The sequence below is a fragment of the Strongylocentrotus purpuratus genome, unplaced genomic scaffold, assembly GCF_000002235.5.
Source record: "Strongylocentrotus purpuratus isolate Spur 01 unplaced genomic scaffold, Spur_5.0 spur5_scaffold_10, whole genome shotgun sequence".
Classification (NCBI taxonomy): domain Eukaryota; kingdom Metazoa; phylum Echinodermata; class Echinoidea; order Camarodonta; family Strongylocentrotidae; genus Strongylocentrotus; species Strongylocentrotus purpuratus.
The window spans coordinates 27771748-27824040 of NW_022145595.1; the positions used below are offsets into that span (position 1 = coordinate 27771748).

At 37.5% G+C, this 52293-nt stretch overlaps 1 protein-coding gene across 3 annotated transcripts; it reads right to left on the reverse strand.

Moving 5' to 3' along the window:
- Nucleotides 1-2287: 2287 nt before the first annotated feature.
- Nucleotides 2288-29411, reverse strand: LOC584842 (ATP-binding cassette sub-family G member 2). 3 transcript variants are annotated; one of them, XR_004063107.1, is made up of 18 exons: nt 28756-28929; nt 25978-26090; nt 24896-24955; nt 18740-18854; nt 17423-17575; nt 15091-15248; nt 14507-14658; nt 13875-13994; nt 12915-13108; nt 11904-11969; nt 10104-10189; nt 8319-8408; nt 7367-7491; nt 5834-5988; nt 5087-5176; nt 4515-4576; nt 3629-4173; nt 2288-3586 (listed from the first exon to the last, which is right to left on the reverse strand). XR_004063107.1 is itself a non-coding variant. In XM_030979959.1 (17 exons), exons 2-17 carry the CDS (start codon nt 26037-26039, stop codon nt 4026-4028), a joined length of 1836 nt encoding a protein of 611 aa, XP_030835819.1. In that variant the 5' UTR covers nt 26040-26090; nt 28936-29411; the 3' UTR covers nt 3615-4025. The 3 variants fall into 3 exon arrangements, 2 of the variants coding, with proteins under 2 accessions (XP_030835819.1, XP_030835818.1); XM_030979959.1 differs by lacking the exons at nt 2288-3586; nt 28756-28929 and adding an exon at nt 28936-29411 and having other exon boundaries at nt 3615-4173; XM_030979958.1 differs by lacking the exon at nt 2288-3586 and having other exon boundaries at nt 3615-4173.
- Between the last annotated feature and the right edge of the window lie 22882 nt (nt 29412-52293).

Genomic DNA, 52293 nt, shown 5'->3' on the forward strand with positions numbered 1-52293 from the left:
CAAAGAATTTAAAATATGGTTTGTACTTTGTTACGAAAAACAAAATAAAAATAATAAAACATTGATTGAATGATAACAAAAACTGTATTCCATTCAAAGAAAAGAACAGTAAACAGTTTTTAAATAAACTAAACATTTCGCATGCCCCTATACTTATCCATGGAGGATTTGATAATAGCGTTACGCACATATCGTGGAAATTTATTGTGAGAGGATGGGAAAGCGTGTGTGTATTTTTATTATAGGGACATGAGCCCCTGAACACTGGCGTACTGATGGGGGGGGGGGGGGGGGGGGGGGTGAGAGGTCAGTTGCCCCCCCCCCCCAAAAAAAGGATTCAAACGTGGTTTATTTCTAAATCGATACCTCCAGTGATTTACAAACGGTGCTGAAATGACATGATTTCCCAGGACCATACAGCTACAACAGAGTTGAGATGGCGCTAGAGGAGAACACAATTGCAGTAGAGCTCCTATTACATTATGGCTTTAAAACAAACAAAATATAAATCAAGGCATAAAAGTAGATCCAGTTTCACCTTATACTTTATATATATATATATATATTTTTTCAGTTTAAAAACTTTTGACATTTCATAACATTGCAGCTTTTAACATACCAACAAGGCAATTTTATATATAATTATATTACAAATGAAATTGATCAAACAAACATAACAATGAGATGTACTTTTGTGAAGTAATTAGTATTTTACATGTGTAATGACATAATGCAAAATGAATTTAACTCAAATATTCAACAACAAAAAATAAAGCCTGCTTGTAGGTAACAACTAAAACAAACTATAAATGACATATTCATTTTAAATCAATCAAATTGGCTGATAAATATTTCCACTTTCACGTTTTTTCTGCCATGCCTGATTTCGAAAAATGAACTTTGAAAACACAATAAAGCAAACTAATCCAAAATTAATCAATTTGGCTTGAAACTTTTCATCAAAATAATTTCTATGCTTTTTATGGAAAAAAACAGTATATCTTTTCGAAACGAACAATTAAAAAAACCTGTTCAGCATTATTTTTATTTGTTAAACAGTGAAGATTGATTTTCACTACCCTGTTTGCACGATATCAAAGCTCACCTTACATTATTTCAGCTAAATAATAGAAGAAAAAAACTTCTCATTCAGGCACATACCAAATATTGAACAAAGATTTGTTCATTTTTAATTTCAAAGAGAAAATCACATTTCTAGAATCTTTATTTTCTGCCCTTTCATATGACACCTCTATCAGGAAAAATAAGCCAGGAGTAAAATAAGTTCATTTTGTTTAAAGTAATGCTTGCATTTCCATAATTTTATTAAACGAATTAGTTCCACGGCTGTCTGCCCTAACAACACAGAAGACGAAAGACTTCATGCACGGCTGATTGTCAATGAAATGGAGTATGTTGTTTGTTGCTACGGCAGGCAGCCAGTGAAAATGACTTTGTTTAATAAAATTATGGAAATGCAGGCAAGCATTACTTAAAATAAACATAGCTTTGTTATTCACCATATAACTCGTTGGTACCCTTTTTTTCAAAATGTTTTCAATCACTCATGCTTGAAATATGTATCATAAAAGTTGCATCAAATAAAAGAGGATCTAAGCTTTACAAATATGTGTCATTTATTAATTATAATTGTGATTAAGTAATGATAAAACATCAATAATTTTCAGTCTCGTTTTTTCTGGGATGCAATGTATATATAATTAGGTCAAATCACAAGCACCTTATTATCAATAAAATGAATCCCCAGAGGTAGATTGAGTGAAAGAACGAGAGAATGAGGTAGAGAAAGAGAGAGAGAGAGAGAGATAGAGATGACAAGATATCACTTGGGGGATATACTCCTCTGAAACTATGTCTGGCTTCATAGAATCCCTCTCTTACATAAGTCTTGGAGGAGATGTGTCAAGAGACAAAATATGTTAAAACTCATTCAAGACGTTTGCTTTTCTGTCCTCTCCTGCCCCTAACCTTATTATTTTAATAAACTAAATCCCAGAGCAATTATCACAGAAGCACATGTAGGATTATCCATGGAGAACATTCAAGTGATTACTAAACATGTCACAATCATACAACCACATACTATATATACCAATTGCTACTGAGATTGTGAGTGCGATAACTCTTTGACACTAACATCCTCCTGGCTTTCAGCAAATAAAGTGATAGTTTGCCAACATTTTGCATCACCTTGCTTAATATCAACACTGTTACAAGCTAAGACATGAGCCAGCAGAACCGCGCTGTTTTTTTTTTTAATGACGAAATATAGTGTACTATGCTTCGAATTTCTGTATCAAATAACACAGAGCTCAGTGAATACACGCAAGTCCTTTGCTGCACGCAGTTGCCTTCATTTACAATTACAAAAACTGTATGTGGCAGCTTGTTTAGCGGCCGTTTACAACGCTATATCTGAATAAGCCTTTACACAGTAGAATACTTAAATATATCAAAAACAGTAATGTAAGAGACCCAAAACCTTTGAGACATACATGATACTTTTCATACATTGTACAGGACAGCAATTTTTGAAGAAAGAAATTTTTGTATACCACAAAAAGGCAGTGTTGCATCATCTTGTAATTAAATTCTTCTGTGGCATAAAACTTAAATGAATCTGAGTTGCACAAAATTTGCAAACAATATATCCAAGAATTCTAGCCTTGGAAACAACTTAAATTCAAAGAAGAAAGAAGCACATGATTCAGCCATTTTTCTAACGTAAAATCCCAAGGCATATTTCAGCTCTCCTTCAAATGTTTGCAATAATACAAATTCAAAAGTAATGTACATAAAAAAAAAAAAAAGTCAATGTGTACTTTTGTTAACCCTTTACAAATTGCACGTCATTTTCTCATCAGTTGTACTGAGGAATGAAATTAATATGGCCATCCTTTAAGAAAGTGACACACTTTTCTCACTAATTTGTTATCTTTCAAAACAAACAATATAATACATTTCAAATATGCTTTGCAGCTAACATAATATATTAATTAAAAACAAAAATATAACATTTACCATAGGTGCAGCACAAAACAAAACTGTTAATGTGTATTGCAATATCATCATAAAATCCCACAGTGAATGAAACATCATTATGAGGGATGACATGTTATAGTACAGAGTAGTAGAAACCCTGGATTAGTGGTCCACCAACACAACCCTGGTCAGTTATGCAGGGAGGAAAGACCCTAGGGTCACATTGATTCAGTTTGCTTTTACCCTCCCAGGCACAGGTGACCCCAAATACTTAATAATAAGAATAATAACAGGCTTCCATTATAACAGAGAAATTTGACTAGCCTACCTACTTTCTATTCCACTGATTCTTAGCCCTGATATTAAAAGGCAACATTTTTTATACCAAACCATCTGTTATAACAATGTTCTACTTTTTTATACAAACATACACAAAACTCGATCTCTGACCTATTTGTACTTTGGTACCTTCAGTAGAGCAATATGAAGCATGAGAGCCCTAAATGGTTCCGCCACAGATTCTTAACAGTGGATGGTACATCAAGGTTGGATATGGATACCCTCAGACAATTTCACCACTGACCTTTCACCACTGACCTTTCACCACTGACCTTTCACCCCTGACCTTCTATCACTTGGGTACCTTCAGAAGACTTGACCCCTGACCTACTTGTACTTTGGTACCCTCAATAGAGCTATACTAGATTCTAGCTGCCACACAGGTCCCAATGAAAATGATATCAAGGTTGCGCTTTGGACATTTGGTACTCTAAGGAGACTTGGCCCCTGTCCTAAATGTTCTTGGATACCCTCAATAGGGCTAGGTTCTAGCTGCCACACAGGTCCCAATGATATATCAAGGTTTTGCTTTAAACAGTTGGTACCTTAAGGAGACTTGACCCCTAATAACCTACATGTACTTTGATATCCTCTGGAGACATGACCCTGTGCTTTGATACCTTTGGAAAACTTGACCCCTGACCTACTTCTATTTGGGTACCCTCTGACGATCTGACCCCAACCTACTTGTGTTTTGGTACCTTAAGTAGAGCTACATACGACAGTGTAAAGAGGATAATCACGATGCATGAGAGAGCTACGTGATTCTGCCATAGATCCCAATTGGAGAATGATATATCCAGGTCAGCCAAGTACTCCTCTCCAGTAATACTGTGTAAGAAATAATTTTTAAACGATAAAGTAATTTTACAACATCATGCTCTGGCAACTATTGCTTCATAGTCAATGTCTAACACAATCCATTGTTGTTTTAACTCAACCCTGGACAAACATAACCCTAGCCCCTAAATCTCCAACCTTAAACCTATCTCATTACCAAATTTCAACTCAGGCCCTAACCTGAAAGCTCAGAGCAAATGTTGCCAGAATAAATAAGAGACTATCAATATCAACTTCATCATTTATTAGAAAATAAGAAAACTCTGAGCTGGTATGGGTTAACTTAACTCCCGCACAATGAATCAAGAAAGGATATAGAATCATTGACTTACCAAATGTCTGTTCCATTCCCTCTACAGAATGTGAGTCCTCTGAATTCGTTGATACTCAAAGCCTGTAATAAATGGTAAAAGATTGAATAAACATATTATGTTTGAAAGAAACAAAACAACTAAATTCTATGAAATTAACTTCATTTTCGTTCTTCCAATGGGCAAATCATTTGTCACCATTTATGCAAAGAATCAGCAAGTTTAGGGCTCTCAAAATTAGTTCAAATGTTTCATGTGCTTTATATGTTCCATGTAATGTATACCTAATTGTATACGTCTTGTGCAACCTCTCATTATGAAATTACGCTGTGTCATGGATCTTGGTTTGAATGATAACTTCTTTGTCCATTTTGTTAAGACTTTTGATTTGAGTATAGATGATACATACTCACCAAAACACACAACAACAGTAAAAACAGAAGAAACAGTAAAAAAAAAAATTATACAAAATTGGTGATCTTTATAAACGACACTCAAATTGATTTTTATTTCTTTCCCATGCACCAGTTACCCGCATACATCAATTATAATATCATGAATATATATAAAATATGTAGATAAGGGACACTTACATTGACAGAATATCGGATAATGCTGAAGTATTTGAGCCACTCCAGCCACACAAGAATAGAAGACGTATTGACAAGAACACCTGCAAATACCTGAAAAGAAAAGAAAAGACAGAAAGAAAGACCAGGGATGAAAGGAATAAATTATAAAAATTATATTTTATTTCTTTTCCAAAATAAAATTGAAATATTTCTACCAGAAAACAGTTTGGTCTCTTCATTGTTGTTATCCATCTCATCTGCACAACTATCTTTCCTCATAGTTCTATTATTCCTCTTCAATTTGATCTCCTCTTCCTCCATTATCTCATTCTATTTCTAGTTAGTTATTATTCAGTTGTTTACATTTCAAAATCCTCTACTGCTCTTGCATACATCTCTTTTTAATACATCTGTGATATATGCATATGTGGCTACTATTAGAATCTTACTTTCTAAACACTTACTTACTACAGAAGAGTTATATAAGCCATAATTTTACGCAAAGGTTATATTTATCGACTTCTGCTCTTCCAGAAACAGAAATGGGTAAAAGAAAGATACACAGATGAACAAAGTGAGAAAGAAGGTGTGAGCAAAGAGAAGAAATAAAGATAGAAAAGAGGAATAGACAGATTCGAGACAGGATATATAGAAGATAGAGGGACAGAGAGAAAGGAAATATAATACGGAAGAGAGAGAGAGAGAGAGATAGAGAGAGAGAAAGAGTGGGGGGGGGGGGGGGTAGGGGGTCCAGAATGCTATACTTACAAACATGATGATGTTGATAGCGGTAATAAAGTTGGTAGCTACGCTAACAATGCCGACCCTAATGGAAAGTAGAAACACCAGTCCAGTACCACAGAATGTAGTGAGCATCAATGTAAATAAGAAGATAAAGAATGCCCCCACTTCTGCACGGAATCCTGCAAACAGACAAGGAATGGAATACTTACGTCACTTTTTTTCTGTATCTGTCATAGAATTCATCTTATTTTATTTGTTCATTCATGTATTCTTTCTTTTTTAATTTATTCATTTATTTATTCATTTACATGTTTACCTATCTATCTATCTCACTATCTATCTACAGATAGATTTCAAATGTTTTTATTATCTATCTCTATACTATATACATATATATATATATATATATATATATATCGTCGGTGGGGTGACAAAACCTTATATCTCAAAAATCATGAATTTTCAGGAGAGCGAAGAAACTTTCCTGTCTCAACAAATTTAGTGCTGTGACGCCGTCCTTTCTTTTTAAAACTGGAATATTTATATGATTTTTAATGTCATTGAGTGGTATTCTCATAAGTTAAGCCGGGACTAAGTCCAGACTAAACAAGAATTTTAGTTCACACTTCTATGGAATATAAGGTTTCATCTTCCTCCTTCAATATTCATGACAAAGATAATCTACCAAAGACTTTTTGGAAATTCAGTTCATACTCATATTATCTTTTTCTTCCCATTTCATTGCAAAATTAATTTTTTTGAGACTTTTCATTGAAGGATTAAAATAATCTGTACAGGATAAATGAGTTAACAGGCGCTCCATAAAAGTGTGGACTAACTTAGTGCGCGCTAACTTAGTACGCGCTACCAGAATACCACCCAATGTTGAAATACAGTAAAATAATTGTTTTTATATTTGAAAGTGAGTTACGAGGTTTTTGCTTTTATCTACATTGAGACAAGAGTTTTTAGTTTTTATTCAAATTGAGATACAAGTTCTTACTTTCAACTCTGAATGAGTTACGAGGATTTGCATAGACTAACTTCGGTACTGTTAGGCCGTGTGTGAGTTACGAGGAAAAGGAATTACGTATCTTATGTTACGACGTTTTGTCAGTGCAGCTTCAAAGGGGGTTAAAGTTACGAGGTTTAGTTTAAGAGTGTTTGTGTGGAATTTGTGAAAACTGAGACAGGAGGCGTTACATGGATTTATCAGGTGGTGTCGTAGGCCATTAGGTACAAAATTATGCAAAAAAAATCAAAATCTCAAAAAATTGAGATACAAGGTTTTGTCACCCCACCGACGATATGTCTTCTTTACTCAGGGTAGCCTACTCATTGATATTGACAATAGTTTCCTTTCGGTCTTATAAACTCTTAAAATGCATTATGACTGATTTGAGTCGATTGCATTTTCTTTGTCTACAACTAAAATTAACATAAGAAAGAGTAAAAAAAATTTCCCAAAACTTAAGCTTTCGTTTGAGGCCTGTTTTCATGAACCGGCTGAGTTTTCACAAACTAAATTGCAAGGGTCAAGAAATAAAGAGAGCTTACCAATCATCCAGTAAAAGATAGTAACAAAAGCGATGGTTGGAATGACTCTCATTGGAATCAGATCACACAAAACCTTGGCGAAGAAATATGATGAGGTCCGATAGAAACCACTGCCTGACTCATGTCTGATGAATACATAAGTGAAAACAGATTAGACAATCATTTTGGAAAAAGAGGTGATATTTAGAGCTGACTTTCTTAACAACATGTCATTGTAGATACCATGACATATTACAAGGTAAAGTCAAATTTTGAAGCCCCATCTTACAAAGAGTGGCGACTGATCCAAATCAATTTAACTTGATTTGAGATTGATATCGATCACAACTCTGTTCATAAGTAAAACGCAATTGTAACTTTTTGTTTCACTTACAATCAATTCTAATGGACCGTAATTTTGTATAAGATCTGGCGGTGATGACAGAAAAGAAATTCTCACAAAATGATTCTTACAAAAGCAGTATTTAAAAGTAATATCTACTTCTGTAATATTTTAAGTACTTTACATCAACCAAATATTCATGGAATTGTCATTTTCAAATATTCAATTATCTAGAGAAGTTTATTTACTTTTATTTAAATAAATATGGCATATAAACTGACTTTAGGTAGCAGTTGTTTCAATTTATCGTCTGCTATTTTGTTGACTTCATGTATTTTATTCTCTTCTCAATTAAACATGTAAAAACAGCCCTGACTTTCTGTCAAAACAAGGATACCTAATCATAAAGAGCAAAAGAAATTTGATAGTTGGACGTTAAAAGATGGGAGTTGCTGCTACCTTGTTTGGCGTTCAAAAATAAGGGATAGAGCAACGTCGATCTGGTGCTGCTCAGTGGCTGCCGGGCTCACGATCAATTGGGCAAAAAGAATTTCCGTTTTGGTTTGATAAAATTTGGAGTGGACTTTAAAAGATTATTATTATTATTATTTTTATTATCATAAAACTCACATGAATATTTTGCGTTCAGCAATGAAGAGCTCCAACGCACCCATATTGCTGAAGACCATGAAGATACTAGCGAACAAGAAGGCCCCGGTCCTGGACAATAGAAAACATTGTACCAAAAATTTACAGAATAATTGATATACCCATCATTAAAGGTAATACAAAGTCTTGGAAATTTTGAAAATTGGGTGGATATAGTGATTCTTTACAATTTTGATATATTTGAATGCCCCTGTGGATGTATTATAAGCACTAGAAAATTTAGCCCCTAAAACACTTCTGCTTTCGAGAAAAATTGAATTGAATTTTGATAATTTCAAATAGCGCCTACGGCCGTACAATTGTAGCTGCGACCATGAAAATCTCAGAATATGTAGTTGTGATATATATTTTTAAGCGAGAAGAGCTAATCGGTCGATTCTAGACAAGAAGCATTGTTTTATAGCTTAATTAATATCTTGAACTTAAGAGGGAGCTATACAACATGAAGAGTTTATTATTTACAATTTCATAACGTTAGACTCGATTTCAACCGCGACAACGATCACTGAATATTTTAGGATTGCATATGCTTCCAATATGTTCATTTGAACCAAAATTTATGACCCCATACCAAAACTTTGTATTACCTTTAATCCAGGCCTTCTCAACTAGTTTATTAGAAGTGCCAAAATGAAAAGAATTTGTAATTGAAGCGCCATCCTATATAGTTGACTGTGCTGCGAGGGAGCGTAGCGACCGAGCCGAAAATGGGTGGGGTCATGGGGCAAAGCCCTAACGGGGGTAGCAGGGGGTGGGGCCCCCTGAAGCTGGTGGATCTAGGGCTTTTCAAAGGCCCAAATGGGGCATTTTCAACACCATTTCATTCCACAATATATAATCAATCATAATTTCTTATTGAAAAAAAAATAAGTACGATTCCTGGGTACAATTACACCGGAGGTATATTTATATGCATTTTTTGTGTGCAATAAACACGGGAAATGTCAAAATAAAGTGAAAATCAAACAAACAAAAACAAGTTGTTTCCAAAGATTGGCAATGTTAAAATTGGTATCCCATCGTAAGCTAATTGTTGTTTATACCTTAGGTTTAGATTTGTATAAAATGGTAAAATTTGGGGCTCAAATTCGACTGCAACTTCTTGATTTAGCTGAGTATTTAATTCTAAAATAAATATTTTCTTTCTTTCTGTTTTTTGTTTTGTTGATGCAACAGTCGCGCGCCACTCCGACTGACCGCAAGCGCCACAAGTGGCGCGCGCGCCGCCAGTTGAGAAGGCCTGCTTTAATCCAATAACGATATGAATCAAGGCAGCCATATTGCTGAAGATGATCAAGATACTAGCAAAGAAGAGGGCACCAGCCCTAAACAATACAAAACATTGTACCAAACTAACTACAGAATAATTGATGTGCCCATCATTAAGCCAATAACGAACATATATGAACTGATTATTAATAAGCTTAATAAGTCCAAACACATTGTTCAACATTTCAAGTTGGGCAAGATTTTACATCCAGAGCATTAAGGATGAAATGAACATATCTACAAGTAATACACTCTATACACACAAAATAAGTCCTACTGACCGCACAGTAAAACCTGCATAAACGACCATCTTTGTAACAACAAAAAAAGACCACCTGTCTATAAAGACCCCATTTTTATGTTTCCCTTGCCAATTGCTTCTCATAGGAACCTGTTCATAAAGTAAAGACCTGCCTATAAAGACCACTTTTCTGGCCACCCTTGAGTGGTCTTTGTATACAGGTTTCACTGTATTACCTGTTTTGAGTTCCGGATGGAAAGGAGGTGTCCACCTGGAAATACACAAAGCCCAACACAATCGCAAAGAAGGAGGACATGACGAACTGGGATTAACAAACAAAAAAAGAAATGTACAGAATAGCTAAGTTTGTAGGTAATGGTCTATTTCATGACTTGGGGGGGGGGGGGGGGGGGGAGGGGGTCAGAAATAAAAAAAAGAGTAGTTAAGTTTGTATGTAATGATCAATTCAATGACTGGGGGGGGGGGGGGCAGAAATAAAAAGAGAAGTTCAGTTTGTATGTAATGATCAATTCAATGACTGGGGGGGGGGCAGAAATAAAAAGAGGAGTTCAGTTTGTATGTAATGATCAATTCAATGACTGGGGGGGGGGGCAGAAATAAAAAGAGGAGTTCAGTTTGTATGTAATGATCAATTCAATGACTGGGGGGGGGGGGGAGAAATAAAAAGAGAAGTTTAGTTTGTATATATTGATAAATTCAATGACTGGGGGGGGGGGCAGAAATAAAAAGAGGAGTTTAGTTTGTATGTAATGATCAATTCAATGACTGGGGGGGGGGCAGAAATAAAAAGAGGAGTTCAGTTTGATCAATTCAATGACTGGGGGCCGGGGACAATGATGGATGAAGTATGTTGAGAATTGGGAGGAGTAAAAAAAGTAATTGATCATTCTTAGAGCATACAATACAAACAACAATAACCCCAGGTTGTTGTTGTTGTTGTGTGTCTTTTTTTTTGGGGGGGGGGGGGGGTTGGGGGAGGTTTGAAAACATGGTAAATTTACCTTCGTTAAGTGCCATCAAAACTGTACCTGTACTGATCTGTAATACATGTATTACAGATCAGTACAGCTTGTATAGTTATCAAAAGATATTCAGGATATTTAGGGGGTGGGGGCATGGGCAAGCACATTAATTAAATTATGACGGGTGGAAAACTACCCCCTTACAATTGATGCCCCTGTTATGGATTAGGCAGAGCTGATAGTAATGTAAGATAATTTAAGGCACTGAGAAATACCCCTACTTATAGAATAGCATTTCACTAATTTTCCCCCCCAATTTTTTCTGGCAATTTTCTTAAAGTAGTGCAGATCTAAAAAAATTATTGAGAATAATACATATTTATTTCACCCTACAAAGAGAATCACATAATTGTCTGAATATCAACATAAGTCTAAAACATACATGTTCTTTTCATTCTTAAGGTACCTTCACTGTTTCTATGAAACATACTTTATCAATATTTTTTCCAGTACTCGATATGATATTATAACATCAAATTCAAAGAAATTATAATCCACAAATAAAATCCCTTTTTTTGCAAAGTTGATATCTGAAAACCAACTACATGACTCCTTGGGGTGTTTCACAAATATACTAAGTTGAACCTATCTCTAAGTTGGAGATAGCAATTATGGAAAGCCGTAATGGCATCTATGAAAATATTTTGTAAAAGTTATTTTAAATTGCATAAAACGTTGATTCAAATCATCCATATTTTCTATCATCAAGGAGATTTCATGTTCTTGATGTGGAATATAAAGAGTCTAAAATACTTGAATTTTCGCTTCTGAATATATTTTATTTCAAGGCTACAAAAGGCTCTCCATAATGTTTAAGTCCAATTAACTTAGAGTTAAGTTTGACTTAGGATCTTTGTGAAACAACCCCGGTAATAAGTGTATGGGAATGAGATAATTCAGTAGTCGATCAATGGGTTCAAATTCTTGGTGTTCAGAAAAGACAAAAATTTATGTAGATATATTCAAAGAATAGAAAGTGTGTCGTCAAATTACCGGTACAACTGAAACTTGAATACTCCTTTTATAATTGATAGCGGCTCTCTTGGCTACCACAGTGACCTGTATGATACAAAAAACAAAAAAAATATTTCAATGAATTAGCTTTCATAATCGTCTTCCTAAAGTATAAGAAATGTATAAAATCATGATGTATGCTTGCATGAACACTCACAAATAATAATAATAATAATAGGCATTTCAATAGCACCGTCTAGCTAGAAATTCTATTCTGAGGCGCATATATTATTACCCTGGCTTTAGCCTAGCTAGCTGCCATTACAGCGCTCCAGCATTTCAAGGAATTAATTCATGCCAGGTACCCATTTACATCACCTGGGTTGAGTGTGGCAAATGTAGATCAATGTCTTGCCAAAGGACATTAATGCCATAAATCCTCCACAATCACTTTCTTACACAAGTGAATTCTAAACTTCAACCCTGGACGGTACCCAAGCTATACCTAACCCTAACCCTAATCAAAAACTCAATTGTAATGAATCAAAGCAACAGCCATTAAAGTAGTCCCCCCCCCCCCCAAAATCAAAAGTGTTTTGAATCGATGCAAAGTTCATATCATTGCGAAGGGGAAGCTTTACTGATCAAATATAACAACTTCCCTCTTCATCTCTAAAAAATGTTAATTTGAGATCCAGATTTTCTGCAATCAATCATGCGAGACACAGCTAGCCACATAGCATTTGACGCCTTCCCCTGATATCTATATGATTTTTCTGCAAATTATTAATGTTTTTAGGAAAAAATCTTTCCATCCATATGTAATTTGTCCATAAATATCAGTTGTCGTGAATTTTCTTCGGGTGACTATACTTAAAAGAAAGTGTCGCTGTAGAATTGAATTCTGGAGATTGTCAGGACAAATGTCATCAAAACAAAGCCATCATAATCATGTTGCTGACAGATGTTGTAAGAATAAATGTTGTTTAAGCAAACTTTGCCAGAACACATTGTTGCTAATGAGGCAACATTCAGATCATCAGTACTAACCTGAGTAAAGAATCCTGTTGCATAATCATAGTCTGGTAGACCGACTATCCCGGGGTTGTTATCATGTAGCTTGATAATCTCTGCTGCTTTCTCTTCCACTTCACGATGGAAACGAGACGTCTTGTAGGACTGTGTAAGGTTTGTTGATGCGGTGGATGTGGTATTGTTCATCTCGGTGCTAATTCTGCCCTCTTCTACAGGGTTTGGAAACAGAGAAGCCAAAGTCAAAATGATACACCACAGTGGTACATTATAATACAGCAAAATGAAACTGTTCTTGAATAGCACATGAGTCAAGTCAATAAATTACAATACCATGAATTAATCTGCCAAATACATCTTTGAGACAAAGACAGTTGATATATCAGTGTTACAGAATACCGGCACACCCATTTTTGGACTACCAAAGAACATGTACCCCAAGGGCAACTACCCCGGCCCCCCCCCCCTCCTAACATTCACCCCACAGAATACCTCTCCCTCCCAACCATATAGGTGTTATATATATGTGCATATTTATATTAAAAAGGTGTTATCTATATAGGCATCATTTTTCAAAGAAGGGCTAGGGCTTGGAGGATAGGCTTCAGGTTTCAGGTATGGCTGGAGGGTTACATAGAGCTGGGTCCAGGGTTAAACTTAAGAACTCGCCTCGTAAGGGAAACTGACTCCAGAGCAATTTTTGCCAACTGTTGCACACATGTATGTTGTACAATCCAGAATAGATCGTGACTGCAGTAATGATTTATTATTTAGCTTCTGCTTATATTATCTGATTTCAAGTTTCGGTTCATTCTTGATATCTGCAAGACGAAAAGGTTTACTGTTTCTTTTTTCGTTGCTATTGTTCGATTTTGTTGTACCAATCATCTCTTAAGTAATGACTTAACTTGCTTTTAAATTAACTTGGCGTATTCATATCCATCTATATGTATGCATTTATTTGTCTGTCGGACATACCAAGTTTGATGGATGAATTGCTTTCAGGATCTTGTTCTATAGAGGGCGCTGCAGTAGCATTCTTCATAATCACGTCGAGAAAGAAATCAGGAGGATTGTTGTGGGCTTCACACTCAAAACCTGCCAAAGAAATGTAAAGTAAAACATATTTATTATTGGTTTCAACATACCATACATTTCCCACATTCCATGAGCTTTAAGAACATGCAACAAACTGCACTTTTCTCACACATACTGGCCTACCAGTATCTATAATAACAATAATAATTATACATTTATAGAGCGCAGAAACTATCCAACATTAAGTATATATTCAACTCCGCTACAAGAGCTCTTGATATGCTTAGATTTACAGTTAATTGAAAAGTTTGGCAGTTCAAGCTAGACTCAGACTCCAGCATACAAATATAATAAAATATGTGTCTGATCAGTTATTCTAACTGTATCATTTCTGATGGCTTAGGATTAGGAGTTACTTATGACTTTCTTTGATTTATCCACTGCAAATTTTCACTAATTCAGTAGTTCATTCAGTTGTATCACTTCTAACCGTTCCACTGCTGTAGGCCTAGCTGCCAACATTTTGATAAAGCATATATTTTGGGGTAAAGGAAAGCTTTATGGTTAGTTACCAATAGAGGAGAAGTAGTCCATGGAATCTTGGGCCGGACCATGGTAGACTGTCTCTCCTTTGGACAACAGATGGAGTGTGTCAAAGAGACGAAAGATGGTAAACCTTGGCTGATGGATGGAGAAGATGATAGCACGCCCTTGCTTGGATAATCTGAGAAAGTGGAGGCACATAAATGATTAATGCATACTTAATTGATTAAAATTTGCTTTGCATCACAAGTTTGAATAAGTGATCTCTTTTTTAAAAATCTGTCTGTCTGTCTGACTCTCTGTCTCTATATCTGTCTCTCTCTCTGTCTCTCTCTGTCTCTCTCTCTCTCTCTCTCTCTCTCTCCCTCTTTCTGTGATATATCCATAGATTCTAAAGAAAATATAAAAACCTGTTGAATGAAATTTTTTTTACAAATTTCCAGTAACAAGACTGAATATAACATATTAAAGAGGCTGTAGCATGGCAAATACTGGTTAACGCCATCTACGACTACTTTTGGACAACTGCACATAAACGAATGGACTTGATTAACTGGGTCAGTGCATGCTAGCATTATCATCACCACCATCATCATCATACGACTGTACATACATGGCAAGCTGATTCATGACAGTATACGCAGTGTTAGCATCCAGACCAGTTGTAGGTTCATCAAGGAACAGAACAGTTGGTCCAATAACAAGCTCCATACCGATGTTGGTTCGTTTACGCTCTCCTCCCGAAACACCACGTATGAACATAGACCCAATCTGTAATGAAGTCAAAGATGAAGACAGGATAATTAAAGGGGCGATTCTTTTAACCTCTTTCATTGATGCATGAACAAGGTTTAAAGGCTGTCTGATATAAGAAGATTGATGTATATTTATATGCTTTTCAGTTGCAACACTATATAATTCTGCACCCGAGACAATATTGTCCCATATCATCACTATCATCCTCCACTAATTACTTGTTTAAATGTAAGGATAGTGTGACTAACTTTTTCTAATTAATATCATTTCATTCTGTTGTTTAAATCAACACAAATTACCTGATAACCAGACACAGTACACCATATCTCTTATAATGATTTTTTCCCCCACTATAATTATCACACTTCCTAAAGTACTAGTGTACATGGCCTATGGACATGTATGTACTGCTTAGAAAATTCAAAATCATCATAGGCACGAATCTGAAAATGAAGTGGAGCTTACAATGCTTTGGACCTGATTGCACAATGCTGAACGATTGCACACATTAGATGAGATCTACAAAAGGGACAATAGTCTGTTTGGAATGTGTTGCGTTATATTTCTACAAAGGGAGGTCAGGGTCAAATGTAAGATGACGTCAGCTCTAGATGAGGTGCAGATTTTCTAGCTAGGAATCTACTGAACCACACGCTCCAGGGTTATTATTACAGGAAGTATTAATCAACTGAAAGCAATAAGACTACAGAGCATATGATATGAATATGTCTACCATATGTGACCCTACAGCTTACCAATATAATCAAAGTCTCAAATTATCAAACAAGGGAGCAAATGTGGAAAAGGGGAACAGTATTATTTCCCTAAACAAACTTTATTGATTGCTCTTGTCATGGAAAATTATCTCCCATTCTCCTACGACGCCAGATCCGATCGTTCTCCCTCGATCTGTTCTTCTTCCTTCTTTTCTTGCTCTCTCTCTCTCTCCCCCATTGGATCCCTCCCCCTTCCCGCTCCTCCTCCCTCCCTCTCTCTATCTATTTCCCCCTCTCCCCCTGATCCCTCCCCTCCCTCTGATCCCTCCCTCTGATCCCTCCCTTAGTCCCTCCTCCTCCCTCCATCTTTTTATATCCCCCTCTCCCCCTCTCCATCTATCTCACCCTCTCCCCTTGCCCCGCCTATCCCTCCCTGAATTTCTTCTCCTCCTCCCCTCTTTTTCTCTGCATCTCCGCAATTTCAAATCGTTATTTGTTGTTGATGTTTTATTAAAAGTGGCACAAGGTATTTAGAAGAAATGGTGGTTAAAACAATATGTTCAAGATTGAAAAAATTATTGATGAAAACAAACCTCAATTTGATGATCTCTCTTCTAGCTGTAACCCCTAATATTTACCTAAATTCCACAGCCAATAAAACATAATTTGCAAGGAAGCACAGCTATCTTGGCATCTCAATTATTAGTTGATGAGAACAAAATCTCAATCCCTACTGTTTATACCCCTCTTATAGTTCATCAAACCTTTAGAACTAATTATTACCCGTATCTGACATCTGAGCAGTGGTTTAAAAAAAATCATATTATACTTGTTTGTAATCCTAAAAGAGCTATAATCAGTAAATATGAGACCATATTACCCTTTCATGAAAAAGCCTATGGACTTTACGTGTTAAGAAAGCAGGAAATATAGTCTCATATTCATCGCGCCGTATTATGTCATTTTCATTGCGCATCTATTATGCGTACGAGAACCTGTGCACTTTGCGCGCACTCTATTGTGACGTATTAATCACACCAAAGGCACACACTGTTTGCAGTGTATCGAAAATTTTGTCAAGCACTGGATGCACAGTGCTAGCTGGTTTGACAAAGTTTTTTCAGTTCTATGAGATTGTCATGTATGTATTTGCTCTAGATGTCTGATTTGGATAATAATAACAATATTGACTGGCTTAACTTTTGGGAGATACCACATATATTGCCCTCACAAGACCCATATTGCCCTCGTCTTTGACTCGGGGCAATATGAATCTAGTTTTGGAAATATTATGTGGTATCTCCTCAAGGCCAGTCCATACCCACTATTAAATGAAGTATCCCTGCAAATATTCAATTTATCCTCACAATCATTCCTTCTCTTTTTCTTCTTCTATCAATCCATCTTTCCCCCCCTCTCTCTCTCTCTCTCTCTCTCTCTCTTCTGTCATGTTTTCATAACTTCACTACTCACCTTTGTATCCTTGCAGTCATCCAGACCAAGCACATGAATGACTTCATCCACGCGTTCTTTCTTCTCCTTCAGAGATACCGTAGAGGGCAGACGGAGGGCAGCAGAGAAAGCAAGATTCTCTCTCACCGTCAAGGTTCCCATGACGACATCATCCTAAGTGAACACAAAAATGAGATACTGGGTAAAAGCTTACTACCACTGAGACAATTAGGTAATACAAGATCATTGAAATCAAATCTAAATGATATATGATAATAATAATAATGGGTTCTTGTATAGCGCTCATATCTGTCAGATTTGAAACTCCTGGCCCTCCATATTTATTACCCTAGCTGGCTTTAGCCATTACGGCTCTCTAGCATTTCAAAAAATTAATTCCTGCCAGGTACCCACTTAAATCACCTGGGTCAAATGTGGCAAATGTAGATTAAAGTCTTGCCAATTGACAATGTCATCTCATGATTAGTAAGGAAATTTGATTGACAACAATCCAACTTATTATAAATATGTTAGCAGAAAACTATTCGAATACAACATTCAGCCTCTAACAAATGAAGCAAAGTACGTTAAAGGTAATACAAGGTTTGGGTAAGGGGTCATGAATTTGGTTATGCGATCCTTCAATATTCAGTGATCGTTGTCGCGGTTGAAATCGAGTCTAATGTGATGAAATTATAAATAATAAACTTTTAATGTTGTATAGCTCCCTCTCAAGGTCAAGATAATTAAGTTAGCTATAAAACAATGTTTCTTGACTATCGACTGATTGGCTATTCCCCGTTTGGAAATTATATATCACAACTACATATTATGAGATTTTCATGGTTGCAGCTACCATTGTTTGGCCGTAGGCGCTATTTGAAATTCATCAAAATTTACCGGGAGCACCGGTAAATTTGTATTATTCAAATTTCTCGAAAGCAGAAGTGTTTAGGGGCTAAATTTTCTAGTGCTTATAATACATCCACAGGGGCATCCAAATATATGAATATTGTAAAGAATCACTATCCACCCAATTTTCAGAATTTCCCAAAACTTTGTATTACCTTTAAACCACATTTCACAACAAAAAGTCAAAATACAAACTATTTCACTTGTTATATGTGTGATTCCTCGCTTTCACATAGAAAACTTAAGCAAAAACTAAAGAAGAATCCAAATCTGCAAAAATAATGTGTAAATCCTTCTAACTTAATGCACTTCAAATACAATATACATAAAGACTGAGGAAATAATTCTGAACGAAATTCATCTCTTTATTATTTTGGTATACACATATAAAATCCTTGATGAAAAATGACCTGGTGTGAACAGTACCTGAAGAACATATCCAGAGCAGCACTTGAAGTTTCTTGGCAGGTCATTCCCATTAATCAAGACTTCTCCTCTCACTCCGCTCTTCTCTTTTCTGCCAGCCAGGATGTCTAGTAAACTAAACAAATTTAAAACTGAGAATTAAAAAAAAATAGTCATTCATGTAAATTATAGGTATTCTAATAAAATGCAAAAAGTTAAAAAGAAGGGTACTTGCCTCGCGCTTGAACTGTAGGAATATACGAGTCTTAATATTATTGGGAAAGGATGTTAACTGAAGTACTTTTTTTTTTTTTTTTTTTTAAATTTTGTTTTAAATTTTGTTTTAATTTTCATTTTTAATTTTGTTTAAATAAAAATATGAGGGCACTGCAAGAGCAACATTGACATTGGAACTATGATACAGTGAAACCTGCTTTAGCGACCACCTGCCTATAAAGACCATTATTCTTGTCTCCCTTGAGTGATCTTTATATACAGGTTTCCCTGTAGTAGCAAGGGGGTAAGGTTTGAAGAAAGCATTGTTTAAGGCAACCATTAACTGGCTGTTTTCTAGGCTGTTTCAGCCTTCTGCACAGAGGAAGAGAGAAAGCTCACAAATTATTTTATTCATCTTTATTTTAAATCAACCTTCCCCTTTCATTTTTATTCCTTGCTTAATTGCCATCCTTGACCTTCATAAGTTAAAGTCAATATTGAAGGGATGGAGATCTAATTATCTGTCTATTGATCCTTCATCGTAGTTCAGCTAATTAAAAGTCAGCCTAATGTGCAGTACATGTATACCAGCACCTGCAAATATAATAATAATATTCATGGTTATTTATACTGCGCTATTCATAAGAAGTACCGTATGGCTTAATACAATGTCAGAAACATATAGGAAAAAGACACACACAAACTAGCTCTGTGGAAAAAGGATGGGTCTTCAGTTTTTTTTAAAATGGAGTATGGTATATTATTCCAGATTTTAGAAGTATTTACACTATATTGTTTATTAGCAGTGGAGAGAGCAAAATTACAAGTCTACAAGTTTCAATTATACTGTAGATTGAAGATTTCTGTATCATTAAATGAATCTTTTCATGCAAAATAATTGAGATTTTTTAACGTGTGTTTTTTTGTTATTGTTTTGGGGGCGCTTTTTTTATTGCTTGCTTGTTTGTTTGTTTGAAATAAATGAATACTTCCAAACTGCTATATACAATGTATGGGCACCAAGATGGGACCAAGATGGGACCAAGATGGGACCAGCTTATGCATGCCTCTTCGTTGGGCACATCGAGGAGCAAATGCTACAGAATTATCAACATCCTAAACCGGTTCTCCTGAAGCGTTACATCGACGATTACGTAGGCGTGTTCACGAGCACTAGAGACGAACTAGAGAGGTTCATCCAGTACGTGAATAGTTATCATCGATCACTGCGTTTCACTCATGACATCTCAGATGAGTCTATAACATTTCTCGATGTTACAGTCAGTGTGGAGGGTGACACTCTTGCGACTGATATTCACTACAAACCTACGGACTCGCATTCATATCTCAGGTTCGACTCTTGTCATCCCCCATCATGTAAGAAGGCCATCCCCTTTTCACAATTTCTGAGACTAAGACGAATTTGCAGCGACGACACTAATTTCAAGTCAAGAGCGAAGGAGATGAGAACTTTCTTCTCTGACAGAGGCTATCCCGACAAGATCGTCGAAGGGGGAATGATGAAGGCTAGCCGAATCACACAACATGACGCTCTGACTAAGAGACGTAAGGATTCTAATTCCCGCACCTCTCTTGTACTCACGTACAACCATACATCTCAGCGAATTGCTAAGGCCGTACGTGAAAACATCAACATCCTCCGGGCTGACGAGACGACTCTTAGTGTATTTGGGGCCAACCCATTCATCACGGCGTACCGGAGGGGGAAGAACATCAAAAACGAACTTGTCTGCTCAAGACTTCCCAGTCAGATACCCCACAGCATCACTAATCCTGGTACCACTCGGTGTAAGCGTCCTCGTTGCAAGACCTGCGCCCATGTCTCATCCCATGATGTGGTGGGCCCCAGAGGAACTTGGCATATCAGAGGAGAATTCACATGTACCACCACTAATGTCATTTACGGATTGACATGTACCCGCTGTTCCATGGTGTACATCGGGGAGACAAAGAGACGCCTAGCCGATAGAATCACGGAGCATCTGCGTTCCATATGCCTGAAGACAGCCGGACTACCTGTAGCTCACCACTTCAACATCGGAGATCATAATGCTGATGACCTTCAAGTATGTGTGCTGAAATCTTGCCGAGATGAGAAAGAAAGGAAGCTGATGGAGGAGAGGATAATCTTCAAACTTGGCACTCTCCACCCAGACGGGATGAACGCCACTTTCAGATCTTTCCCTAACTCACACTGAACTTTGTTGAACTTTAATATTTTTATTACGTCATAATGCTTTTTCAATTGCTTATTTTTCTTTCTGTGCGCCTCTTCTTTTCCTTTTCTTTTGCTTTCCGCGTATCTCCCCTGGAGATACGCTCTTCTAACGCTCCCTATATTTCTAATTTTCTCCTATTTTCTCACGTCACAATGGTCCAACTTTTGAGCTTTGTGACGTTTCTCTATCTCTTTTTCTCTTCTTTCGCGTACTCTCACGCGCCTTTGCATCTTGACTACCAAGCGTCGCCTATATATTTTTGATTTTGTATATTGTTTTTCATGCTTGAATCACTTCGATAAAGGGCTATGCCCGAAACGTCAGTGGAATATTCACTTCTCCGGTGTTTTTATTTATCTACCTTGTGTCCTATTCATTTTATGCACCGACGCAAAACCATTTATTTTTACATTATATATATATATATATATATATATATATACAGTGAAAGTACAAAATGGATAGACAATGTGGAATGGTTGAAAACAAAACAATGCAAAAACTTGCACAAGCTCATCATATTCTTACGTTACAAAAAGTTCTGAATATAGGAGTCCTTGTGCCTTTTTTTAAATTGCTTCAGCAATAATTTCTTTTTGATCAATATCCTTCAATATCCAAATGCTATACCTTGATTCAACCCCAACCTCAAACCTAACTGCAACCCTATATTTACCAATCTTTGGCATTAAAGCCCTTTGCAATTGCTACTTGGCATATAACTCAGTGAAACTCTGTGACGACACTTATTGCTTTCATAACAATTTAAGCAGGAAACCCACTCAGTATATTGCCCCATTGCATAAGATTATATTTTTTTTAATTTTGACCTGATTTTAGAGCAGACTTCAGTACACATTATATGAACTTTATTCCACAGCGATAAAGTGTATGCTTGTATGAAGCCATTGTATGGAAAGTTTGTTAACCTTGAACAATTGAAGCCCAGCCTTGCAATCATCCTCCTTTACAAAGTTCTGACAATTATGATCTCTCGTACCTGTGACCTACTTCTTCTTTACAAAAGTTCCAATCAAGCAAAACTCAGGAGTCTTTGTACTTTATGTCATACAAACACCTACCTCTGTAGCAATATATAAAACGATCACTATCAAAATCATAGGCATGTAACAGTTATCCATATAACAAACTGGTTCATATTTCATATTGCCCACAAATCTTAGTGGCATAGTAGGGGTTTAAAAAAAAAAGGGTTTCAGAACTTGCATGAATGCAATAATCTTTAGTTTATTTTTGGTTTTCCCAGCCAATTTTCGCAACTTTGCCAATCTGATTCAGAACGTTCAGATTTGCATTGAGTTTAAACTCATTGTGATGACGATTACAGGAATTTAGATGTAGGTTATGAGCATAGAATTCAAGGAGAATATACTGGTGTAGAACATTGGGCCGGACCAATACTATACTATAGAATATACTGGTATATGAGTGTGTGTGTGTTATCAGATTTTACTCAAACTTTTTTTGATTGGTTTGTCTGATTTTTCTGCTTCTATTGAAAGTAAGTTATTTTTTTGGAGTGGACTTGCCCTTTCAGCTAACCCCTTCCTAATAAAATTACAAATAATCAGGTGGGCTGTATATAATACAGAACACCTTATGTTTTCGTTAGAATATTTTTCTTATTTTGACCCACTTTTTTGTTAGCAGGATAACTTGAAAATGGCTCAATCAATTGCCTTGAAATTTGGCACACATATTTATTGGCATGAGGAAAGAGCACAGTAAGGTTTTCAACCTTGACCTTGACTGAAAACGTTATCTAGGCGCCATTTTGTGAAAATCAACATATGATCATATCTTCATAACGGAAAGTTTTTTCTCATTCATATTTATCATGATCAACGTCAATATCAGTCCGGTCAATTTCAGGTCCAAAAACGCGCGCGTACGCCATTATTAGCAATGGCATTTTATAAAGAGTCGCGCGCACGCGCGTTTTCGTTTGTCACGGCCGAACGCAAAATAATTCCTCCCGGGTATCTTTTGACACAGTATTCCTCATATTTTTCCGAACAATTTGATACAATGTTTATCTCCTTACGACCATTATTAAGGGAATGAGCGTCCGTTCAAGATAAATGTCTGTGTGCGCGAACTCTTGTAATACATAGCATATATGGGCAACAACATGCCTATATAAAACCCTTATGGCTCTTTGGAATGGACGGGAACCCTCAATTTTTGTTCATATTCGGATAGAGTATGAGTGGGAGATGTGATTTCATGTCTCATTTGGCCATTAAGTATATCGTGTCATCATCATATTGACCTTGGAACTCAAAATACGAATTTGCATATTATGACGTCAGCATATTTATGGAAAAATTGATTGTATCTCTGTAAATATTTATTGAATCTCTTCCTAATGTTGATATCTTGTAGTTGAGGCGATTGTCTACAAGATCACTGCACATTATTTTTCATTTTGATGACGTCATCATAGTGAAAATTGCGATTAAAGCTAACTGGACAGATTTTCTTAATTTGCGTGTTAAGCCTATGGGAGGTGCCAATTTCGTTCAAATCATGGATCTACATGACATTAATCTTTGAGCCCTATCTAGCTCATTTGTGCTCTATGTTCTCCCAAATTTTGGTATGTTATAGCTGAGACTATGGGCTATAAAAGTTGTGCCTTTTGTGTTTTAATCAGATGGTGGGATCATGTCAACATTTTCAATTGAATGTTAAATTTGCAAATTCTGTAGAACATTGTAGAAATTATGCATATGTCATATGTTTGTCCTATTTGTGAAATTTAAACGTTAGCAATTTTAAAATGCTCAAAATCACTTTTTAATCAAAACAGAGTATGTTCTAGGCCATTTAAAGCATTTCGAAAATTATGAATGCTCGTTTTTGCGTGTAACGCCATTACACAACAAAGAAACGCTATTTTTTTTCTTTCATGATATTTTATAACGGAATGCGCGACCGTTTAAGATAAATGGCCGTGCGCACGGGAACATGTAATACATAGCATATATGGGCAAAAACATGCCTATACAAAATCCATTATAGCTCTTTAGAATGAACCTTGACCTTCAATTTTTTTCATAATTAGATAAGAGTATGAGTTGGAGATATGATTCCATGTCTAATTTGGCCATTAAGTGTATCATGACATCATCATAATGGCCTTGGAACTCAAAATACGAATATGCATTTTATGAAGTCAGCATATTATTTTATGTAAAATTGATTGTATCTCTTTAAATATTGATCGATTTTCTTCCAAATTTCGTTATGTTGTAGCTAAGACAATTTTCTACAAGCTTAGTTGTCACTATTTTTCATATTGATCACGTCATCATAGTGGAAATTACGATTAAAGGGCACATATCAGAAATTGCTTAAGTTGCGTGGTATGCCTATGGAAGGTGAATTTCGTTCACATCATTAATCTACATGACATTGTTTTTTAGCAGTATCTCGCTTATTTTTGCTCTATTTTGTGTCAAATTTTAGTAGACCAGCCCACCTATACTTGTTCCAAACAAGTATTATATGTCTAGTTAAATCTCTTTTTTAAATGCAGCTGAAAAAAAAATCAATTGGAAGATGTGGTTGAAAAGGACCAACCTACTTGGCCTCCCCCTCACCCCCGCCCCCTTGCCCCCTCCTTCTGCCCCCTCCCTCAAAATAACAATTATACTACTAATAATGTCAAACTTTTGACTACAATTGGGGTACTTACGATGTTTTACCGCTTCCAGTAGGTCCCATGATGGCATTCATACCTGCTTCAAAGACTCCTCTGAAATGAAAATAACAGTTGGGAAAAAAAAATTAATTCTATTACACAGCATTGTATTCTTCTATTCTAGGGAAGACCCAAGGGTCACAGCTTGCATTGAGTTTAATATCAACTACTTTAAAGTGTGCCAATCACCTATATCAAAACACCTGTGTACAGCTAGAATGTATAAAATCACAATTGAAAAAATAAAAAACTTTGACATGCATTATGTGGGCTAATGGATTTAAAAGGAGAATGAAGAAATAAAGAATAGAATATTACCCTGCAGGCCCTATTTTATGTGGACGTGTGCAGATATGTTGAGTAGGCAACTCCCAAGGCACTTTTATGTTAACACAGAGTGTAATAAACTAAAAATATCTCTTAACAGATTACTTGAAGCTCATATTTTTAATATTACCACATGATAGAACTTAAAGGTATTACAAAGTTTTGGTATGTGGTCATGAATTTTGTTCAAATGAACATATTGGAAGCATATACGATCCTACAATATTCAGTGATCGTTGTTGCAGTTGAAATCAAGTCTAAAGTTATGAAATTGTAAATAATTAACTCTTTATGATGTATAGCTCCCTCTCAAGGTCAAGATATTTAATTAAGCTATAAAAAAATGTTTCTGGACTAAAATCGACCAATTAGCTCTTCCCGTTTGGAGATTATATATCTCAACTAAATATTCTGAGATTTTCATGGTCGCAGCTACCATTGTACGGCCGTAGGCGCTATTTGAAATTTATCAAAATTTACCGGGAGCACTGGTAAATTTTTATATTCAATTTTTCTCGAAAGCAGAAGGGTTTTAGGAGCTAAAATTTCTTGTGCTTATAATACATCCACAGGGGCATCCAAATATATCAAAATTGTAAAAAATCACTATTCACCCAATTTTCAAAATTTCCCAAAATTTTGTATTACCTTTAACTAACATACAGATTCTCACAGAGAAAATCATTTTTGGGGTGATACATGCAGGTATACACTCTGATCATCTCCTGTCCTCAAGATCAATTACTTACGTGACTCCTTTCAAGATGAGCTTTTCCTGAGCTTTCTTGCATCTCTGCCCAACATTTACCATGTATTGAAGATTGTGACAGGAGATTGTAGATGCCTGGGACAGTGAAATATTCTGAATAAAATGAAGAAGTAAAAGAAAAAAGAAAATATAATGCTCATGTGGCACTATAATATGATAATAACAACTTTATTTTTTTTAAAGTGGAGAGCAATATAGCTCTAGAAAGCTCCTAAAGAGCTTGGTTTGAAAAACAATGAACTACAGAAAAAGCACAATCTTAAAACTCTTTGTGTTATTTTTAGTTATTTTCTGACAATTTGTATCCATACATACATTTGCAAATATCTTCTGAACAAAGAAAACAAATCGACCTATTCCCATGACACTCTTTCTAATGAGATTTCCCAAAAAACAAGTGCATTTTTAAATCACTGGATGGATACATCTATATTAGCTCCATTTACAATGCAAGCAAAAATCATTGATTTGTTTTCACATTTCAGTGTTTCGTCTAAACTTAAAGGCCTACTGCACTACTTGTAGCTACTTGCGCCCTCTATATAACAAACAATGCCTAATCAGTGACCATTGGTCCCCCATGATCCTCTTTTTCTTATGTTAACAGAGAGCTGAGTTGATGAGATAACCACCTGTCCAGTGACCTTGCAGGGCGGTCTAATCCCTCCTGTAAGCTACGGCAGATAAGCTTTAAGTCATTTTGTAATAGTTGGAACAAATGGAAAAGGGAAAGTAACATTACGGAGACATTACAGATTCAGCCAATTTGAAGACCCCAAACGTATTGTGATTACAACTTTCAAAAATGTATATCTTTCCCATTTTTTATCTTATTTCATTCATTTTCATTTTCTCTTATCTTTCTATTTTCAAGGGATCCAATAAGCATTAAGAGCTGATAATTTATTGTCCCAGTGTGTCCTTTCAGAAATATCAGTGTTTAGAACCACCATTTTTAACTCAACTTAGTATCTTAAGTTTTTTCTTCTTTTTCTTTCTATATCAAATCTCCTATGCCTTAAACTCATCTTTCCCCCTTGCTCTTTTCCACGTTCGTCTTCTCCCACCCATTCCTCCATCAATTTTTATACCTCCACTGGGTTTCTTACCTCGCTTTCCCCTCTTATTGCTTAATTCTGTTATCATACCTTTCTTCCTTTCATCTACAGAATAAACCCCTTTTCCCCTTCTTTCTTCACTCTATTCCACTGGGCTATCCATTTTCTTTTCATTGCAGGAATTATAATGAATAGATTTTCAATGCCTTTCCACAGAACAAAACCAACAAAAGCGGTGACTGCAATCAGGCCAAAATATAAACAAGTTAAAATAACAGTTGCATTCATAAGCGTCCAAGAAAGTTTTAAAACATATCCCATTATCCTGTGAGTATTTACAAACCAATTTTCAAAACTGGACTTGCAGCTACAAATGTTTGAATTAGCTGTGATTTATTTAGATATACTTATACCATAACCATGGAGTATGGTCCAAGCTTATAAATACATTGAAAAAAGGGGGGGGGGGGTATAAATGCACACATGTTTACAGGGCATGAAAACTGCCTAATCATGGCTTCTTTGTGACTATAATGGCTTTCCTCTTTTCATCATCGTAAAGAATGTCAGTTATGACCTTGGGGGTACTAGACGGTTTCGTTCTGAAGTTCGTTGAGTGGAAATGTTCAGTGAACTGCATGATTCGTCAATTTTTGATGTTTTGTAACTTACATTGTAGGCATACAGTAACTAAAATACAGTTTGTCTTTTAGTCAATTTATTGTAAAAATCAAACCATACAATGTAGATTTTCAATGATTTTCTGAAATGAAATGAAATCCTTCAATCACAAAGAAAAGCTGAAACACAACAGATTGATCCACATGTAGTGATATGTACATGTACATGCAGAATATTTGTTTTCACTTTATTTGTATGTTGCACATCTAACCTCTTTTCTCCCTCTCCCTCTCCCTCCCCTCCCCCCCCCCCCCCCCCCCCCCCCCCCCCCCCCCCTCTCTCTCTCTCTCTCTCTCTCTCTCTCCGCCCCCTCCAGTTATTCCTCCGAGTCTGAGACTATATGTACTTCTTGCTCCATGGACTGCCGACGAAGTTGACAAATATCAGTTTTATTAAAGAATTCCCCATAGACAGTCCATACCATAATACATTCCATTCCATGAGACGGAATAGTATGTAGACCTAGGCCCTAGATCAATTATCTATCGAGGGATGTATGGAATAGACTCAGATATTGATTGCTTGACGTCTGCTGAGACTAGATCCCTAGACTAGTAAGATTATTTATACAGAGAAAGTACTTGTAGCCACATTCACACTTACTGTAGGGGTCTACATTCATTTTCACACTTTCCTGTAATATTAATGTAGATTTTTCTAGGCCTACATTTATCTAGCCTAGCTTCATACAAAACCCTGAGACTTTCTAGAATCCCTTCAACGAGACAAATTTACATTCAACAAAATGACCATACAACAACCACAATTACCAAGATTGCAAGTCCGTCATTGAATCATAAGTAAACACATCCGCAGTAACCCACAGCATTACCAGCGAAACACACACGGCGCCCCATATCCGCCGTGCGCATTGTCTCACAAAACACACACAACAAGAGTGAAAGGGGTTTTATTTAGCTCGGCTCCGCATCAGCATAAACAGATATAAAGCCGTCGTAGTGCAGGTTCTCGTCTTTGTCTTAAAAATAATGGTTTGCAGGAAATTGCAGCATACTTACCGAGTCTTGTGCCATGATTGAAGACAACGATGTCAACTGCTAAGACTAAGACTAGAGTACAGAAACACTTCTCTATCTTCTGTAGATCTATCACATATCATATCAATCACAAACGTAAAAGAGCATAATTCGATCGTCTGGCCGGTTGTGTAACTAGCGCGCTCGCTAGCGAATACGTACCGTACCATGGCCAGTTACCGCCCCCCTGTTGGCTTATTAGACACAACGGCCGTCTTCCATCGCCCGAGTTTCTACGGTGCGCAATGAAGGCGTGCGACTAACTTGCCTATAGCAGCATACACGTTGTAAGGAACATGTGCACGAAATATGGTACACTGTCGATCGCCCATTTAACGGAGATACGCGAATGACGTCACTGTGCAGCAGTCAGCTATGCGCTTATTTAGGTGTGAATCAACCTTTTTAAAAAACATCAAGTTCCTATTCAAAACGATCAGAAAAAAAATATGGTGGAAATTTTACTTTTTTTTAAAGAGATATGGAAGTTTAAATTCCTGATGTTTTACCTGAGCAAATTTCTTGCGAAAATTATTATTTATAAAAAAGTTATCGAGGCTTGAACTCGGCCATGTCGCCCTGTGATGCCCCTGCCCTATTTCCGCCCACTCAAACACACGCGCTAGGGGGGTAGTGAGCACATTTTTTTTTTTTTTGATCCTCAAAAAAATTTCAATTTGCACCCCCCCCCCCCTTGAGCGCCAGGGGGGGGGGGGGCCAACCCCCCAAAAAGGTAAAAATCACGTGATTTTACATGATTTTTTTCTTAAGGGGGGGGGGGCCCGGGCCCCCGGGTCCCCCCCCCCCCCCTGGATCCGCCACTGGCCCTTTGAAGGTTCTAGGTCAATTACCCCTTGGGCAATCACCCCCGGCCAATTAGCGGTACAATAATTACCCCAAGGACGATTACCCCCCCCCCGAGGACAACCACCCCGAGGAAGTTACTCCCCCCCGAAAAATTACCCTCTAGGACAATTATTACCCCCCCCCCCGTGGACAATTAAACCCCCAGAGGACAATTACCACCCCCTGAAAATGATCTCCCCCTAAAAATTACCCAACTAATTATCGAGGTTGACTTCCCCCTGTTCATACTGAACAGGGGGTAGTCCTCGGGGCGGTTGTCCTTGGTTGTCCCAGGGGGGCATTGTCCTATATAGGGGTTAAGTTTCAGGGGGTGGGGGGGGGGGGACTCTTTTCCGGGGGTAGCTCGTCGAGGCACGGTAATTTTCCTTAGGGGTAATTATCTTTGGGGGTAGTTTTCCGGGGGGTAATGGTAGGCGAATAAGGTGGGAGGCTGAGATTGAACCCCCCCCCCCCCCCCGAAGAATGTTGCAATGATGTTTGGCCGTTCGTTCGATCGAGCAACCGACAATTTCTGGTAACGATGTGGTATGTGATAATCATGCAGTTAAATTTTGTGACAAAATTATATATGATTGATTAATGTTGCAAAAAATGCTTGAAGTTCGGTTCTCCAAAAGTGATCCCGATGACAACTAAGTCCGGCTTTTAAAAAAGTTGCCAGGTTTGGTAGATTTGCAAAAAGTTTGTATTTATGTTCTATGTCGCTGAAGCTTGTGTCGACTTTCAATCCAGCGTCGTGGCTTTGTAGCGAAAAGAGTGCTTGTTTCTGATACGATACAGGATGCAGGCAGAGGATTGATGTATTAGTTTTTGTTTTAATTAATTTAGTTTAATTTATTCCCTCAATTTTCTTCGATTACACCCCTCCTTTCCCCGATTTTTCTTTTAGTCTCCCTCTTCACCTTTACATCCTTCTTTCTTAGTGCTTCTATACATTAGGCTATAATATCTTTTTTCAAATGTTTGTGTGTTATATATTTTTGCCAACACGGACCATGACATTTTCGCTGCTATCAAATTTCCGTCAGCAGACTGTGAATAAAATAAATGTTGTTTTATGTGAAATAAACCTATATGAATGGCTATCGAAAGAGTAGTATAAAACGATAAATAATACATTTCACAAGGGCCTATACGCCTGTCAGCCTTTCAAATGGCTAGGGTAATTCTTATATACGTTGTTAGTTTGCTAAAGTTTTATGGCGAATAAAAGGTGAACATTTTTTATCTCTATCCATCACATTAATATCTCTCGGCAATAAAATGAATGAATATTGAATAAATAAATAAATAGATGAATTATGTAGAAGATGTGGGGGAGGGGGTATAGTGCCAAATTTAGAGAAGGGCAATACATTGCAGGACATGATTTGAGTTGTTCTCGGTAATGTCAACAAAATACTTATAGTTACAATAGCTTTCAACCCTCTTTGGTTGTTGAAGTGGCAAAAACGTGACTTTTTTTTTATCTCTATCCATCACATTAATATCTCTCGGCAATAAAATGAATGAATATTGAATGAATAAATAAATAGATGAATTATGTAGAAGATGTGGGGGAGGGGGTATAGTGCCAAATTTAGAGAAGGGCAATACATTGCAGGACATGATTTGAGTTGTTCTCGGTAATGTCAACAAAATACTTATACAATAGCTTTCAACCCTCTTTGGTTGTTGAAGTGGCAAAAACGTGACTTTTTTTTTTATCTCTATCCATCACATTAATATCTCTCGGCAATAAAATGAATGAATATTGAATGAATAAATAAATAGATGAATTATGTAGAAGATGTGGGGGAGGGGGTATAGTGCCAAATTTAGAGAAGGGCAATACATTGCAGGACATGATTTGAGTTGTTCTCGGTAATGTCAACAAAATACTTATACAATAGCTTTCAACCCTCTTTGGTTGTTGAAGTGGCAAAAACGTGACTGGTGACCCCCCCCCCCCCCCCCCTACCACCACTCCTTTTGCATTAATTATTATACTACATTATTTTGCACAAAAAAAAACACTGACTTTCTATGGAAGTGAATCGACAACTTCGTTTTTAAGATCATTTCGGAAAGTTTTATCTTTCAAGTTGGCCATAATTATTATTGAATGCATTATCAAAATATAATACTGCATAATTTAGAACAAGTGGAAAACAAAAAACACAACAACTTGAAGTCTTAAACAAATAATCAAAAAGGAAACCACATTTGCGTTATAGACCTATATACCCTAAAATTGTAATGATGATGATTTAGACGATGTCGGCGATGATGATAATTCTAATGACAATATTGCTAGATGCTTTTTCCAACCAATTATTATGCCTAAAAATATACGCTAATTTATTTTTGAATCAAGATTTGAGAGATGTCGAGAATAGTTTGCATTTAAAAATAAATAAAAATGAAGCACCATTACTTTCTTTTACAATATGTTCACTTTGATAGTGGTTATAGTTTTTTTTTAAATTAAATTCTTTCACCCTAGTGGTTAATTTAAAAATGATTAGCGATATGTTAAGTGACTTTAGTCAGATTTGTCTGATTACCATTATTAAAACATTAAAGACAAGTCACAGGATTTTCCCGGAAAGGCAGTTACAGAATTTTCCCAGATCAGAAAGTGGTGAATAACAGTGAACAGGCATTATTAGTAGGCCTACAGAGGCAAAAGAAGAAATAAAGAAAGAAATATCAATTATCAAAATATCATGTAGATCAAATTCTACTGGGAAGCAATTTTATTTGGCCTAACGTTTACCCGAGATGTCTCCCTTTTCTATACTTTTGATGCGCGTCCACCATCGGGCGGAATTAGGGCAGGTCTAGGCGGAAATAGGCAAGGAAAATGCCTCACGCAGACGGCGCACTACGGACAATCGCTTACGATTTCAGGCATAAGAATGGCATGGTTGGATTCGCTAGAATTTCGGCTACAAATTGATATACATTAGCGCCTGTATAATTCATTTTCAGAAAAGTTATCTAAGAAAAACAGCCTATCGGGCGGATACCGGGCAGGGTACGGTACTGTAGCTGCCGCTGCTCCTATAGTATTAAATACAACCCACTGATCTCTACGGAAAAATCATGTTGTTGTTGTTGTTGTTTTAGTTTTAAGGGCGTGTGTCATTCAATTATGAATATTTACGAATGTTCTGATTCTTGTCCTAAAATCATATCTAATCGATGGTTTTTAAAACGGTATCATTTGAATTTCCATTTCCCAGCATTATTTTGAACTGTCCCGAAATTGTTTTCCTTTCTTGAAATCAGACTACAGCCCCAGCCTATTCTTTTCTTATGCATGGGGATATTGAAAGGCCTTGTCCTCTCAGACAAGGATAAATAGCTTATTCAGCAGGCTACCTTTAGGGACAATACTTTAAAATAATGCTGTCATTGTTGCAATGTCAGGAATGCTATTATTACCTCTTTGGTAATCCACGTATTTGCCAAAAGTATTCGCTCAATGAAGGGAGGGTCGGATTTTTTTTCTTCAATTCATTAATTGATGCCATGTCTGAAAGAGCTGAGTAGTTTGTTACGTAACTATTCAAAAATTGCAGGTGCAAGCTATTGAAAAGCCAAGCTTCCTTTATTCATTGGTGCCCTTTTATAGAATTCGTAGCGTATACTAAATTGAATAGACCCGTGTTCTATTCATTATGCAATGTCAGGGCAGTAACCTATTGTCATATCACTTTAAGTTAAAGCCAGTAGTTTGCAGAATAAATGAAAATAACATAAAACCTCCCTAATATATCAGTAACTGAAAGAAAAAAATTAGGGGCAATCTTGACAACATCGGACTACAAAAATAATAATAAATATGCCTCCCGAAAGCGTGAAATCAGTAAATCGGCATATTTTGTAAAGTCATTAACAGCTAGCTGGCAATCGACAGCTAGCTGGCAATCGACAGCTAGCTGGCAATCCCAAAGCCATGTCCATTTAAAAACTGCATTCAAGAGCCTCTTATTGCTAGGTTTACAACGTTGTTTTACATTTGCAATTATAATTTCCTAGTTTTATTCACTCTCTACAGTCCCGTACTATCCCTTTTTCAGTCTGTAAACAACTTTGCAACACGAAAACAATGATGAACAGGGTTTTACTTCTCGTATAAATTTATTAGAAGTGCCCTATGTCATTTTGCACGAAGTGATACAAAGGGCCTTTCAAATTTGAAAGTCTATTGAAAGCATTCCCCCACCTAGCCTGTATGACCGAGCAGAATCATTTAGTGCTCAACAATAAAAATCCACAGTCTTGGCTAAAGAGGTCCATTATTTGTTTGTTTATTTAGTTATTTTATTTAATTGACATTGTACAGTACTATTAAATATCAGGTATATTGGATGCTCTGTTTTAAATACAGTCAAGATTGCCGAGCAATGAATTACATCCTGCTTCTTGTCCTCAAACCATATCTTTCTGGTTTTTAAAACGGTATCATTTGAATTTCCATTTCCAAGCATTATTTTGAACTGTCCCAAAATTGTTTTCCTTTCTTGAAATCAGACTACAGCCCCAGTCTAAAGTGCTTGTCCTCCCAGACAAGGACAAAGAGCCTCTTCGGTAGGTTTAGGGACAATGCATCAAAATAACGCGGTCATTGTTGCAATGTCAGGAATGCTATTATTACCTCCTCTTTGGTAATCCTCGCATTTGACCAAACAAAAGTCACTCAATGAAGGGAGGGTCAGGTTTGTTTTCAATTCACTAATATTATTGATGCCATGTCAGAAAGAGCTGAGTAGTTTGTTACGTAACTATTCAAAAATTGCAGGTGCAAGCTATTGAAAACAGAATCGAATAGCCAAGCTTCCCTATTCATTGGTGCCCTGTTATAGAATTCGTAGCATATACTGAATTGAATAGACCCGTGTTCTATTCATTATACTATGTGAGCAGTGGCGGATCCAGGGGTGGGCCGAAACGGCCGCGGCCCCCCCCCCCCCCCTATTGGCGAAGAAAAAAAATTGAGAAGGAAAAAAGAGGAAGAAAAAAAGAAGAAAAAAAAGGGGGGAAGGAGAAGATAAAAGAAAAGAGAACAAAAAAGTAAAGAAAAGAGAGAGAGTTCAAAAAAGAGGAAAGAAAAAGAAGAGAGGAGCAGGGGAGAAAGAAAGACAACGAAATGGCACTAAAAATTAGTGACAGTAACGACGAATAAGGGAAAGACAAGGGGGAAAGGGGGGTGCGTGAAGGCGGATGCATTGAGGGGAGGGGGGGGGGGAGGGGTGACTGGCCGTATTCTTATTTTTAGGTTATGCGAAACTGAGTCGAAATTATGCTTCTTTTCAAAACAATCTTAGCATGCTTGTTTATGTTAATCTGGAGTGCATGAAAAGGTTAGTGTAGAAACACTTCTGAAAAGGCCGTGCCCGGCCCCTCCAAAGAACGGCAGAATGGTAATCTATAAATTATGGGGTCATTCTTGATGGCTTGGGAGTCGTTATTAAGGAGGGGGCCGGCCCTACTCAAATGGTAGTGACGGTAACGATGGATAAGGGAATAAGGAGGAAGGGATGCACATGCAGGCGCGTACGCAGGGGGGAGGGGGGGGGGGTCGAACCCCCCTCAAATTTTTGTCAAGTTGTCAAGTTGGTCCTAATGTGTATAATGCGTAGACCAGGGGTTCTCAAACTTTTTCTTTGACGGTCCAGAAGCGATTTCTATGAAAGCTGTAAGGTCCGAAATGACACTTGTATACTGATGATAATGAGGCTTGTTTTTGGTCTATATCTGATCCAAGGAGAATTGTTAGTTTAAATAAAACAGAACCGCCAGTGCTTCCACTCGTTTAAATAGAGTTTCCTGAAAAAGAACACCCAATATCCGGGAATTTGAAAGAATTTTCTTAAAACTTTCAAAATGCCTCCTACGTGGATTTCTTATTTGGATGAATCGCTATGACGTTTTAATATATATCAATTATTGAGTGGGCTTATTTTGCTTTCTAATAGATCCCTACAACGTGGCAGAGCTTGAGGGGTCTGGCAGAGCCTTTTCAAGAGAGAAATTGTCTTTTAGGAGAAAAAAAGAGGTTATTTCTAAAATAAAATGAAAGGGTTATTGACTTTCAAGAGAGAAAATTGTCTATAAGAGAGGAAGAGAGGTTATTTCTAAAATGAAATGAAAGGGCTCTTGTCAAATAGCCCTTTCGTTTCATTTTTTCTCTCGAAATAAACTCTCTTTCTCTCTTATAGACAATTTTATGAGATGGAATCTTCAATCTGAAGCCTTTTTGTGCTCTTTGAAAATGGCACACTGAATGGGAGCAGTGCAATTTAAATTTCAAGGGATGGATTAGAGTTTTTATCGCTCTTGAAAGTCAAATAGCCCTTTCATTTCATTTTAGAAATAAACTCTAATACATTCCTTGATATTTAAATTGCGCCGCCCCTATTGTGTCCTCTTTTTAAAGAGCACAACAGAGCCCTCAGATTAGGCAGCAAGTAGCAAAACAAACCCGTAACACTGGACACAACATTCAATGGGATGATGCCCATATCATTGAGTTTGAAACGCACTTCTGGTCAAGAATGGTAGAAGAAGCATCTGCATAAAAAGGATAAATCCTTCACTGAATAGGGATTCTTGCTATCAGCGGTCCAGGTTACCGTTGCCTGGTGATGTGAAGCAAGTTGCTAAGGAGTGTGGTATATTCCTAGCCCGCGGATGTAGGGGCGGATCTCGCAGGATCCGCCAACTTGGTGTTCGCATTACGAGTCGAAATGACCCCTCCCCACTAACAACTGATGCAACTCGTTCGAACCTTGTAAACATACATACTTCATCCAAAAAAAAAGCAAACACCACGAAAATTTGATTTCCCTCGAATGCTTATGAGCAATATGAGATCGCTATCCAACAAGGCGGATGAACTTCAAACAATCATCCATGAGAGCAATATTGACGTTTGCGCCCTCAGTGAAACATGGTTGACCCCGGAAACAGTTGATTATTTCGAAATGAATGGCTTTAGCCACCTTCACAAATGCAGAAATCATAAGAGAGGAGGTGGAGTATCCATTTACATAAATGAACAAATGTCACCCAGACCTGTACCTGACATACACGTTCCTGAAGACATCGAAGTGGTCTGGGGACAGATTCGGCCGCGTCGGCTGCCACGTGAGATATCAAGTATCTTTGTTGCGTCAGTCTACTTCCCACCAAATAGTGTCAACGAGCTAGAACTGGCCGACCATCTCATTGGCTCAGTAGACCAACTAAGGTCGAAGCACCCTTCTGCTGGCTTCGTCATAATGGGGGACTTTAACCAAATGAACACCGACGTGATCTGTACAAGCACGTCGCTCAAACAGATCGTCAAGAAACCTACCCGAAATACAGCTATATTGGACAAAATATTGACAAATATGAAAGACTTCTACAGTGATGCTGACGTCATGTCACCGCTAGGACTGAGTGACCATAATTCTGTTGAGTGGGGTCCATTGAATATATTCCCCCACAAACGGAACGTTTTCTCCAGACGAGTCATCAGACCGATGCGCGATTCTGACATAAGATCCTTCGGCCGGTGGATATCTGTTCAAACTTGGCCTGAAGTTCAAGATGCTGTGATGATGATGATGATGATGATGATGAACAGCATTTGTATAGCGCCATTTATCTGCAAAAGCATTCAAAGGCGCCTGGCTGTGACAACATCAGACAAATGTGAGGCATTTTACACATCCTTCCAATCAGCCATTGACACACATTTTCCAACAAAGGAAGTGAAAATCCATCAGAAGGATAAGCTATGGGTTACACCATCTATTAAGGCTTCAATTAATCAGCGTCAAATCCTCTTCAACACTGGACAGAAAGGCGAATGGAGAGCCTGCTCTAATAAAATCATCCGGAGCATAGGTAAAGAGAAACGCCACTTCTACCACGATCGTGTGGCTCAGCTGAAATCGGACAATCCTACCTCGTGGCACAAGCATATTAAGCTCATGACTTCTAGATCGCAATGCTGTCCAACCATTGACGTTCCTGGTTATGATCAGTCGGACCCATCGAAGATTGCAGATACCATCAACAAGCGATTTGTAGATGTTGCTAGCAACATCCGGCCCCTCCAACTATGCGACTTGCCATCATACCTGCCGTCTCAGAGACCCCCTACTGTGCAGCCATGGGAAGTTTATCGAGAACTCCAACGGCTAAAACCCGGAAAGTCCGCTGGTCCCGATGGAGTACCTACCAGATTGATCAGGACGTTTGCGTATGAACTAGCCTATCCACTTACCACCATCTTGAATAGCTCGTTCGCGGAAGGGGAAGTTCCCAACAGATGGAAAAAAGCTATTGTTGTGCCAATCCCGAAGGAAAAGCCTGCTAGAATCGATAAACTGAGACCGATTGCACTTACAGACCACTTTGTGAAGGTAGCAGAACTTTTCATAACAAAGTGGTTGATGTCTGATATCTCATCCAAACTAGATGCCAAACAGTTTGGAAGTAGACCAGGTAGATCAACAACTCACTGTCTTGTAGATATTGTAAATTTTCTAACGAAGCAGGCCGACAAATTAGGTACCACATCCACTCTAGTCACAACTGACTTTTCTAAGGCTTTTGATAAAGTTGATCATACAGTAGTTATCTCTAAGCTTATCCATCTTGTGTCTTGTCCCTCACTTGTACCTTGGATTTCTAACTTTCTGACTGGTCGCACCCAGTGTGTTCGCTACCAAGGTGTCATGTCTACCTGGGCTCCAGTGAACGCGGGCGTCCCACAGGGGACACGCTTAGGCCCGATCTTGTTCCTAGTCCTAATCAACGACGCATTGGCATCCTCAAATTTGGAGCATTGGAAATACGTTGATGACATGACAATAGCGGAAGCGAGACCACGGGGTGCGGCTGCAGAAATCCATAATACCCTATCTGAACTCAACACATGGTGCAATAACAACGCCATGCAGCTTAATGCCAGTAAATGTCATGTAATGAGAGTAAACTTCGGAAAAACCCAACTCCCTCCAATTAATGTTAGTCTTGGGGACCAGACCCTTGATGAGGTGCAAACAATCAAAGCCCTGGGGGTACTACTACAAACAGATCTGAAATGGAACAGCCATGTCGATAACATGGTGCGTAACGCAAATAGGCGCATGTATATGCTAAGAACCCTGAAACCATTCCAATTACCATGGAAAGACTTACTATGTGTATACACAGGCTATGTCAGGCCCCTTGTTGAATATGCTGCTCCTGTGTGGCATCCTGGCTTAACAAACCAACAAAATGCCCAGATTGAAAGGATCCAGAAACGTGCACTCAAAATTGTACTGGGATCATTGTACGTGACCTACGAAAATGCACTACAAATGACCAATCTCCAAACCCTAGACAATAGAAGGCGAGAACTTTGCAAAAGATTTGCTAAATCACTAATAAATTCACCTCAGTTCAGGGACTGGTTGCCACGCCCACGCCAGAATAGATATTCTCAATCTCTGAGGAGGGTTGCTCCTTATCCTGCAATCAGATGCAGAACTGATAGATACAAAAGAAGCCCAATTCCATTCTTGGTCGACCTATTGAATGATATGTAACTATAATCATCAGACATAGCTACACTTTTCGCTTTTCACCCCTTATTATATTTGAATTTATTCCAGTTTGTTACATGATATTAACTTTAATGAATTATATCCAGTTAATTGACAAATCATTGCTGTATCAATCGTAACTGCTAAACTTATTTTCCTCTTCCATTCTCTCCCCCGTTTCTAGCACTCTTTCTCCCCTCTCTCTCTCTCTCTCTCTCTGTCTGTCTCTCTCTCCCCTCTCTCTTTGTCTCTCTCCTATTCTCTCTCTTTCTTCTCTCCTTTTCATTCCCCCTTCTCTCCTATTGTATCCGTCACCCTGTGTGTTTCTCTATTGTAACGATTTGGAATAGCTGGCCCCGTTCACAAACCGATCAGCACAGGATACGCTTTGAACCTATTAACATTAAAGTATATCTATTTTTTGCCTTTGTAAATCTTAACTTATTTTCTGTCAAATGTAAATTTCCAATATATCACTGTATTTTACTGAGCTTTTTAATCTGTTAAAATCACGCAATTATTCACTTTTAAAATCTATTGCAACTATTGTTTAATACAAACAAACACGACCCGTTTAAAATCAATGAATATCGGAGTGGAAATATTATTGCATGTTCACATTTATATATAACTTTATATTTTATATTTTTACTATGAACTTGAACGAATTTTGAATTTATATCTTGTAATGTCTGATTTCACATGTATTTATTGTAATGTAAATTTTTTATCAATTTGTAAAAAGTCACACAATTCAGCCTTCGGGCTGCGAGATGATTTTCAATAAAACAAACCATTTATATACATTTATATATCACTTTTACCTTTGTGTAAATAATAAAAGGTCCACGGGCGTGGTTGTTAGAAGCTTAAACTACAACTCTCTCCAATTTTGCAGGGGGAGAGCCTTTGTCGGGAGTCTTTAATAATAAAAGGGATACATCCTTCACTGAATAGGGATTCTTGCTATACGTTACCTTTCTTCGCTCCAGTGATCTCGAGGCAGCAGACAGCAAGAAATTGTGTAAATAATTTGGTGTTGCCGGGAGTCATGCATGGGGCGGAGCCCCAAGAAGTTCTTGAACTTTAAACAAAATTAGGAAATTCCAAATAGTCGTCATGAGCGATAGAAATTGTAATTTCCTCCTTGAGAGTCACATAACCCCTTTCATTTCATTTTAGAAATTAACCTCTCTTTCTCTCTTAAAGAACATTTCATATAACTTCTGTTTTCGTATTGTACTTTCGTCCGCAGACTACTTCAGCACATGTCGAGCCAACTCAGTCGGAAATGTAATATGTAGGCCTAAGTGTAAAGTTAAGTTTCATGTTCTTCTTTTTTTCTTTCTTTCTTTCTTTCTCTCCCTCTCTCTGTCTCTCTCCTTTTCCTCTATCTTTTAAAAAAAAAAAATCTTTCTTTTCTTGTCATTTTTCTGTGTGTGACATGCGTTACGCGTACGTCTATCAATGTCTTAATATGGTAGATTTACATTTTGATGTTTCCCTTTGTCGGTGCACCTTATACTCCAGAAAGTGCCCTATTTTGATGGTGCCCCCCCCCCTCATGTATTGATCTCGATAAAAATAACTTTCTCATTAATTCTATTTCCAATATATCTAATACTTGCACTAATCTCCAATTAAAAAAAAAATCGTCTACTTTCTCTCAAGACAACATTATATAAAGGATTCATTAATGCAAGGCTATCACGCGAGTAATCTCTCAATTTCTAACTTCCTGCTTTCCTCATCTCCCAGTCTCCCTTGCTTTAATATTCCTCGTTACTTACTTCCAATTGAACTCCAACTTAATTGATGTTATACACTGTATCTATTTTTCTACTACAAGTAGATGCAAATGTTACTCAAAATCCAATATATAAATCACACTCAAGATACAGCCAATTGACGAGAATTGCTTCAATCTATATTTTACATGTATCAGTATCATTATGGTTTTACAATGGCTATGGTGATGAGTTGTCTAGGTAATATGTTGATGTGTTTGTTAAAATGTATTACCATGGTGCACCTTCTTGGTTGGGTATGTATTAACGTAAGTTCGTGCCTTTACATATCACAGTAGAAATCAATGTTTTATATTTGATGCAGAATAATATTAATATTTGGAGATTAGAAACACAAACAGTTTTCATAACCGTTCAAGTGTTTCAAGAAAAAGTTAAGCAAACTTTCTCCTGGATGTAAATTGGAATTTTAAGCGGTTTCATTGGAATTAATCGAGAAATTCCCCTCGCTAGCGTGTAAATAAAAAATACGCCGGTCGGCCATACGTAAATGGCAGTGTCATATTGGGGATGACCATACTATCATTTTAGAGTGTGCAATCTGGGTCGGAATCCAGCATAATATATTTATAAAAAAGAGGTTCACATAAAAGCACTCATGATAAAGCCGCGCCCGGCCCCTACAACATCATTTTGGATTTTCAGATGATGGGGCGGGTGGCAGGGGTAGGGGGCAAAGTTCGCCCCACTCTTCAAGTACCCCCCCCCCAAGGGCCACTTTTACTTTGTAAAGAAGTGCCCCTTCCCCTTTTTAAATCGGATAAGCGCACATTTCATCAACACATGTACCCCCTTTCCTATCTGATAAGGGCTATTTAGAAAAATGAGGCCCTTCATAAATAAAAAGTGTCCCTTTTCATCTCTGGTAAATGACCATTTTCATATATGAAAAGTTAATTCTTTTCACTTCAGTGCGCTCTTCACCTCCGATAATTGCCCCTATTCAAATCTGAGAGATGCTCGTTTTACTTTGAAAAGTACCCCTTCCCCTCCTGATAAGTACTCTTTTCATCTATGATGGGCGCCCATTTTCACCTTTGCTAACTGCCCTTTAATTTTGAATCGTGCCCCTTTTCCTTTCTATTAAGGGACCTATTCCCTTTTCATAAATGCCCCTTTTCACCTCTGATAAATCAATTTCTGATGGATGCCCCTTTTCATACCCCATACTCATAAGTGCCCTATCTTATTTCTGGTGAGTGCCTCCTTTCAGGTGTAAGAAGTGCCCAGTTTGAACCTTTGATAATTACTCTTTGTACCTTGACACATGCTCCTTTTCTTTTCTAATAAGTGTCTTTATCCCTTTCGATATGTGTCCCCTTAACCTCTCATCATCAGGCACGTAGGCACGGGGGGGGGGGGGGGAGGGCACGGGGGGGGGGGGGGGCACGTGCCCCCTAACCTGCTCATCATTAGTCTTGCACCTAATTTAAAGCGACTAAGAGTAATTTCCCCTAAAGCTCGCTCGCTCGCTCGCATTTATAGATGATACAATTATATGTCACTTTAAAACAAATGTTTTTTCAGTCTTCCGTGATGCTTATGACCCCTTCATGATTTGGTTTTTTCCTCTTTATAAGATGTAATTTTTCACTCTGCGACCTCACAGATCTTACATTTTTTTCTCGCTCGCTTTGCTCGCTCGCAAATGAATATTCAGACAATCACACTCAGCCGAAAGTGTGATGCTTAAGCAATAACTTGTATGATATATAAAGAAAAACAAATATTGAAATCGTCCCTGATAATGGGATCACAATGAAAGGGTATATACCAATGTCTAAAAAAATGTATATTTTCGCTTTGAGATTTCGCTTTGTAGGTGCCCTTTTTTGTTGGTGCTTTCCACTTTGGAAATAGCTCCGCCGCCCCTGCTTACGCATTAGCGCCAGCGTTAATTTCACGCTTGCGCGCACAGGGGGTGTCTGTGTGTGTGTGTGGGGGGGGGGGGTTCCTCTCTAGCTCTGAAGCTGATTTTTTTTTTTTACCTAGATTAGTGCGATTCGGTTAATACTTTTAGAGGGAGTCTGAGGGGTGATGTGCCCCCCTCTGAAGCTGACATTTTTTTTTGATTTTTGAAACTGGATTCGTGCGTTTTGGTTGATACTTTTTTGGGGAGTCTGATTTGATTTCAAAACACCTGCAGTTAATGCGGGATGGTGTTGCAGCCTCTCTTTCCCCGAAAATTTAAAAATTACCAATATGCATTTGTTATATCTTATCTCGTATATTTACAATTAACACTTTTCACAACATAAATAAGCTCAAATTTCCGCTTACTCGCTTCGCTCACTCGCCAAATTATTAAACCAGGAAATATATATTGGGGCAAGAGGCTTCAGCCCCCACTGATGGAAATGTCAAAAAAATTGCGCGCGAGCATAACTTGAAAACGGGGAATGTTGATATCGGACAAGAGATGTGACGTGAGCATGTCCCCTTTCCAAAATAATTGTGCCCGTTTGTAGGTACCAGTACGCTATTAAAGTACAGTGCTTCTAATATGACCTTGTCAGTATTGGTAAGTTTAAATAACGGTCTGCGCGAATTTCGAATTTCCGGCCCCCCCTATTGGAAAATCCTGGATCCGCGCCTGGTGAGGGCAGTGGCCTCTTGTCATATCACTTTAAGTTTAAGTCAGCAGTTTGCAAATTAAATGAAATAAACATAAAACCTCACTATTATATCAGTAATATTAGTAACTGAAAGAAAAAAAATACGGGCAATCTTGACAACATCGGACTACAAAAATGATGATAATAATGCATCCCGAAAGCGTCAAATCAGTAACTCGGCACATTTTGTAAAGTCATTAGCATGCAGAAAGTGTTAACAACAAAAAGCGAACCAGTTATCACGGTGAGGCAAAATGGTCTTGTGGATAAAAGTGATCACTTCACAATGCAATGTACTCGGTTCGAGTCTCAGTTTCTCCTTTATATAAACCCATGTTATTTTTTTTTCTTCACTCCATAATATTGACTTGTCATCTCTTTTTTAAAGGGGACACCCCCCCCCCTCAACAAAGAAAAAATAGCATGTAATACTCTTTCTTTAACAAGCGACTCTCTGAATTAGTCAGAAAACATCTTTTGCTACATCTACAACAATTAGTGTAAGTATGAAGAATACATGAAGATTAGCAATGTGACACTTTAGTCTAGTGGGTAGGCAATCGTCTGATAACTGGAAGGTATCGGGTTCGACCCCCAGTCGTTGCGTTTTTTTCTTTTGCTACATCTACAACAATAAGTATAAGTATGAAAAAAAAACATGGAGATTAGCAATGTGACACTTTAGTCTAGTGGGTAGGCAATCGCCTGGTAACTGGAAGGTATCGGGTTCGACCCCCAGCTGTTGCGTTTTTTTCTTTTGCTACATCTACAACAATAAGTATAAGTATGAAAAAAAAAACATGGAGATTAGCAATGTGACACTTTAGTCTAGTGGGTAGGCAATCGCCTGGTAACTGGAAGGTATCGGGTTCGACCCCCAGCTGTTGCGTTTTTTTCTTTTGCTACATCTACAACAATAAGTATAAGTATGAAAAAAAAAACATGGAGATTAGCAATGTGACACTTTAGTCTAGTGGGTAGGCAATCGCCTGGTAACTGGAAGGTATCGGGTTCGACACCCAGCTGTTGCTTTTTTTTTAATCTTTGAAAAAGAAAAACTGATGTCAAACCCATTTTGATCTCACTCAAAGTCCATATTTATTGCTATTCTCTTAATTGATCTATACAATGAGCTTGTAATTAACTTGTAAGCAAGGTAAAGTATTATATTTACGAAGTACAAGAAGGACAGGAATCCTGTTTTATCTATTTATCAAACATTATTACATTCAATACTTTTTCAGTCCCAATGAGAGAGAGAGAGAGAGAGAGAAAGAGAAAGAGAGCCAGAAAGAGACAAGTGAAGAGAACCCAATACACCTCATCAGTGTAATAAAGTCTGATGATCTTAATCTACATACTTACTTCAAATATTTTGCCGGGCAGATATTATTATTTATAAAAACAAACCAATTTTGGAGTTTTATAATAAATATTATTGTTGTTGTTGTTGTTGATGTAAAACAATGAGAGAATAGGGACCTTTTGCGGGGGGGGGGGGGAGCAATGTAGAAAAAAACTACAGGGGAGCCTTGGGATTTTTATTTGGGGGGGGGGGTGGGTATCGGCGCGGATTCAGGATTTCTTAGGGGGGCCCAAACTTGAAATCAATTTGAAATTTAATGTGCTGAAATAAAAAAAAATCGTGCCGGCCGATATTTCACTCAGTGGTAGAGGGGGAAGGGGGAGGGGGGGGGGGGGGGGTAGAGAGCACTATTTTTTTGTTTGGCCCTCGAAAATTTGAAAAATCACCCCCCCCCCCCCCCCCCCCCCCCCACATTGATCGCCAGGGGGGTCCCATCTAGACGGCTAGCTGGCAATCGACAGCTAGCTGGCAATCGACAGCTAGCTGGCAATCGACAGCTAGCTGGCAATCGACAGCTAGCTGGCAATCGACAGCTAGCTGGCAATCGACAGCTAGCTGGCAATCGACAGCTAGCTGGCAATCGACAGCTAGCTGGCAATCGACAGCTAGCTGGCAATCGACAGCTAGCTGGCAATCGACAGCTAGCTGGCAATCGACAGCTAGCTGGCAATCGACAGCTAGCTGGCAATCGACAGCTAGCTGGCAATCGACAGCTAGCTGGCAATCGACAGCTAGCTGGCAATCGACAGCGTAGCCTGGCGGCGGTAGCGGGTAGCCCCAAAGCCATGTCCATTTAAAAACTGCATTCAAGAGCCTCTTATTGCTAGGTTTACAACGTTGTTTTACATTTGCAATTATAATTTCCTAGTTTTATTCACTCTCTACAGTCCCGTACTATCCCTTTTTCAGTCTGTAAACAACTTTGCAACACGAAAACAATGATGAACAGGGTTTTACTTCTCGTATAAATTTATTAGAAGTGCCCTATGTCATTTTGCACGAAGTGATACAAAGGGCCTTTCAAATTTAAGTCTATTGAAAGCATTCCCCCACCTAGCCTGTATGACCGAGCAGAATCATTTAGTGCTCAACAATAATAATCCACAGTCTTGGCTAAAGAGGTCCATTATTTGTTTGTTTATTTAGTTATTTTATTTAATTGACATTGTACAGTACTATTAAATATCAGGTATATTGGATGCTCTGTTTTAAATACAGTCAAGATTGCCGAGCAATGAATTACATCCTGCTTCTTGTCCTCAAACCATATCTTTCTGGTTTTTAAAACGGTATCATTTGAATTTCCATTTCCAAGCATTATTTTGAACTGTCCCGAAATTGTTTTCCTTTCTTGAAATCAGACTACAGCCCCAGTCTAAAGTGCTTGTCCTCCCAGACAAGGACAAAGAGCCTCTTCGGTAGGTTTAGGGACAATGCATCAAAATAACGCGGTCATTGTTGCAATGTCAGGAATGCTATTATTACCTCCTCTTTGGTAATCCTCGCATTTGACCAAGCAAAAGTCACTCAATGAAGGGAGGGTCAGGTTTGTTTTCAATTCACTAATATTATTGATGCCATGTCAGAAAGAGCTGAGTAGTTTGTTACGTAACTATTCAAAAATTGCAGGTGCAAGCTATTGAAAACAGAATCGAATAGCCAAGCTTCCCTATTCATTGGTGCCCTGTTATAGAATTCGTAGCATATACTGAATTGGATAGACCCGTGTTCTATTCATTATACTATGTGAGGGCAGTGGCCTCTTGTCATATCACTTTAAGTTTAAGTCAGCAGTTTGCAAATTAAATGAAATAAACATAAAACCTCACTATTATATCAGTAATATTAGTAACTGAAAGAAAAAAAATACGGGCAATCTTGACAACATCGGACTACAAAAATGATGATAATAATGCATCCCGAAAGCGTCAAATCAGTAACTCGGCACATTTTGTAAAGTCATTAGCATGCAGAAAGTGTTAACAACAAAAAGCGAACCAGTTATCACGGTGAGGCAAAATGGTCTTGTGGATAAAAGTGATCACTTCACAATGCAATGTACTCGGTTCGAGTCTCAGTTTCTCCTTTATATAAACCCATGTTATTTTTTTTCTTCACTCCATAATATTGACTTGTCATCTCTTTTTTAAAGGGGACACCCCCCCCCCTCAACAAAGAAAAAATAGCATGTAATACTCTTTCTTTAACAAGCGACTCTCTGAATTAGTCAGAAAACATCTTTTGCTACATCTACAACAATTAGTGTAAGTATGAAGAATACATGAAGATTAGCAATGTGACACTTTAGTCTAGTGGGTAGGCAATCGTCTGATAACTGGAAGGTATCGGGTTCGACACCCAGCTGTTGCGTTTTTTTCTTTTGCTACATCTACAACAATAAGTATAAGTATGAAAAAAAAACATGGAGATTAGCAATGTGACACTTTAGTCAAGTGGGTAGGCAATCGCCTGGTAACTGGAAGGTATCGGGTTCGACCCCCAGCTGTTGCGTTTTTTTCTTTTGCTACATCTACAACAATAAGTATAAGTATGAAGAAAAAAAACATGGAGATTAGCAATGTGACACTTTAGTCTAGTGGGTAGGCAATCGCCTGGTAACTGGAAGGTATCGGGTTCGACACCCAGCTGTTGCTTTTTTTTTAATCTTTGAAAAAGAAAAACTGATGTCAAACCCATTTTGATCTCACTCAAAGTCCATATTTATTGCTATTCTCTAATTGATCTATACAATGAGCTTGTAATTAACTTGTAAGCAAGGTAAAGTATTATATTTACGAAGTACAAGAAGGACAGGAATCCTGTTTTATCTATTTATCAAACATTATTACATTCAATACTTTTTCAGTCCCAATGAGAGAGAGAGAGAGAGAGAGAGAAAAAGAGAAAGAGAGCCAGAAAGAGACAAGTGAAGAGAACCCAATACACCTCATCAGTGTAATAAAGTCTGATGATCTTAATCTACATACTTACTTCAAATATTTTGCCGGGCAGATATTATTATTTATAAAAACAAACCAATTTTGGAGTTTTATAATAAATATTATTGTTGTTGTTGTTGTTGATGTAAAACAATAGTTATTTTATTTAATTAATTGACATTGTACAGTACTATTAAATATCAGGTATATTGGATGCTCTGTTTTAAATACAGTCAAGATTGCCGAGCAATGAATTACATCCTGCTTCTTGTCCTCAAACCATATCTTTCTGGTTTTTAAAACGGTATCATTTGAATTTCCATTTCCAAGCATTATTTTGAACTGTCCCGAAATTGTTTTCCTTTCTTGAAATCAGACTACAGCCCCAGTCTAAAGTGCTTGTCCTCCCAGACAAGGACAAAGAGCCTCTTCGGTAGGTTTAGGGACAATGCATCAAAATAACGCGGTCATTGTTGCAATGTCAGGAATGCTATTATTACCTCCTCTTTGGTAATCCTCGCATTTGACCAAACAAAAGTCACTCAATGAAGGGAGGGTCAGGTTTGTTTTCAATTCACTAATATTATTGATGCCATGTCAGAAAGAGCTGAGTAGTTTGTTACGTAACTATTCAAAAATTGCAGGTGCAAGCTATTGAAAACAGAATCGAATAGCCAAGCTTCCCTATTCATTGGTGCCCTGTTATAGAATTCGTAGCATATACTGAATTGGATAGACCCGTGTTCTATTCATTATACTATGTGAGGGCAGTGGCCTCTTGTCATATCACTTTAAGTTTAAGTCAGCAGTTTGCAAATTAAATGAAATAAACATAAAACCTCACTATTATATCAGTAATATTAGTAACTGAAAGAAAAAAAATACGGGCAATCTTGACAACATCGGACTACAAAAATGATGATAATAATGCATCCCGAAAGCGTCAAATCAGTAACTCGGCACATTTTGTAAAGTCATTAGCATGCAGAAAGTGTTAACAACAAAAAGCGAACCAGTTATCACGGTGAGGCAAAATGGTCTTGTGGATAAAAGTGATCACTTCACAATGCAATGTACTCGGTTCGAGTCTCAGTTTCTCCTTTATATAAACCCATGTTATTTTTTTTCTTCACTCCATAATATTGACTTGTCATCTCTTTTTTAAAGGGGACACCCCCCCCCTCAACAAAGAAAAAATAGCATGTAATACTCTTTCTTTAACAAGCGACTCTCTGAATTAGTCAGAAAACATCTTTTGCTACATCTACAACAATTAGTGTAAGTATGAAGAATACATGAAGATTAGCAATGTGACACTTTAGTCTAGTGGGTAGGCAATCGTCTGATAACTGGAAGGTATCGGGTTCGACACCCAGCTGTTGCGTTTTTTTCTTTTGCTACATCTACAACAATAAGTATAAGTATGAAAAAAAAACATGGAGATTAGCAATGTGACACTTTAGTCAAGTGGGTAGGCAATCGCCTGGTAACTGGAAGGTATCGGGTTCGACCCCCAGCTGTTGCGTTTTTTTCTTTTGCTACATCTACAACAATAAGTATAAGTATGAAGAAAAAAACATGGAGATTAGCAATGTGACACTTTAGTCTAGTGGGTAGGCAATCGCCTGGTAACTGGAAGGTATCGGGTTCGACACCCAGCTGTTGCTTTTTTTTTAATCTTTGAAAAAGAAAAACTGATGTCAAACCCATTTTGATCTCACTCAAAGTCCATATTTATTGCTATTCTCTTAATTGATCTATACAATGAGCTTGTAATTAACTTGTAAGCAAGGTAAAGTATTATATTTACGAAGTACAAGAAGGACAGGAATCCTGTTTTATCTATTTATCAAACATTATTACATTCAATACTTTTTCAGTCCCAATGAGAGAGAGAGAGAGAGAGAGAGAAGAGAAAGAGAGCCAGAAAGAGACAAGTGAAGAGAACCCAATACACCTCATCAGTGTAATAAAGTCTGATGATCTTAATCTACATACTTACTTCAAATATTTTGCCGGGCAGATATTATTATTTATAAAAACAAACCAATTTTGGAGTTTATAATAAATATTATTGTTGTTGTTGTTGTTGATGTAAAACAATAGTTATTTTATTTAATTTAATTGACATTGTACAGTACTATTAAATATCAGGTATATTGGATGCTCTGTTTTAAATACAGTCAAGATTGCCGAGCAATGAATTACATCCTGCTTCTTGTCCTCAAACCATATCTTTCTGGTTTTTAAAAACGGTATCATTTGAATTTCCATTTCCAAGCATTATTTTGAACTGTCCCGAAATTGTTTTCCTTTCTTGAAATCAGACTACAGCCCCAGTCTAAAGTGCTTGTCCTCCCAGACAAGGACAAAGAGCCTCTTCGGTAGGTTTAGGGACAATGCATCAAAATAACGCGGTCATTGTTGCAATGTCAGGAATGCTATTATTACCTCCTCTTTGGTAATCCTCGCATTTGACCAAACAAAAGTCACTCAATGAAGGGAGGGTCAGTTTGTTTTCAATTCACTAATATTATTGATGCCATGTCAGAAAGAGCTGAGTAGTTGTTACGTAACTATTCAAAAATTGCAGGTGCAAGCTATTGAAACAGAATCGAATAGCCAAGCTTCCCTATTCATTGGTGCCCTGTTATAGAATTCGTAGCATATACTGAATTGGATAGACCCGTGTTCTATTCATTATACTATGTGAGGGCAGTGGCCTCTTGTCATATCACTTTAAGTTTAAGTCAGCAGTTTGCAAATTAAATGAAATAAACATAAAACCTCACTATTATATCAGTAATATTAGTAACTGAAAGAAAAAAAAATACGGGCAATCTTGACAACATCGGACTACAAAAATGATGATAATAATGCATCCCGAAAGCGTCAAATCAGTAACTCGGCACATTTTGTAAAGTCATTAGCATGCAGAAAGTGTTAACAACAAAAAAGCGAACCAGTTATCACGGTGAGGCAAAATGGTCTTGTGGATAAAAGTGATCACTTCACAATGCAATGTACTCGGTTCGAGTCTCAGTTTCTCCTTTATATAAACCATGTTATTTTTTTTTCTTCACTCCATAATATTGACTTGTCATCTCTTTTTTAAAGGGGACACCCCCCCCCCTCAACAAAAGAAAAAATAGCATGTAATACTCTTTCTTTAACAAGCGACTCTCTGAATTAGTCAGAAAACATCTTTTGCTACATCTACAACAATTAGTGTAAGTATGAAGAATACATGAAGATTAGCAATGTGACACTTTAGTCTAGTGGGTAGGCAATCGTCTGATAACTGGAAGGTATCGGGTTCGACACCCAGCTGTTGCGTTTTTTTCTTTTGCTACATCTACAACAATAAGTATAAGTATGAAAAAAAAACATGGAGATAGCAATGTGACACTTTAGTCAAGTGGGTAGGCAATCGCCTGGTAACTGGAAGGTATCGGGTTCGACCCCCAGCTGTTGCGTTTTTTTCTTTTGCTACATCTACAACAATAAGTATAAGTATGAGAAAAAAAAACATGGAGATTAGCAATGTGACACTTTAGTCTAGTGGGTAGGCAATCGCCTGGTAACTGGAAGGTATCGGGTTCGACACCCAGCTGTTGCTTTTTTTTAATCTTTGAAAAAGAAAAAAACTGATGTCAAACCCATTTTGATCTCACTCAAAGTCCATATTTATTGCTATTCTCTTAATTGATCTATACAATGAGCTTGTAATTAACTTGTAAGCAAGGTAAAGTATTATATTTACGAAGTACAAGAAGGACAGGAATCCTGTTTTATCTATTTATCAAACATTATTACATTCAATACTTTTTCAGTCCCAATGAGAGAGAGAGAGAGAGAGAAAAGAGAAAGAGAGCCAGAAAGAGACAAGTGAAGAGAACCCAATACACCTCATCAGTGTAATAAAGTCTGATGATCTTAATCTACATACTTACTTCAAATATTTTGCCGGGCAGATATTATTATTTATAAAAACAAACCAAATTTGGAGTTTTATAATAAATATTATTGTTGTTGTTGTTGTTGATGTAAAACAATGAGAGAATAGGGACCTTTGCGGGGGGGGGGGAGCAATGTAGAAAAAAACTACAGGGGAGCCTGGGGATTTTTATTTGGGGGGGGGGGGGGTGGGTATCGCGCGGATCGGATTCAGGATTTCTTAGGGGGGCCCAAACTTGAAATCAATTTGAAATTTAATGTGCTGAAATAAAAAAAAATCGTGCCGGCCGATATTTCACTCAGTGGTAGAGGGGAAGGGGGAGGGGGGGGGGGGGTTAGAGAGCACTATTTTTTGTTTGGGCCTCGAAAATGAAAAATCACCCCCCCCCCACA

Coding starts and splice junctions, on each gene's coding strand:
- LOC584842 (XM_030979958.1), bottom strand. Junction 18,855..24,895: donor ACTGGAAGCGGTAAAACATC/GTAAGTACCCCA, acceptor AAATTTGTTTAG/TTTACTAGACATCCTGGCTG. Junction 17,576..18,739: donor GCTCTGGATATGTTCTTCAG/GTACTGTTCACA, acceptor GTGTTCACTTAG/GATGATGTCGTCATGGGAAC.